This window comes from Nycticebus coucang, chromosome 20 (genome assembly GCF_027406575.1).
Source record: "Nycticebus coucang isolate mNycCou1 chromosome 20, mNycCou1.pri, whole genome shotgun sequence".
NCBI lineage: Eukaryota > Metazoa > Chordata > Mammalia > Primates > Lorisidae > Nycticebus > Nycticebus coucang.
Window position 1 is genome coordinate 45,746,857 of NC_069799.1, and position 71,697 is coordinate 45,818,553.

At 43.6% G+C, this 71,697-nt stretch overlaps 1 protein-coding gene across 3 annotated transcripts; it reads left to right on the forward strand.

Moving 5' to 3' along the window:
* The first annotated feature begins 4,317 nt into the window (after positions 1 to 4,317).
* Positions 4,318 to 32,358, forward strand: MAP3K8 (mitogen-activated protein kinase kinase kinase 8). Of its 3 annotated transcripts, none has more exons than XM_053573172.1 (8): positions 4,318 to 4,912; positions 9,005 to 9,363; positions 17,613 to 17,780; positions 20,624 to 20,885; positions 21,745 to 21,851; positions 28,414 to 28,566; positions 29,984 to 30,230; positions 31,226 to 32,358. In XM_053573172.1, the coding sequence occupies exons 2-8, from the start codon at positions 9,028 to 9,030 to the stop codon at positions 31,354 to 31,356; spliced, it is 1,404 nt and encodes a 467-aa protein (XP_053429147.1). In that variant the 5' UTR covers positions 4,318 to 4,912; positions 9,005 to 9,027; the 3' UTR covers positions 31,357 to 32,358. The 3 variants fall into 3 exon arrangements, with proteins under 3 accessions (XP_053429147.1, XP_053429148.1, XP_053429149.1); XM_053573173.1 differs by lacking the exon at positions 4,318 to 4,912 and adding an exon at positions 4,952 to 5,306; XM_053573174.1 differs by lacking the exon at positions 4,318 to 4,912 and adding an exon at positions 7,338 to 7,483 and having other exon boundaries at positions 31,226 to 32,336.
* Positions 32,359 to 71,697: the final 39,339 nt, after the last annotated feature.

Below are 71,697 nucleotides of genomic sequence, written 5' to 3' on the forward strand. Positions count from 1 at the left end.
ATTACACATGGGTAATCACCACAAAGGTAACCGGGGCTACTTCATGATAGCATTTGGTCCCAAGCAGTTTGGGGGGAAAGGAGGCTTTCAGAGAGCAGCATTGCTGAACCTTTCTCCCCCTCTAAAAGTATGACAAATGAAAGCTACTGCACAGATCCAAAGAAAGAGCCTTGCACAGTTCCCGGGGACAGTCCTAAGCCGTGTGCTCGTTTTGGAAGACCACCATTAAGAAATGCACAAGGAGTTTCCATTTGGGAGGTGGAACAGAGAAGCACCGAGCAATAGTTTCTGTTTTCAAAGTGTGGTTCATGAACCTCAGTCTTAGAGAAGGCCCAACAGTGGATAAGTAATAAAATCCATACAGAATGGTGCAATTCAGGCAATTTTACTTTCTGCACCTGAGAGTATGGCCTTCATCCATACACACTCCCAATTTATACACAGTCTTCAACATAAACAGCCACAGCTGAGTGAAGGAATTCCCCTTCCTTTCCCAGGGCCTCTGGGGGACTTCTCTCTTCTTTCCCCATGTGAGGACTTCATCTCTTCCCTGGGCCCCATTTCCTTGTTCAGTTGCTCTTTCCACTTTGCACAGTGAGGGCAGAAGTTAGTACAGAAATGTTCCCAAAGGGGAGGAGAAAGCAGAAGGAAGAAGAGAGTAGACTGTCCCTTTCAACCTTGTCGGCACTCCTCCCCTGTAGTCCTAGAGTGGTTTCTAGGAGCTGAGGGCATAGCCTGGCACCTTGATGTCCCATGAATGCATGATCGATACTCACCCCTTTATTCCCAAAGACAGGCAGGTGGGACCTGAGGCTCCAGGGCCTGTTGCCTGTGTAATCTCATCTGATATGTGTTAGAGGGCAGAGTAGAATCTCATGATGCCCCTTGGTCTGACGGGCATCACTGATCCACCCTAAGATGCTGGCCTGAGGCTGAGCAGGTCCCCCAGCAACTGCAGAATGACCCTGATTACCATCAGGGCATCCAGGACTGAAGGAGTGTGGACAAAACCTGGTAAGTTCATGGCAGGGCTGGGGCGTGAGGTGGGGATGCTGGTTCCATAGTGAGGAAGCCAGTCCTGCATCTCCAGCTCCACTGGACACTGCATTGTTCTGGCTGCATCCTGAGTGGTACCCACGCTAACTGCTCTCATGATGCCTACATTTGCTGCATTCAAAGCTTTGTCATTCTGAAATCCTCACTAGGAAAAAGTTCAATTTTTTTTTTTTTTTTTTTTGCAGTTTTGGCTGGGGCTGGGTTTGAACCCACCACCTCCGGCATATGGGACCAGTGCCCCACTCCTTTGAGCCACAGGGCCGCCCAAAAGTTCAATTATTTTTGAAATCCACTCACATTATCATAAGAAACTTATATATGTCAATGAAAGAAAAAGAGCTACTGCATTTTTAAAATCTGGCTTCAACTGTTTAAAATTTAAGATAATACATTTTGTATTTATTAAGTATGTATCTGTTTACTTTCTTATCTAAAGGTGATTCTAAGTATGGTTCCTTGGGAGGCTGAGGCAGGAGTACAGTCGAGCCCAGGAGTCGAGGCTGCAGTGAGCTATGATTGCACCACTGCACTCCAGCCTGGGTGACAGAGCAGGACCCTGTCTCTAAAAAGAAAAATTTTAAAGTGGGAAGGCATCATTGATCCAGCATCTTAATTAGCAAATGTATACATGAGGCCTGCAGGAAAGTATCCAGGCATTGTTAATACTACTTTTTATATTACATGGCTGAATACTTTCAGCCCTCCAGAAAGTATTGCAGTATTGCCCGTGTGTGTATAAAACGATTTCAACATAAAGCAATATAGAAAAAAGTCATACTAATGAAATCAGGCTCAGGTTTCTCTTAAACTTAAAAATATCCAATTTCAAGCTTTATTCACATTCAGTATAATCTTCTTTCTGTAATTTGTACTTTATTATTATTATTTTAAAACAGAAACATACTTTCCACTGATCTATAGCAGCTCCTAATTTATTCCAGTTTATTTTAGTCATAAAATTACACATTTTGTGACTATGCAAAGACTGGAAAACAGTGCCCTGTATTATATTGACTAGTATAGAACCCCATTTCTGGTTACAGGTATTCACGGGTCAACCCGGATTTTCAAACTGCAGATTATGATTGGATTGTCCCAACCTGGGAGCGCAGAAAGCCTTTTCCAGGTAAACCGAAACCAGTTGCAACCCCATTTGCAAGTGCATTTTGTCGTCAGCCGAGAGCTTCTATGTTTGTAATGCACTTCAGAGTGACTTGTAGAATAACCCCCCCGTGGTTGCGCTCGCTCTGGCTCAGCCGGCTTCTGATTGGCAAGCTTGAAACTGGCCTAGCTAGCATGATGGATTGTTTTTGTAGGCCTATGTCCAAAAGGCCTGGGGGTGAGATGGGGGTTGGGGGGAATTCAAGGAGTCCAAAAAACTTGTAATTTTCAGTTGTTCTCTGGCTTTTGGTCTCTTAGAGGACTCCAGCTTCAATCTTTGTTAGACTTCAAACATGTTTTAAAGTAAAACCTCCAACGAATGGAATCTGCTTTTGCGTAAGTCAGGAGCGGCCCAAGAGACCCTGCTAGGTCAGCTATTTCACCAGCTACCTAGAACTGGGCTATCTATAGGAGACCTCTATGTAGGAAGTAAGGCTAATACTTAGTTCCCAGCAGATTGGGTGTGGTTATAATGAGCTCATTCAGGGGAGGCGGGGCGCGGTTCCATGGTTCTATTTTTAGAATGCTTATAAAGTTCATCCTTTGCTGCCTAAATACAACAAATACGGGAGAGGCCTTTCACGTTACAATTAGAGGTAACCACCTGCTAACCTAGTATCCAGCGAAAAGGCCAAAGGGGTGCTTTGAAGTAGTTGGGTTTCAGCTGAGACTATGATAACCGGCTTTAGCCGGTGCCAAATTCCACCGAGTCGCGTGCAGGCCAGCGGGGCTTCTCCCCAGCCGCGGCATGGGCTGCTTCTGCGGAGTCAATGCTGCGGGGTTGGTGGCAGCTGCTCTCCCTCCCTCCAATACCAGAAAGGCCCAGCCTCCACGAAGGAGGTGCAAGGGACCCCCAGGAGATTTCAAGGGGATTGCAAACGTCGCGCCTCATCCAAGTCAACAGCACTCACCTACCTCTCACATTTAAAATAGTTCAGAGGGTGACAAAGCGCCAATTCAGTCATTGGCCCTTGCCATTTTGTATTTGCCAGCTGGACTTGCTTGTCTGCAAAGCTGAGGTCCTAGAGCGAGGGCCTTACTTGTCACCTCAGCTAGCCTAAGTCTTCTAGCAATTGTCTTTTGTCTTCTCCGGGTGGGAATAGCAATTTACTTTCCGCCGAAGAACCGCAGAGAGCTCTAGAGCCAGGCGGAGGTAGTTTTGAAACTGCAGTAAGGTAATGAATGCGCCTGGGTATTGCAGAGAGCAAAACGTGCACCCAGATTCAGGCTGAGTTTGAATGTGGCCTCGGCCTGGGAAGCCCAGTGAAGGTCCCCGTCAGTAAAACAGAGGGGATGCCAACTTGATGTTACTTAGCTCTCGTGCCCTGGGCTATCTTGCAAAACGTCTGGCTCTTAGGAGGTGCTAGAAACAGGAGAAAAATGCGGGGAGGGGGCGGGGGTTGAGTTGCAATTGCGCAGGTATTGAGAATGCTCCCCCACCCCCAGAGAGGATTTCGGGGTGGGGGTAAGGGGAGGGAGGTGCTTCTCCCTAGAACTCTTCCGGTTTCACCTGGAGCGAGCAATTGTCACTCAAGAAGGAAAACCCCAGATTAGCGGATGGGGCTCAGGGTTAATAGGAGTAAGAGATAGGTATAGGTACACTTCTTAATGAGGCGGGGTCACAAAATGCCCAGCTCCAGTTTAGTCCTTAAAGAACAAAACCAGGTTCTGCTGGCAGCGCGCACGGATCCCCTTCGGGTGTTCAACCTGCAGGTTCCAGGCCCACCTGGCGCCAGCCTCCCCCACGTCTTTCAACCCCAGCCGGTGTGTGCGGACCACGGTCACCGCGCTATTTGTGCGAGGACCTGAACCGAACTCTGGGCGGGTCGCGGCCGCGCTACCCGAAACTGGATGAATGGACGCGGTTCCGAGAAGCCGGAGGTGCCGGTGCTTCCCGTAGCTCAGCTGAGAGCACGCGGCGCCTCTGTCCCCCGGGAGTGGGGCCCAAGGACAAAGTTCTCGCACACCCTGGAACGTGGTATCCCGGCCAGAGCCGGGGACACCAGCGGAAGGGGGCGGGAGGGCGCACCCTGGGATACACGATCTTCCCACGAGACCGGGCAAGGTCACCGTCCGGGTTTCCAACTCTGCCATTAGTACGTTCTCCTTCACCAGTTCCGGGGGAAACTCGTCGGTGTCCCGGACCCTCGACTGCGGCTGTGGCTGCGGCTGCTGTCCTGCGCCCCCGTCCGACCGCCCTCCCACCGCTGTGCGGGTCCGACTCTCGCACCCTCCCCGCGCGACGCTCGGCTCCTCCCGGTCCCGCCTTCTCCGCCCGGGCGCCCGAGGGCAACGGAGGGTGGGGGGAGGGCGGAATTTCCCAGTGGGGGGGGGCTCTGGTTTCCTTTGCCACCGGCCAGTCTCTTTCTGTTTACGGAGAGAAAGGGGAAATGGAAAAGGCGGGGAGGCGGCGGCCGGCCTCCGCTGCGCCGCCCCTGGGCTGGCTCAGACGCCGTGAGTCAGGGGCCGACCAGGGCGGGCTGTGCGCGCCGGCAGCCCGGAGCTCACTTGTCCGCTCCGCTTCGGAGGACACGCCACGCTCTGGGGCCTGACGCCCTGGCTCCCGCTTCTGCCGCCGCGGGACTCCGGTGGCCCGGCGCGCCCGGCTCCCGAGGGCCAGCCACCAGCTGCGCTCCGAGTCGTCGGGGAGCAGCGACTGGAGCGCTCGGCCTGCGGGGCAACGCGGAGGCCACAGGTAACCCAGAGTTTCAGGCGTCGGGAGTGTCTTTAGGATTGTCCTCCACATGGGTGCCCTGGGGGTTCCCACCCAGAACTGGAGGATGCCCCGGCAGAGGGAAGAACTCCCGGGCTAGGGGAGGTGGGGGCGTGCCCGGGGCCAGCGCGGTGGCGCTTGTGTGGGTCGAGCTGGTAGCTGGTAGCTGGCTGCAGCCGGGCGCAGCTGGAAAGCACCTTACGCAAGGGTCTCACGGGTTGCAGACTCCTCCCTCTTCCTTGTCCTTCCCGGATCCCCAGCGCCTGGACAGCGTCCGTCTGGGCAGCGCGTGGGTCAGCAGGGACCCGCTGCTGCTGTCACCTGGCCTCCCGCCGCGGACGCCACGGGACGGCTGCATTCTCGCTGCCGAGCCCCGGTGAGTGCAGCTTGGATGCTGGAAAGACCCGCCCAAATGATAGGTGCTTTTATAATTTAGGAGCTTTTAAAGTTCCCTTGGCTTTGGGGGCCGGGAGGGAGTAGGGCTGAGGGTTGGTGGAGCAGAGAGAGCCTTTTGAATAGTTGAACGTTAATGTCATGTTTATAAACCAGACTCTATTCTGTGATTAAAAGGTAATTATAGCAGAACACGAAAAGGGGACTTTTGGTCGAAGAAAGAATAAATGCTAAGAGAAGAAAGGTTGTTTCACAGAAGTTTTGTGTTTTTTTTTCCCCTCCACTGATAATGTGATGTTGGGATTCCGAAACGTTTCTAACTCTGGGTAGAATGAAGATTAGAAAGAAATATAGAACCCCCAGGGATTGTCCCTGAAGTTAACCGGGGGAGGCCGCTAGCTGTCTTTACTTGAAATGTTGCAATGCTGTCTGTTTCCCTTTGGGGAGGGATAAAAGGCTGCTTGCTCTTGATAAAAACAGGGGAAGACACGCTAGAGCAGCTTCTCACACCTGAGTCGTATTTGCCAAGTAAGGTATAACAATCCAACTCCCTGGATGGACTGAGGTCCCTGTGCATTTTCTTTTCCAGAAGTTGGCCTTTGGAGACTTCGTCTTGTACTGAGGCATCTAAAGATATTGAAGCAGAATGATAATGCTTCTGTATGGCTGCAATGCATCATACTAGGGCTTTTTGAGACCAAAAATATAACAAGAGATGTGCCCCAGGGGTTAATGTACTATTTTGGAAGAAAAAAATCTTTTAAATGGGAAGTAACAAGAGGTATAAGCATCCTTTGTTAGGCAGAAGTTTAAGTCTGTACTATGAAGCCACTTCCACACACCAGGAAACACTCAAAATTTTATGGAGATGTGTTTAGCCAAAAGTATTAAGTTCATGTTTAGGAATAGAATTATCTTGTGATTTTACTACCTGTTTCTGAAATAATTTGAGTAAACGATTTTGACTAATTTGCACGTCTATTTCTAAAATTGGTGTCATTTTCTATTCTGTTAGGAAGTAAGAATTTCATAAGGATTTTCATTATGAATTGTGTTGGGGACTGGGAATCATCTTATAAAAGTCTTTATTTCTAAATAAGAATGCCTTCACAAGCCTCACTTTTCTGGATAGGTACTGGTCATGAATCACTCAGAAACCATTAGCATGCGGTCTCCTTAATTAAGACCCCAAAAGTGCTCCGGCTTTTTGCAGGAGCATTTAGCAGGCAGATTGGTCAGTGAGGTTGCCAAGGAGAACAGATTGGTGTGACAGAAGCCCAGTGTTGCTAAGGAATTAATGAGGGCCCTGAGGAAAGTGTCAGTGTCAAACACTCCTCCACTTCCCCTGTAGTCCTTCTTCCCTCCCTTCTCTCTTTCCTAGCAACTGGCAGTTTAGGGGTGTGCGTGTGTGCTCTTGGGTTCTACACATAAATGCTCTGAAATTTTCTGCAGAATTTAAAAACCAAAATCAGTCTTTCTGTCTGAATCAGCTGTGTGAATTTGAACTGTGTGGACTATTTCCCTCTCTTTCTTGAGTCATGTTAGTACCGGACCTTTATTTTCTGTGAAGTCATCCATTTGATAAATAACCTGGATCTTTTCAGCCAGTGGGGTCCCAAAGTGGGCTGCTTTTAACTTCTGTTTTCCCTGTAAATTCTACAAGCAGAAACTGCAACGAATTAGCTCAGTGAAACCAAAGTCAAATGTTCCTCCATTAACCTAAGAAGTACCTTTCCTAACTCAACGGATACCAAGAACCCAAATCAAAGTCTCCTTGAAAGATGTGTGAGATCTCTCTGAGAGGAAGCTGCAGCTCCCACTGTAGATTTAAGGGTGGTGATAACAGTCATCAAAGCATTTGTAGGTTTCTGCCTCCTCCCACCCTTTGTATTTTAGGTACAACCTTTAAGTTTGCTGTGAAGCAAGGGGCGGGGAATAGGTAGCCACATCCCATTTGCAGATAAGAAAGGAGGCTAATTCAGTATATGCAAAACCAGGAATCTGACTCAGTACTTCTCTCTTTCCTGCACACAAACCAACTGCAAATGACACAGCTTATTCACTGTGCACCAGACACTGCAGCAGGCGCTGTGCTTGAACTCATCTGATTCTCAGGACCACCTGGAGAACGCCTCCGTTTTGGAGATGAAGGAAATTGAGGTATAGGAATTTGATCCCAGTCTTGAGGCTAGAGGAATGTTGAACTGCAGGATGATGCTAGACTGTTTTGCTCAGATGCAATTTGTACACCAGCAAATGACCATCTAGTAAGTTAGCGATGGAACTAAATGGCACGGTTCTTGGTCAAGTGAAATTGACTCTGAGGCAGAAGGCTGGATCTTGCATGCAGGTGGTCCTGTGGTCAGACATTTCCTGGAACTTTGAGCTGAAGCTCCAACTTGATCAGAGGTCTGTGGCTTTAGCGCTGAGTTTTGTGTGTGTTCAAGGCTTGTGATTTTAAGGACCTAAAATAGCTTTGTGGAAAGAGGCTGTGCTTTCAGGATACAGCTTACATAGATAAACTGTGCTTCAAAATTCTCTTACATCTCTTAGATTTTTTTATATTTTCAGCTTTAGAATGAAGTTGTTCTAAAGCCCTCAGTGGCACTTTTTACTTTTTGTATTACTTTCTTTTCCTCATCTACAGGTCCCCAAGTGTGGCAGGTGGTTTGTGTGGGAGAACTGAAGTGCAAGTGCAGTTTTTCCTAATATAGTCAGTTGGTCCTACCCATAGCTTGCTTATGGTAGATTTGGCTCTCCTGCTCACTGTCTACTACTCACAGCATCTAGAGCAACGGTTCTCAACCTGTGGATCGCGACCCCTTTTTAACAATGAAAAGACATTGCGGCATTAGGAAAGTTGAGAACCACTGTTCTAGAGGATCATTTGTATATAGGTATTAATCTTCTGGCCCTTCAAGATGTTTGCTTTATACTATTGTGGAATTTTGGTCTCAGGAGGGGACAGCTGAATCATAAGTTAAATCATACTTGCCAGTGGCAGAACTAGGATGGCATCTCTCTGGCTTCCTCCCAGTGAGCTGTTTAACTCATTTATATCACAATTATTCGTGACACTTGATCCGGAACTAGTGCTTATGCACTTGAACTCATTTGCTCCTCCTCCTCATCCTATTTGCTTAGATTGAAATCCCTTGTACATGTTTTCTGTCTTTCAGAGCTTGAATTTTATTTGCCAGGTTAGTTCTGGAATTTAGTAAAGTTGTTCTTTTTATTTTAAAGTCACCAAAGACAGAAAAAAAAAAAAAAAAAGCCAGGGTGATTCTTGCAGAGAACAACTGGGTTGTGCAAGGTTGAAAGCTGTGAAGAGTCAGAAGCCTGAGCTCTTCACAGATTCCTGAGCTGGTCTTTCTCGGTATTTGTGTTTAGTGAAAGTTTGTTCTCAGTGGCTCTAGCTGGTGCCACCACTCTGTGAGGAAGAGCAAGCTCTCTCAACTCAGATTTCCCCTCTCTGCAAAGTGAGCTGGACTGAAGGTTATCTCAGGTACCTTTCAACTCTGCACTGTCAACATGAATTCACACACACAGTTAGCACAGAGCTCTCCTTTCCTACCTTCAAGGGGGCAGAAACCTAGTCCGAATCCTTGTATGTCAGTTTCCCATTGGTCTTGCGTGCCAAGACAAACATCCTAAACTAAGTATTTGTGTTTTCTTTTGTAGACGCTGCAGAAATTGCAACAGTGATGGAGGACATGAGCACTGGAAGTGACAATAAAGAAGAAATTGATTTACTGCTTAACCATCTAAACATGTCCGATGTGATAGACATTATGGAAAATCTTTATGCAAGTGAAGAGCCAGCAGTTTATGAACCTGGTCTGATGACCTTGTGTCAAGACAGTAACCAAAACGACGAGCGGTCGGAGTCTCTGCTGCTTAGTGGCCAAGAGGTGCCTTGCTTGTCATCGGTCAGATACGGAACCGTGGAGGATTTGCTTGCATTCGCAAACCACATATCCAACACTGCAAAGCATTTTTATGGACACCGACCACAGGAATCTGGGATTTTATTAAATATGGTATGTTTTTCCTGCCCAACTGAGTGCTATGTGCCCAGCTTTACCAACTCACCTGGCAGCCAGTCTAAACCAAGTTCAAATGCCATTCTGCATTAAATGAGCTTCAATGCATTTGAACTTGGTTTAGACTGGCTGCCGGGTATGAGGTTTAAATACATAATTATCAGTAAGAATCACCTCCATGTTAAAGATACAATAAAGTCCTCGTTAAAAGTTCCATTTAAAGAATTCTGCCGTATTTTAGTAGTAGTTCTACAAATAGGTAATTAAGAGAAATACATTTTATTTACTTATTTTTTAAATTTTTTTAAAAATTTTTATTTTTTTGAGACAGAGTCTCACTTCGTCACCCTTGGTAGAGTGCTGTGACATCACAGCTCACAGCAACCTCAAATCCTTGGGCTCAAGTGATACTTTTGTTTCAGCCTCCTGAGTAGCTGTGACTACAGGCGCTCGCCACAATGCCCAGCTATTTTTTTTTTTAGAGATGAAGCCTTGCTCTGGCTCAGGCTGAACTCATGAGCTCAGGTGATCCACCTACCTCTGCCTCCCAGAGTGCTAGGATTACAGGCGTGAGCCACCGTGCACGGCCTCGAGAAATGTATTTTAATAACTCACTTAAAAGCTCATTCATCAGTTGTGCAGAAGGGAAAGGCTTAATGAAAATACTTGGAGAGGGGAATAAACACTTTGTCTCTAATTAATATTCTTGGATGCTGAATTATTTGTTTTTTCTTGTTGCATCTTGAAATGTTAATACTGGCTATTATAAAGTTCTTTTTAAAATGTAGTTTGTAGGGAGTAAATAGCTATCCACAAATTCCCTCTCTTTAATTGGCAAGGTATGAATGACAAATGATATACTTGGTTAGTCATCCCAAGTATGCAAATAATCCAAAATATTGTGGCAACACTTAGTTGCCACAGTAGTAGATCAGGTGATGTGTTTAGGTGTGTCTGCAATTCTGTCAGATTTTAGTATGTCATAGGTGAATACAGATGCTAGGTAAAGGTAGTCTAATTTTTTTTTTTTTTTCTTGAGGCAGAGTCTCATTACGTTGCCCTCAGTAGAGTGCTGTGGCATCACAGCTCACAGCAACCTCAAACTCCGAAGCCCAAGTGATTCTCCTGCCTCAGTCTCCCAAGTAGCTGGAACTACAGGCCCCCACCACAACGCCTGGGCATTTTTTTGGTTGTAGTTGTCATTGTTGTTTGGCAGGCCCATGCTGGGTTCGAACCTGCCAGCTCTGGTGCATGTGGCTGGCTCCCTAGCCACTGAGCTACAGGCACTGAGCCGGTAGTCTAATTTTTTAAAGAACGCTTTGCAAAAGAATAGGTGGTAGGTTACAAAACATATTTATTGATGAAAGTGACTCCCTTTTCTTCAGTATCATGTGTCTGAAGGGCAAAATGGCTGCTATCGAAAGTAGGTGTTAAATGAGTAAAGAATTGAAACACAGTACTTGATTATGTTGTTTTGTTTTTGCATACCACATTCTTTTAATTAAAAACAACACAGTAATGTAGGTCAGCTATGTAGTGAATTGTTTTGGTAGAAGCCAGTTGTGTTCATCTATAGCTTGGTATGGAACAACATTACCTTTTCTATTATTGTGTGATCTGCTTTGGTATGGATATGCCAAGCTGTATTTAATAATTGCCTAAGTACTTTACATTCAGAATATTACTTCCTTTTATAAATGGGAAATAGTAATTTGAATAAGGAGCAAATTTTGGTTGTCTTAGCTAAAGGATAGCTGGAAAACTCTGGTTCAAAGTAATGTATGTATCTATGGTGAGAAATGTAATTTTATATTCCTCTCATTTTTTACATAATTTATTTGTTCGATTGAGTATCTGAAGTGAATAATTATAGAATAAACAAATGATTGTTACTTGTGAATATACAGAGATTTAAGGATATTTGGCCAATCCCGTGCGGTTGATGAGAGGTGGGCCATAAAACTATAATTACAATGTACAGTATAGAGGATTGAACATCATGCTTGATCACAGTCACCAATTTCAGACCTCATCTGAGGAATTGCTGAGAATAAGACCATTTCCTGGCAAGCCTTGAAATCTCTTGTGACTTGGAAGGCAAACCACCAAATAACTCAGTAATTCCGGAGGAGTTATGATCAGTCCTGTAGTAGGAAGGCTGAGTACAGAAAGAAATTCAGGACAATTATAAGAAATACAAAGAAAGAGCCTCTTGAAGTTTTTAAGAAATAGGATCAGAGAAGCTAATGAAGAAAGAGAGAGAAAGTAAGACATTCATTTGAAAAGGAAGAGGGGGCGGTGCCTGTGGCTCAAAGGAGTAGGGCACAGGCCCCATATACCGGAGGTGGCGGGTTCAAACCCAGCCTTGGCCAAAAGCTGCAAAAATAATAAATAAATAAATAAATAAAAATTAAAAGGAAGAGGAAATTTTGTCAGCAAAGGGTAAGAGTAAAATGTTGTCACTACTCTCCACAAGCCAATGTTCTATAAAGGAACAAGTGTATAATTAAGGAGAAAATTTAAGCATAAGATTTATCATAAAAGCAGGATTTTTGAAAATGTAAAAAATTTTTTTTATTTTAAAACGATCAAGAATATAAAATATAAAATAAGAAAACTAAAAACAATGGAATAAGAGGAGGGCCTTAAAATCCACAGGAAGATAGACCTGGCTTCTCTAGGCAAATCAACCCAGTGGTCGATGGCTCTAAGGTGCCTGGGCATGTGGCTCAGCTCTACGGTTAACTTTCCTGTCACTGACATTAAAGATCATACACATCCCTCTGACCGCTAGGAACCCGTCATAGCATAAATAATGGCTGAGGAACTGGGATTGCCGTCTGTAATTGTAGCCAATCTGAGACAAGACGGGGAAGGAGGCAAGGCTTGCTTGTGACTCCTGTTTATCCTCAGTGATACTCTTGGAACCATCATCCTATGCTCAAGACCTTTCTCTTCCCATCATACTCCACCTGCTACCCTAAAACACGTAACTTTTCTGAGTTTCATTAGTCTCTCTCTGTCTCTTGGCTTTGGATATAACAGCTGATTATCCCAGACAGATTGATTCCAAGATAAAATCCATTCGTACAATGTATCTATAAAAGGAGGAAAACCTTTCATTGGAGTGTCCACCCACTCATTAGCTAGGACATTTACAGGATATCAAGTCCTTTACCAGGTGCTAGTGACACAGTGGTGGACAGTCTGTGCCTCGGCGAGCTTATTGCCTGGTGCATGTGGGAGGGAAGCGAAAAGACAATTGTAGGCTGGACAGGTGGCTTACACCTATAATCCTCTGGGAGGCCCAGGAGGAAAGATTCCTTGAGCTGAGAAGTTCAAGACCACCCTGATCAAGAGCCAGACCCAGTCTCTACTGAAAATAGAAAAATTAGTTGGCTGTCATGGAGGGCAGTCCCAGGTACTCGGGAGGCTGAGACAGAAGGATTGCTTGAACCCAAGAGTTTGAGGATGCTGTGAGCTAGGGTGACACCATGGCACTCTAGCCTGGGTAACAGAGTGTGACTCTGTCTCACACACACACACACAAAAAAAAAAAAAAAAGAGAAAGAAAGAAAGAAGAAAAGGCAATTGTAATGCAGTGTGCTACTATTACTTTGAGAATGCGGAGAGGACTACCTCACACAGCCATCAGCATGGGTAGAGAGAAGGGAGGATGTTAGCACAGGCATCCAGAAAGGATTTGATGTCTAAGCAGAGGTATGAAACATTGAGTTGGACTTAGCCAGATGAAATAAGGAGTGTTCCAAAGGAAGAGAACAGCGTGTGCCGGGGCCTGGAGGCACAGAGACCTGTTGTGTTCAGGCAGCCAACAGCCACAACACCATAGAGTTAATTAGGCAGGGTGCAGAACCAAGAGTTACAAAAATATACTGAAGCATAGGGAGGTTGGATGGTAGTGTTTGCCTGTGTGAGTATATGTTATCTTCCTAAAAGTAACATATGTTAAAGATTCTGCTGTCATCCAGCAAGACCTGGGAGAAGAAACTGTAGGAGACTTAGGCTTTGTGTAAGAGAGCTGCAAGTAATTTATAATCTGTGCCAATTCATGACCTGATCTGGGAATGAATAATCTAAAATCGGTTCCAAGCGCTCAACTGTTCAGTGGTTTTGTGGAGAACTGAAGGCCCCTTGAAGGATTTACTCAACAGCTGTGGGCGTGAGATGCTGGAGATTTGTTTTTCGGGGTTAGTCATGGAGTTAGGATTCTCCACCACCTTCTTCTTGTAAGGTTGAAAAAACCCTCAGAGATCCTTGAGGCCAACCCTCGGTCTGCTGCTGGATTCACCCCATTGTCTTGTCCGGTAACTGGTGGAGGATTTTGGTTTGTGCTTGAAAGTCTGGGATCAGGAGCTCATCACATACTGGAGCATTGAGTTTCAAATTTGTTCATTTCTGATCATGAGAAAATTCTTCCTTATATGGAACTAAAATCCATCTCAGACCCCTTAGTCTAAGACCTACTTTTTTGGCTATAAAATGGTGTATCTAATGGAACTGATGAAGAATGCAGGTTGTGGCTTGAAGTGCCTTCCTTGGTAGGTAGCTCAGCTCTGAAATGGATTAGCTGTGTGATCTGAAGCTGGTTATTTCTCTCCCCGTAGGCCTCAGTTTACTCTTCAGTGAAATGGGTATTATTATAGCACTTACTCTGTAGGGTGGAAACAAATAATAAACACATTTGCAGTGTGTGACCTGCTTACACAAGTGTTTTAATGACTATGAGCCATTGTGGTAGTTGTTGTTGTATACAAGTGTTATTTGCTTTCATTACAATAGTCCTTCCAATATTTTTTAAAAAAAAATTTGCATGTTCCCTAGATCTTCTCTCTCCTTTCACAAACATTTCTAACTGTGGCTGCTACTTCTAATGTGTTGTGTTATCACTCCTCAGCCCCTTGGTAGTGCCCTTTGAACTCAAGCCTGTAGCAGTGGCTGTCTACAAGCCCAGAATCTGAACATGGGGATACATTTGTTGTGACTAGCAGAACAGGAAAGAGCTAGCTTTGCATTTGTTCTAGAAAGTATGCCCGTGTTAATGGTACCCAGGATCACATCTGTTTCATAGCAGGTCTCTTGTGGAATTTATTCTTACTAAAATATCTAAGACTTGTTGTTCATGGCTGCTACTGGGCCCAATTTAGTATAGATGACAGTGATCTGGGCGAGGAAATAGGAAGTGTGTTTACAATATCTGCATTTAAAGATGGCTTTGGTTAAGTTGAAAAAATGGCAGATATGAACAACAAAGATTCCCCAAGATTGTTTGGTAGGGCTCCTACAAAGAAGAGGCAGAGGAGGAGGAAAGAGAAAGAAAGAGAAAGAAGAATCTCAAATCCAAATAGGGATGGTCTGTGGCTAAAGGAAGAACCAGGGACTTTGCAGAACTGCAAGCCATCAGGAGTGGCCCACCGCACTGGAAGTTCAGGTCCTGTCCACAGAGGAGCCATGGAAAAATCATGGGACATTCTGAGGAGGGTCCCAGAATGCAGAGTTGTAAAGCAGGGGTGAGGCAACTTGCAATATTTCATCTATAGAAGAGAAGGCTAAGGGATGCTCTGTAAATAGGTAAACATATAAGCACCTGGATTATAGTAACCTTGCTTTTAATAGCTGGGTTTTCATCATAGCTTGGTTTTAATTATAGCCTTACAGAAGATGAAAAGCTCTTATCCCAAGACTAGGAGCTCTGGGGTCAGACACACCTGAGTTCGAATCTTAGCTCTGACACCGACCAGCAAGTTACTTAACTTCTTGGTGTCAGTTTCTTTGTCTGACATGGAGATAAGCATAATACTTACCTCTGGAGGTTTGTTGTGTGCTTTGATGAGATGATGTATTAAAGTTCTGAACGCAGTGCTGTGATTAGCTTTCAACATATGGCTGCTATTGTTAACCTTGGTCCTTTTGGACTCAGTAGGAGGATACTGGGTCAAGTGGGGTCGTAACAAATTTAGGTTGGATAAAACTTTGGTGAAAGAGACATAAACACCAAGACAGTTAACTGGAACGTGTGCTGAAGTTGGGTCTATACATATTTAGTACCAAGAAAGGGGTAGACAACTAGTGTGATTATTGAGTGTCATGAGAAGGATTCTGTCCCAACATAAAAGGGGACCAAATTCACTACTCTTTCAGCTGCTGCAAAAGAGGCCTCCAGCCATCAGAGGTGACACATTTCTTGAAAGAAGGTTGTATTTCAAACAAAGCAAAACTGGGATCTGTATTTATTCATGTTCTCTCTGGATTCCACACCGCAGAAGCACTCAGTAAATATTTAGTTGTTAAATTGAGTGACTTCACATTTTTTTTTTTTTTTTTTTTATTGTTGGGGATTCTGACTTCACATTTCTAAGCACTGAAGTTATTCTCTGTTGCATTCCCTGACTAATAGTGAACACATCTGTTTGTGAGATGTGTAGCTAAAATTAGCAAAGAGCTGAATGAATGGGCCTTATGGTTGCTAGAACTATTCCCGTAGCAGCAGCCAAGTGAGGAGTTCCGTGCATCTGCACGGGAATCAGTTCATTCTTTTCCCGTGTGGTGGATCTGGGAATTTGCCACATTCCCCTGCAGCTTCTTCTGTACTTGAAATAAATCAAGTTCTCAACTCCTTCATCCAGGCTGGAGTGCAGTGGTGTCATCACAGCTCTGTAGCCTCAAACTCCTGGGCTCAAGCAAATCTCTGGCCTCAGTCTCCTAAGTAGCTGGGACTACAGGCATGTGCCACCATGCTTGGCTAATTTTTTAATTATTTGTTTGTTTATTTATTTATTTATTTATTTTTGGCAGAGATGAGTCTCAACTGTGTTGCTTTTTTTTTTTTTTGTTATGAGACAGAGTCTCACTCGGTTACCCTGGGTATAGTTCCATGGCATCTTAGCTCTCAGCAACCTCATGTGTTCAAGTGATCCTCTTGCCTCAGCCTCCCAAGTAGCTGGGACTACAGGCACCTACTGCAACACCCAGCTGTTCTTTAGAGACGAGTCTCACTCTGGCTTAGGCTGGTCTCAAACCTGTGATCTCAGGCAATCCACCCTCCTCGGCCTCCCAAGTGCTAGGATTATAGGCGTAAACTACCTCACCCAGCCTGTGTTGCTGGTCTTAAATTCCTGGCCTTAACTCATCCCCCTCCCAAACTCATCTTCCCAAAGTGCTGGGATTACAGGCATGAGCCACCAAGCTTGACCCTTTGATAGTTTTATAATTTCTGAATCCATAATCTGAAGTTGTACTATTACTAATTTCAATTAGGAAAAACTAATATTCCTGAGACTTTTTATCCCTTGAAAGAACACTTTAGCCTATAGGCACTTATTTCAGATTATATTTTCTGTGGATGCCCATATGAATTTGTTCTAAACTTAATTATATATATTTTACCTTTTAATTTTTTCTCTCCTTAAAAATTGAGGTGTGCTTTATATACAGCAAAACACACAGATCTTAAATGTGCAATTTGATGAGTTTTGACAAATGCATACACCCTTATAACCCACATTGCTATTAGTATATAGCAGATCTCTTAATTTTTGAGTTGAGTGGTTTTGAACCTCTAAGTGTCTTCTTGCTTGTGAACTCTTGGAGGTCAGGGTCACCTGTCTCGTGTACATGGTAGGCTCCTCACCAAACACAGTGCCTAGCTCCAGTTATGCACGCAATGGATATTAAATGAGTAATTGAATGAGAAACAATTCTGCCCTTACTTTATTTACATAGCATTGTCAACTCATAGGTCTGGCATAAGACATTGTTTTCCAAAATCTGTCATGATCGTAGGTTAATTTCCACGCTCTCTCTCCATGTATCATAGGTGAGTAACAGCTATGCAGACTAACAGGTTAGCACATTTTAATAGAAGCAAGTCAACCTCCCGGCACGGTTTATATTTATGCAATCTTTATTTTCAGGCTTTTGGTGGCTGTGGTCATGCTCCCTTAGATAGATCATTTTTAAAGTTCTATTTGGCAATGAATTACTCATGAGTAGATGGAAATGTGATCAGGTCTGCCCAGGGATGTGTGGATCGGTTACATGCTTTCTCTGACTTGCTCAAGATCTAAATATAGTCTCTGTACAATGTTACAATTATGCAGTGATATGAATTTCAAGCACTGTGTATAAAAATGTTTCTAAAATACCCAGTTTCCAAATAGAGGAGAGGGTCTTAGAAAAAGCCAACTTTGCCGAAATTCTGACCCTCTTGCTTTTTTATCTTGTCACAGGTCATCACTCCCCAGAATGGACGCTACCAAATAGACTCTGATGTTCTCCTGATCCCTTGGAAACTGACCTACAGGAATATTGGCTCCGATTTCATTCCTCGAGGGGCCTTTGGAAAAGTATACTTAGCGCAAGATATAAAGACAAAGAAAAGGATGGCGTGTAAGCTGGTACGTGTTCTCTAACCAGACAACCTGCCCCGCATTTTATCATTTTGATTTGTGTGTGTTTGTTCATCTGTCTTAACCAAAGGTTCTCACCCTTCAACTGGATCTTATCTGAGGGTGCTTTTCACCAAAGCGTTTGTTTCTCTGGATTTGTTTGGTACCTGGGGGCCATTCAGCCCCTAAATCTCTCCTTAAAAAGGACCATGGTTGACTTTAATCCAGAGGATTAAAAAGAAAGTGCTTATTTAGCACTGACTTGGAATGTGGAGGGGAGTGATCCTGTAATGTAAGAGCAACTCCCACTCACGGGGGAAGGGGGTCTGGCAGAGAAGCAGAAACTGAGAAGGAGAAAGGCTTCTTGGGGCTGTAGATTGAAAGAGCTGAACTGAAATAACACCAATGATCACAAACAGCCCGTTCTTTCTTAGTAAACAATAACTTCTAAGGTGCTGCCACTTTGGAAAACTCTGTCTGCCTGTACTGAGTCTTTATACACCCTGTGACCCAACAGTTCCGTCTCCTGCAGGTGCACTCAACAGAAGCATGTCTACGTGGTCACCAAAAACTAGAAACTGTGTGCTTGGGTACTGGCATGTTCATGTCAGCACTCTTTGTAACTTGAAAATTCCCAGATGCTAGAAAAGGGTATAGTTACACAATAGAATATCGGATACATGATTTCCAGCTATAATAGTGGAGATGAATCTTATAAGCCTTTATGTGGTTGATCCAGAGCACTAAGACACAAAATAAGACCTATTGTATGAGAGTCCTTTTATATAAAGGGCAAAAACAGGCAAAGCAAATCATTTGTCCATTCAGTTGATAATTCATTGAGCTTGACACCATCATTGTATTTTTCTGTATGTTTATGTTGCTTTACTTACATGTGTTTGTTTGTTTATTTATTTATTGAGACAAAGTCTCACTCTTTCACCCTGGGTAGAGTGCAGTGGCATCATCATGGCTCACAGCAACCTCATTCTCTCTCATGTGATCTTCTTGCTTTAGCCTTCCCAATAACTTGGACTATAGGCACCCACCAGAAAGCCCAGCTAGTGTTTCTACTTTTATTTATTTATTTATTTATTTTGAGACAGAATCTTAAGCTGTCACCCTGGGCAGAGTGCCATGGCATCACAGCTCACAGCAACCCCCAAACTCTTGGGCTTAAGCGATTCTCTTGTCTCAGCCTCCCAAGTAGCTGGGACTATAGGCACCTGCCACAGCACCCAGCAATTTTTGTTGTTGTTGTTGTTGCAGTTGTCATTGTTGTTTTAGCTGGCCCAAGCTGGGTTTGAACCCACCAGCCTTGGTGTACGTGGCCATTGCCCTAACCACTGAGCTACAGGTGCTCCAAAGTGTTTCTGCTTTTTTAGTAGAGACAGGGTTTTTTTCTTGCTTAGGCTGGTCTTGAACTCCTGTGCTCAAGCAATCTACCTGCCTTAGCCTCCCAGAGTGCTAGGTTACAGGTGTGAGCCACCACACCCTGCCTTTAATTACATTTATTAAAAGAACAACCAACTAAAATACACTCACTTTCAACTTAACAAAAAATAAGAAGTAATTGCTGAATAGCATGTCTCTAATCATAATTAAAAGACCAACAATGTGTCAGCTTCACTTATTCTTTGATAAAGATTTGCCTGAGGATCTGTTATGATAAGGGAAGAAACAAGGAGAGTTGTAGTCAACCTTTTGAAGCTACATTTAGCAGGGGTGTCCCACTTGTGCCCATGGGCCACTTGCTGATTTTTGGAAGACTGTTTCTCTTATCTGTGGTGTCAGATATCTTGAAAACTATACATGAACTGTTTGTTTTACTCACCAGCTACCCTAGTGCATGTGTATTTAATGTGCAGCCCGAGAGAGCTCTAATTCTTCTAATTTGCAGCAGAGAGGGGCAAAAAAAAGGTAGAATCCCTGATGTAGAAGATACATGTCCAAGTTGTTGTTAACAACCTGGGGACATTTTGCAAAGATTTAGAACCACAGCGTCCTGTTTTTCAGTCTCATCCCCCAGAGCCAGAGAACATAGCTTTGTGGGTTTGTTTTCCTTGTCCTGCGCTCAACACTTGTAAGCTGCATTTTTTTCTTAAAAAAAGAAAATCATATAGGTGTCAAACCCCCCAAACACATTCAAAAGGATAGAAGCTGAAGAATAAGATTCCCCTGCCATGAGGCACTACTATAAATGGGTTCTTATGTAGTCACGGAAATTTCTATGCAAGTGTGTGCGTTCAGTTTGAAAAGTTTTTACAAATGGAAACATAAAACGTGTACTTCTGCAGCCTGCTCTTTTCACCTTGCCCTATATTTTGGAGACCTCTCCAAGTTTACCCGCACTCAAAGTGCGACTTCCTTCTTTACTAATAACTGTCTGAGTTTTCAGGGAATGAATGGCTCACTGGTGCTTATTTTAAGTGCGTTGCTAAAGCATGAACATTGGGACCAAAGACTTCATCTTGTCTCACAACAAGTTAAAATTTTAAAACTAGATCCCCAAATCTAGATACTTTGGAAATTTTGTGTCTAATAGGTGCGAAATAATTCCTCCTCTTTTGATTCACTCGTGATTTTAAAATTTTGGCTGGATCCCTATATTCTAAATGAAAATGATACTTCACTATATATTTTCTAAAATTTTGTTGTTCTGAATATTTTACCTACAGCTGATATCATGTGAAGGCAGGTCTGGGATGAACATTGTCATAATTTGGGAGGTACAGTTTTATACAGGTCACAGTATCCTGGAGGGCTTTTATTTGTCTTCTGGTTTGTGTATTGAGCTGCATCACCTATTTTTTAAGATTACTTAGAATCGTATTCATATTTTTGTGTTCTAGATCCCAGTAGATCAATTTAAGCCATCTGATGTAGAAATCCAGGCTTGCTTCCGGCACGAAAACATCGCTGAATTATATGGCGCAGTCCTATGGGGTGAAACTGTCCATCTCTTTATGGAAGCAGGCGAAGGGGGATCTGTTTTGGAGAAACTGGAGAGCTGTGGACCAATGAGAGAATTTGAAATTATTTGGGTGACAAAGCATGTTCTTAAAGGACTGGATTTTCTACACTCGAAGAAAGTGATTCACCATGACATTAAACGTGAGTATCTTTGGACATATCCCTTTTCGGCTTAAAGAGACTGATTAGGCAACCAGCAGGCCCTCGGTGGCAGGGAAGACAGTTTCCTTAAAGTACCGTCCAGCTTCCTTCTCTGAAATGCAACCGGAGACATGTCATTTATGCAAACCTTCAAAGAAAGCTTTCTAGAAGTCGTATACAGTGAAGAAATAGGCAAGAAGCCGACTGTGACCTTTAATAGCTAGGGCTAAGGGTGGCGCCTGTGGCTCAGTGAGTAGGGTGCTGGCCCCATATACCGAGGGTGGCGGGTTCAAACCCGGCCCCGGCCAAACTGCAACAAAAAAATAGCAAAGTGTTGTGGCGGGCGCCTGTAGTCCCAGCTGCTCAGGAGGCTGAGGCAAGAGAATCACGTAAGCCCAAGAGCTGGAGGTTGCTGTGAGCCGTGTAACGCCACGGCACTCTACCAAGGGCAGTAAAGTGAGACTCTGTCTCTACAATAAAAAAAAAAAATAGCTAGGGCTAAATTGGACTAGTGCAACTTTCATTGGGAGGAAAAAAGTGGGTATTTTATTTTAATGTTTTAGTAAAGCAGCTTGATTATGATATACTTATATCTTAGAATTTAAAACTCAAGCCATCGGAGCATTGTTAATGAGTATGATCATTTCCACCCACATTGACTACATTCTTGACAGATGTGGAATGATTTTCTTTTAAACTCTCACCAAAATTCATCCTCCTCTTTTGAATATAATACGCCCCTCTCATGAGGGAAAGCATTTTGATCTTTTCTGATTTGAGACTCATTATTGTTTTGGGTGATGTTTTCATTTATGTATACATAGAAAATTTTATGCTAAAAATGTTTCTCTCCTTATAGCTAGCAACATTGTCTTCATGTCCACAAAAGCTGTGCTGGTGGATTTTGGTCTGAGTGTTCAAATGACTGAAGATATCTATTTTCCTAAGGATCTCCGAGGAACAGAGGTAATTATATTCACACAGAAATGCTTAATATTAAGAATTAAAAGAAAAAAGAATTCTGGAATTACTGTGGGAAAGGACAAAGAAAGGAAAGAATATCATTGCATTAAATCATCGTCATCATTATTGTTATTGGAAGAAATTTAACTAACTCTTGGTCTGTGCCAAGTAGTTAAGTTTAGCACATTATTTTTTATTACTGCATTATTTATGATACCTAATAATATCTGTAATATATCCAATTGTGTATAATAGAAAACAGTGTAATATCAAAATAGATTTAACCATATTTCAGCTTTAAAAACAATTATGGTGTCATAGCCATAGTGTTACAGCTCACAGCAACCTCCAACTCTTGGGCTTAAGCAATTCTCTTCCCTCAGCCACCCAAGTAGCTAGGACTACAGGCACCTGCCACAATGCCCGGCTATTTTTTGGTCATAGTTGTCATTGTTGTTTAGCAGTCCCAGGATGGGTTTGAACCTGCCTCAGCCGGCACCCCTAACTGCTGAGCTATGGGCGCCGAGCCAGGTTCAGTAATTTAAATGAATGATATTATTTAATCTAACAACATTATGATTCCTAAGTATTATTATTATTCTAGGTAGATACTGTTATTATTCCCATTTTATAATAAAGGAAATGAGCTTGAAGAAATTGAAAGAAAGTACCCAAAATTCCTGAGCTAGTGACAGACCTCAGTTCTTTCTGAGTCTAAGCCTAAGGTCTAATTGCAATGTAACTTTTTTTTTTTTTGTAGAGACAGAGTCTCACTTTATTGCCCTTGGTAGAGCACCATGGCGTCACACAGCTCACAGCAACCTCCAGCTCTTGGCTTAAGCTGTCTCTTGCCTCAGCCTCCCAAGCAGCTGGGACTACAGGCGCCTGCCACAACGCCCCGCTATTTTTTTTTTTGTTGTTGTTGTTGCAGTTTGGCCGGGGCTGGGTTTGAACCCACCGCCCTCGGTATGTGGGGCCGGCGCCCTACTCACTGAGCCACAGGCACCGCCCTGCAATGTAACTTTTTAACAGAACTATTGTATTATGCATTTATCTTACTGATATAATTAATACCACTGAATGTCGGCTCAGTTACAGTTTTCATTATCATGGTCACTAATATTCATTGAGGACTGACCACAAAGCCCAATCTCTAATCCCAGGGATTCTATAATAAACCTCATCTCGTGAGCAGAAAAACAAAAACAAAAACTTATTTAAAGATATAAAATAGCTATAATATTTAACTCATCTGTGCTGCAAACGAATAAACCAAAACCAAAACCAAAAAATTCTTTCCCGAATCTAAATGAGATGTTGCAAAATGCATTCATGGGCTTCCAAAAATACACATTTAAATTAACGTTCACTGGGCGGCACCTAGGGCTCAGTGGGTAAGGCGCCGGCCCCATATACCGAGGGTGGCGGGTTCAAACCCGGCCCTTGCCAAATTGCAACCAAAAAATAGCAGGGCGTTGTGGCAGGCGCCTGTAGTCCCAGCTACTTGGGAGGCTGAGGCAGGAGAATCGCTTAAGCCCAGGAATTGGAGGTTGCTGTGAGCTGTGTGAGGCCACGGCACTCTACCGAGGGCCATCAAGTGAGACTCTGTCTCTACAAAAAAAAAATAAAATAAAATAAATTAGCGTTCACATTATTAGGGTGGCTGGTTGGTTGATTTAGCAAGAACTCATTGAGCAATGGCTGTGTGGCAGGCTGTTGTGGGGACCAGGGAGGACGCATGGGACCAGGCCAATGAGCACTGTGCCTCAGTGGTACTTCAGGGCTCCCCTCTCTTTGGTGAGAGGACCTATTTTAAATGTACCTGAATTACTGAAAGAGGGACAGTTTAATTCACAGTAGGGTGTGATGGGTACAGACTTAAACTCAGTTTTTTGTGAGTCTAAGTTTAATGGCAATGTAATTTTTTAATAAAACCAATAGATTATTAGTTGAGGTTAGATGTAACTGGGAAGGCAAAAGGGTGTAAAAAGGGTGTAAAAGCTGACTCTCTGGCTTCTTCAGCCCACTGGGGCAAGCTCCACAGCCTGTGCCCTTCTCTTCACTGGCAGTGCCCATAGGGATAAGAGTGGGAGTCTTAGGCTGCACTTGTGCCTGAAGGTTACTAGGCCAGCCTTGATGTTCAACCAGGTGACAGTCTGGCTAGTGCAGGTGTTGCACTGAACTGCATTGCACTGACAAAATACTTGTCTTCCTTTTTTTCTTTCCTTTCCTTCCCCTCCCTCACTCCCTCCCTTCCTTCTTTCCTTCCATTTTGAGACAGAGTCTCACTTTGCAGTGGCATCAGCCTAGCTCACAGCAACCTCAAATTCCTGAGCTCAAGTGATCTTCCTGCCTCAGCCTCCTGAGTAGCGGAGTCTATAGGTGCCCACCACAATGCCTGGCTAATTTTTCTATTTTTAGTAGAGACAGGGTCTCCCTCTTGCTCAGGTTGGTCTGGAACTCCTGAGCTCAAGGAATCCTTCTATCTCAGCCTCCAGTGCTAGGATTACAGGCATGAGCCACTATTTCCCTTTTCAGTCAAGATTCTGTAAACCTTTTCTTAACTCTCTCAAAGCTAAGACTCTTGGGTAGCAGGAATCCTTGCACTGGTTGATACTGCTGAAGTTATTACTGTTAAAATACTTGAGAAAGACTCTGGATTGTCGTCATCGAGCAGAATAATATTTGTAAGAAAAAACTGTAAGCTTTTTTTTTTTTTTTGAGCATGCCTAGTTCTGAGATCCTAAGACTACCTCACCAAAGCACAAGACCTAATAAGACTTAACGCTTACAACATGTTTTCTTTGGAAAACGCTTCTGCGTATTTTGGCATTAGTCACAAGTTCAGATATGTGACATTCCACCACCCTTTTTCCTGGAGCCAGTTTGAGAAACAAAGTATTTATGGTATTAAAAATGGAAAATACCTTTCTCTTCCTGGCAGTATGGTCAAACTGAACATTTTGCAATGCTGGAGAAAGATGTGGTTTTTTTTTTTTTTTCTGGGATCCTCTAGCAGAATGCTTGAATGTGAAATAATAACTTATTTCACACTGGAATAGTATTTGGATTAAGTGATTTTTAGCAAGTGCAATTTTTTTTTTTTTTGCAAAGTGCAAAACTGGCTTTGGTGTTTATAGTTATAAACTCTCTTCTGATCAACCTGCAAAAATTACCCCCTCCTTGCAAGGTGAAGTTTGATAATGAACATGGCTGGGAAGTCACCTGTGTACTCTTTCGACAAGCTTGCCCAACTTCTCCTACTTAAAGAGACAGTAAGATAGAATTCGTCAAAAGTCAACTGTGCAGATCTGCTTGCCCTTAGGCCTTGATCACGTGGCCACTGCATAGCCACGGATGATTTCTAATCCCTGCAATGTTGCTCACTCACGCAGACACTGGTCACCCCTGTGTAATCTCTCTCTCTCTCCCACTCTCCCTCTAAACATTCATATTCAGAGCATTCTATTGTAATCATTTGATAAAATGTACAGGGTGAATATGGCATATATTGAATTAATTGTTTTTCAGTTACCAGATACAGAGAAAGGGTAAACAGTGGATGCAAATAATGAATTAGAATTGCTTTTAAGAGTGTGCTCCTTTTACTTTATTATTATTATTATTGAGACAGTCTCACTATGTCATCCTCAGTAGAGTGCCGTGGTGTCACAGTTCACAACAACCTCTAACTCTTGGGCTTAAGCCATTCTCTTGCCTCAGCCTCCCAAGTAGCTGGAACTAAAGGCGCCAGCCACACACCCAGCTATTTTTGTTGCTGTAGTTGTCATTATTGTTTAGCAGTCCTGGGCTGGGTTTGAACCCGCTAGCCTTGGTGTATGTGGCCGGCACCCTAACCACTGAGTATGGGTGCTGAGCTGTGTGCTCCTTTAAGTTCTTATTCTGACAGTGCTTGGTTTGGCCTTTGTAAGTTAACATGGAATGATCACATACACACATGCTCAGTCTCTTTCCCTTTCTAATAAAAATGTTGAGAGGTGAAGGGCTCAATCCCTGACATCAGGGAATCTTGAATCAAGGTTAGGTTGCTCGAATGCCCAGGCCCAAGGGAGCAGCACTCTCAGAGCGTCACATTGATCCTATCAGGGCGGTTTCGTGCCAACCAGCGGGAACAGCACTTAGATGTCATGCCCCACTGCCCCGTATTCTGGCTGCTCTGGGTGTCATAGAGCTTAAGGAAGCAGGAGCTCCGAGCCATGAAGCTCAGGGGGCTCTGCCAGAGGGGCAGCACCCACCCGACAGGCTTGGACAAGACACTGCTGTCCCCAAATGCTGCCCCGGTGTGCAGTCTCATAGAACCCGCATGGCCACCTGCACACAGCTACTGCCAGTTACATGAACAGAAAATGCTCTGCCTAATCTTTTCTAGAAAGGCAGAGTAGAAGGAGGAAATGTCTTCTATTGCTTTGATCCCTAACTCCCAGACCAGTACTGGTCCATAGCCTGTTAGGAGCTGGACCACCCAGCAGGAGATGAGTGGCAGGTGGAGTGAAGCTTCCTGCGTATTTATAGCGGCTCCCTGTGGCTCACATCACCGTCTGAGCTCCGCCTCCTATCACATCAGTGGCAGTGTTAGATCTCATAGGGGTGTGAACCCTGCTGTAAATTGCACATGTGAGGGATCTAGGCTGTGTGCTCCTTATGAGGATCTAATCCCTACTCCCCAGCCCCCTGCCCTGCACCTCCCATGAAATTGATCCCTGCTGCCAAAAAGGTTGGGGACTGCTGTTCTACTGGCAGTTAGCAAATACGCATTGCACTTCCTTCTTTTTCCTTTTAATCAATTATTGTAATGACACTTAACATGAGATCCATACTCCTACATTTTTAAGCGTACATTGTTGTTGACTTTAGGTACAAGTTGTGCATTTATTTTCTCACTTCAAGATTATATTTAGTAAGAAAGTCTGCAGGATTGGCTCAGCACCTATAGCTCAGTGGCTAGGGTGCCAGCCACATACACCGGAGCTGACGGGTTCAGACCCACCCTGGGCCTGCCAAACAACAATGACAGCTACAACCAAAAAGTAGCCGGGCAGTGTGGCAGGCGCCTGTAGTCCCAGCTACTTGGGAGGCTGAGGCAGGAGAATCGCTTAAGCCTAAGAGTTTGAAGTTGCTGTGAACTGTGACACCATGGCACTCTACCGAGGCCGACATAAAGAGACTCTGTCTCAAAAAAAAAAGGAAAATCTGCAGGATCCAAATCTTCTCTCTCAGTTTGAGAACAAGGAGGTCAGTGTAGCCTGTTTGCTGAGAGCAAAAGGAAGCCAGCCCGGAAGTCTGTTGTGGGAAGTCAAGCAGGGCAAGGGTGGAGAAACAGGGCAATTTCCCCAGGTTTTGTAAGCCAGTTTCCTACATTTTTACCCTGAAATATTCTGGGAACACTAACCCCCTTCCCCAAATTCACATGACACACTATACAAACTGGTTAAAGCTAAATATTGATCATCAGATTATTAGCTGCCGTGTGTCTGCAAAAGCCATGAATACCAAATATTGGTCATCAGTGTTTGCTGTCTTTCACTTTCTTTTTAGAAACAAACACGTCCTAGAGAACCCAATTATAAAACCGGCCCTACTTATTCAGCGTCGATTCATGAAACCAAATGGAACATATACAGTGTTAATATGCATGCATTTAATATTTCATCACTGGACTACGTGATAGGTAGAAATAAGAGGTAGCTCTGGAAGATCATTTTTATCAATACATTATTACACTTTAGTTTTCTTTTTCTTTTTTTCTTTTTTTGAGACAGAGTCCCAAGCCGTCACCCGGGGTTGAGTGCTGTGGCGTCACAGCTCACAGCAACCTCCAACTCTTAGGCTTAAGCAATTCTCTTGCCTCAGCCTCCCAAGTAGCTGGGACTTTAGGCGCCCTCCACAACACCCAGCTATTTTTTTTTTTTTTTTGGTTGTACTTGTCATTGTTGTTTTGGCAGGCCCGGGCTGGATTCGAACTCACCAGCTACAGTGTATGTGGCTAGTGCTCTAGCACTTGAGCTACAGGTGTCGAGCCATACACTTCAGTTTTCAAGTTCCTTCCTTCCAAGCAATTGGTGTTAATAATATAGATGTCTGTCTCCTTTTGTCACCGCAGATGATAGAGATTTAGCAATTTAATGACAAACAAGAGAGGAAATATGTTTGCAGTGTTCACTTAAAGGCTAAAGGAATTGGTGTTTTAATAGAAAAATAAGCTGCACCTGATCAGTGCTTTGCAGCCCCTTGATGAGTGGAGGTTCCAGGCTGGTTCTTGGTTCCAGGCCAGTTTGCTGCCATATCAACCGTGTGTTTGGTCTGTGGGAAGATGTGTTGTCAGATGGCTGGGACACCTCCAGCCCAAGCTGCCTTGGTTCCCAGAGAATGCCTGTATTATTCTCTTTAGCTTAAGGGAATGAAGCAATGACTTTCTCTTCCAAAGGGACGCAGTGTGCAATCAATACGATCAAAATGAATGAGCCAATTTCTGGAACTGGGTTAGGGAAATGGAAACCCAGACCGATGAGGGGAATCTGGCTGATGTTTCCCACATCTTTTTCAGATTTACATGAGCCCAGAGGTAATCCTGTGCAGGGGTCATTCCACCAAAGCAGATATCTACAGCCTGGGGGCCACGCTCATCCACATGCAGACAGGCACCCCCCCCTGGGTGAAGCGCTACCCTCGCTCAGCCTACCCCTCCTACCTGTACATAGTAAGTGGGCTCAACCTGGGCTGCGGCTGGGGCTGGGGGGGTGACTTCCACCTGCTGGGGGAAGGAGAGGGGGCTGTCCTTTGTCTTTGAACACTTTGTTTACCGAGCCCCGGGCCATGGAGTTGTCTGTGACTTGTTAGGAACAAGGTCACACAGAAGGAGGTGAGCAGTGGGCGAGCCAGCAAGGCTGCATCTGTGTTTACAGCCACTCCTCATCACTCACATCACTGTCTGAGCTCCACCTCCTGTCAGGTCAGCCACAGCATTAGATGCTCACAGGAGCTCGAACCCTGCTGTAAACAGTACATGAGAGGAATCTGGGTCATGCACTCCTTAGGAGAATCTAATCCCCCTCCCAACCCCTCGGGAAAATTGTCTTCCATGAAACTGGCCCCTGGTGCCAAAAAGTTTGGAGACCAGTGCAGTAACGCACATGGCCGTGAGAGGCAGCTGCATGTTCTTACCCTGTGGAGGGAAGCTCCTTTCTTACAAAGAAAACACTACCATTCTGGGCGGTGCCTGTGGCTCAAGGAGTAGGATGCCAGCCCCATATACCGGGGGTGGTGGGTTCAAGCCCGGCCCTGGCCAAAACTGCAAAAAAAAAAGATAAAATGAAACACTGCTGTTCTAATGGGAACCCACTACATTGAGCATAGATTATATCAGCATAAATCTTTTAGCCAATGAAATTATATATGTTCTTCGAATACTTATTGTTTATTTATTTTTTGAGAAGGAGTCTCACTCTGTCACCCTAGGTAGAGTGCTGTGGCATCATCATAGTCCACGGCAACCTCAAACTCTGGGGGACTCAAGTGATCCTCTTACCTCAGCCTTCCAAGTAGCTGTGACCATAGGGCCCACCACAATGCCTGGCTAGTTTTTTTAATTTTTATTTTTATTTTTTGTAGGGACAGGGGTGAGGGATCTCACTATTGCTCAGGCTGGTCTCAACTCCTGAGCTCAGGCAATCCACCTTCCGCATTCTCCCAGAGTGCTAGGATTACAGGCACGAGCCACTGTGTCCAGCCAGAACACTTTTTCCTTTTTTTTTTTTTTATTTTTCACTTTTTCCTTTTTTAAAAAAAAATGTTAAATTACTGCTGTCCATACCAGCGTAGCTTATAGTAGAACGTGCAACTTCCATTTCATCATGGACGGATTCAGAAGCAGACACTCCACCATTCCTGGGTAGTGAGCTTTCGGCCATGGACAGGAAGCTGTCACTGATACTGAGACTTAGCCTATGTCTTTGACAGCATTAAGCCAAAAGATGGGTTAACTCAGTGTCTTTAGGAAATCAGAGGGAAGCTTGTTTAGGGGTAAGAGCCTTATTTGCCATAGGGCAAGTGGTGGGAAGCAAATCACTTTCCAGGTGTCTGTTATACTGCTGCTAAGAGAGCTGGTTTATTGACAGATCCACAAACAAGCACCTCCACTGGAAGACATAGCAGAAGACTGCAGCCCAGGCATGAGAGAGCTGATAGAGGCTGCCGTGGAGAGGAACCCCAACCACCGCCCGAGAGCAGCAGACTTGCTAAAACACGAAGCCCTGAACCCCCCCAGAGAGGACCAGCCACGCTGTCAGAGCCTGGACTCTGCTCTCTTTGAGCGCAAGAGGCTGCAGAGTCGGAAGGAACTGGAACTTCCTGAGAACATTGCTGGTAGGAACACCCTGCTGTGTGCAGCGCCCTTTTCTTGTCCTTCATTTTCTCTTCTCATCACACTTCTGATGTAGGCCATCAAAGCACTTGGAAAAAGAGGGTATGATTGCTGGAGTACAATATGTTTGAGAAATTTTAGCAAGAATATTTGTAAAAGTATTTTTAAAATATTTGTAAAAATTTTTTTAAATATTTGTAAAAATATTTTTCAAAGTATTTAACCCCCACCCACCCACCAAAAAAGGAGAGCGGCTCATTTACCATCAAATTATAACAGATTTTCAGTGCAAGTTTAGGGAACGTAGGCATCAGAAATTGCCTCTGATGTGTCTTTTTAAAACTTGCTTTATTGCAACATTTGGTTAGTAAAAACAAATTGAGCATGACTGTTTTTGCTGTTGGTCAAGTATGAGGCTTTTGCTCAATTCACTTATGGTAAGAAACTCCAGTTGTTGGCTGGAAACATCATGGCACGCCCTGCACAGATAAAATTCTGATTTTGAAACGTCAACTTGCATTTCTGTCTTCCTCTGCTTAAAAAGTCCCTTTGCCAGCTATGAATCTTTCCACTTAGAAACTCAGCATGTGTTCCAGGAGCATTGAACATACATGGAGAGGGGTTTCCATTTTTATTAAAAATCTGTGGCATTCTTAATCCATTTAGCTCCAAGGCCAAATGTCAAGCCTGGAACACTTGTTTCCATTTCTCTGCTTCTTCTCTGGCTTTTCTGTATTTAAAGAGAACCATCTGGGCTGTTGGGAAATATGTCAGGATTTCTAGCTAATTTCTTATCTTCATTGACTCCTGTGTGAAGTCTTCGGCTTGTACGTCATATTGCATGAACTTGCCCATCGTGTTCAAAGATGAAGCTTTAGAACTTAAACACTATTTCATTAGTGCCCCCCCCCGCAAAGATTATTTCTTTATGGACAGGACAGTTATTTGACATGTTCCTGCATCTTCATTTTTATCTTTTCAACGTTTCTCCTTCCAGATTCTTCATGTACAGGAAGCACTGAGGAATCTGAGATGCTAAAGAGACAACGATCTCTCTACATAGACCTCGGAGCCCTGGCTGGCTATTTCAATCTTGTTCGGGGTCCACCAACACTTGAATATGGCTGACCAATGATGCGATTGCTCTAAATTAGGACAGCATTTATCTCCTTCTCCGACTGTATATGGTGGAGCTGTACAGTGAATGATGACGTTTATTGGGGGACAGTGTGGGCTCCAGTGACTCATGAATGTGACTGCAGGTGGCCCCTGTGTCTTTGATCTGTGAAGCTACTCTGATGTGATTCACCAGCTCTCAAAGTTCTCATTTCTCAGGTGGTAGGACTCTCAAGGAAAGACGCTGAAAGTTCACCGAAGGATCATTTCTGCTGACTGATTCCATTCACTAGGCACTTTCCTCAACATTCTAAAAATACCAATCGCAAGGATAATATATTAGCCCAAATTACTATTCTTGGTTCTTATGTAAGTATAGGGTCTTCATTTAACTCAGACTAGTTTTGTATATATTAGTGTATATTATCTAGTGTATTATATAATCCTTTGAGCCTTTGTTGATAGATTCTTGTATAATTGCATTCATAATGTTTTGGGTGACTAGAACAACTTGAATATTGTACCATTATGCTGGGCTAGGGTCTTAAAAATGGCTAACCGATGAATTAGGAGTCATCTGTCAGCAGGCCACTAGTGACAGTTTTGGTTTATGTTCCTATGGAAACATTTTGTATTGTACATGCTATGCTTAAAACATTCAAGCCATGTCTTTGAATGTGGATAAAACTGTGTAAACCACATCATTTCTGTACATCCCTAAGGATGAGAATGTGACTTTTAAGAAAAATAAAAATTTTGTAAATTACCAGCGATGCTACTTTCATACTTGTCATGATTCTATTTTCTTTTAAGCATTTGTATATCAAAATGGCATACTGTGTATGTTGAATATCAAATGCCTCTATGACTCGCTCTTACATATAGATACTGAACCTTGTAAAATACGTGAGTAGTCCTGTTGAAAGTATGATTTTACATTTTGCTAATGAAACGCAACACTTTTGTCCACCATGATGGGTCGAATCAACTGAATAAATTCTGTATTTTGTCTTAATTCTTGTAAAGAGTGTGATTTCCAAATGGGACTGGGGGTGGGTTACAGGGGATGATGTATAGGTTGCACCAACTAGCAGGCTACAAACACCAGGAGTTTTGCAAATTGCATGCTCCTCTTCTCTGCCTGTTGTATAAAGCCATTTTTGTCCAGAATGGCTTGGGACATTGACGTTGGAAGAATAATTGTGAGCTACTGGTTTGGGGTAAGTGTGGGAGTTTTTTGCATCTTGTTTTATGCATTTATACTTCCCTTGAATCTATGCTTGGATGTTCTTTGCCTATTACCATTTGGCAAGCTGACAACTAGCTTGCCTTTGTATAAGGTAGGTTTAAATCACACACACCAAATCTAGTGAAAGCTGCCGTATGGAAGCATCATCGGTCATTCATTTAGTGAAAAGCATTTAACACTTTTACCTGAGTTATAGCAGCATCCCTTGTAATCCTCATAAAATATGGGGGCTGTCCAGAAAATAGCTAGCCATGCAATATGGAAAAATAGAGACATGTGTGGCCAGATATTTTCTGGACAGCCCTTACACACATGAAGTAGGCATTGTCATTTCCACCTTTTATCTTTGGAGAGGGAAACTGAGGCATAATGAGAGTAGGTAACTTGATGGTCAAGATCACAAAGCAAGCAAAGAGAGTGGTATTTGAGCCTGAGCTCTTCTGACTCCAAGACTGATACTCTACTTCAAATGATGCAGCTTATAAGTGAGTTCGTCCTAAGTGAGAGAGCTCCCATGCTCCTCTGGGCTTCAGTCCCCCAGGTGAGGGCAAAAGTACATTTTGTGAAGCTTTAGCCACAGGCATCCTTACTTACATCAGCCGTTGCCATGGCCCTGTGTCTGATTTCATATCGCCCCACATTAGGTGCAACCAAACTTGGCTCAGCCCTGGCAAAGGTACATAGCAGTTTGGTGATTTTCATGAAAAACACATCTAGTCAATATGAGTTGAATTCCAGTTTGGAACTGCAGAAAAGTGTTCCTTTAAAATAAATTACAACTCTTACGGAGAGATCTGGGGATGTTTGGTAAGAGCTGGTCTGTAGTGCTGGTGGTCATGAGACCACGAAGGGAAGCAGTCATGAGAGAGAGGTACGAGGCGAAGTTCATGGCCAAGACCTGTGCCCTGAGGACTTGAAGACCTGTCCACCTGGGAGGCCAAGAGTTGTACCCGGAGACAGAGTCATCTGCAGAGGAGCAAGAACACTTCAAGTGGGTTTCTAGGGAAAGCATCACGTGCTTCCTGCTGAAAGGACTGTCAAGCTTGAGGGTAGCTGGGACAGAATTATCACATCCTAAAGGGAGCTGCCACCAACCTTCATAATTCCCACCGCAGTTAGAAAACCCCCGGTGGTGTGGGGCGATGGAAAGTGTTGTGGATGGCAGACAGAGCCTTTTGTGCTCAAGCCTTAGAGGTGATCTTGCCTAAGCCCCACATTAGCTAGATGGGAAGAATGAACCTGTTTGCCGGAGGTCATGAGGCCACCATGAGAGCCTCACCTTCTAATTTCACTTTCCCCTGTATTTGCTTTGAGGTTTGTAGAATAACCAGAAACAGAGGATGAAGACTGACTACCAGAATCCGCTGGTTCTAATGGGAATTTTCCCACCCTTGGAGACATGGCTCCCGCCTGGGAACCAGCCAGTGCCTCTCTGCTCCTTCAGCTGATGTCTGCTGTGTCACTGAGTGCCACAGTGGGACTTAAAATTGACTCTGTCAGTACCCCAGGGTTTCTCCTTGATGTGAACTCACTGTCTTTTATTGACAGTAGATTTCTATGGTGTGTAACTCAACATGAAAGGTTCGTGCTTTCTGGATAGCCCAAAGGATTTTTTCCCCCATAGGTCCTCAGTATGGTTATGAATAAAGCCAGGAGGGCTTGTGCCCAGCCAGGAGAGGAGGCCTATTAATGGAGAGTTGAAGACTTATGGCACCAACTCTGGGCACAGAATCATGCTGGGCCCTACGGGGACACATGTAAGAGAAGGTCCTGGCCCCCTTACTTACCCAGTCCTCACTGAAAGGCAGGATGGTCCATTTTGGAATTTTTGGAATTGCTAAAAGTTTCTTTGCTTTAATAGGCATCCCCATCTGTCTCCAGAAAGATTTTCGAACAAGCATTTACATGGCCCAAAGCACACCTTTTGTGTATGAGCTGGCTTTTGTTTTTTTTTTTTTAATTATTATTATTTGGGGGAGGGGGGGACTACAGGTGCCCGCCACATGCCTGACCATTTTTTTGTTGCAGTTTGGCTGGGACCAGGCTCGAACCCGCCACCCTCAGTATATGGGGATGGAACCTCACCCACTGAGCCACAGGCACTGCCCCTATGAGCTGGCTTTTAAATGTCAATCAGATCTCCAACACATAAGAAAACGTTGATTACAATAATGTGGTTTCAAAAGCTTGCTTTGGCTGGAGAGAGGAGAGATGCAAAGTAGCCACCACTCACCAAGCATGTTTGTACTAATCTGTACACACCCTTATTGGGGTTTGTGCTCAGCTCTCTCTGGGGAGTTTGTGCAAATGTGAGTGTGGGCAAGAGGAGAGAGAATCATGTTCCTACTCCGCTGAGCAAAGGTCCTCAGCCTCAAGAGCTGTCAAAAGCTAAAACTTGAACTACAGATTTCTCCCCACGTTACCCATGTTTAGCCTTGATAGGGGAAGTCTGTTGTGTCACACTTGGCATCATAGTCTGAGAGATGACCGTTCATAGCTAGCACACATAAGAACAGAGGGTGTGCTGCATTTATTTTCAGTGTGGGAATCCCTTGTGAGGACTTGGCCAATTCCGAGACATCTGCTTCACCACTCATTATAGAACCAGAAAAGAGCTTGCTCTTTGGCTGCCCGGAGTGCAATAGCTGGTTTAATGAGATCCTGTTCCTTCTCCCAGACTGTACAAGAGAGGCCAACTGGAAATTACAATCAATGAGTCATTGGCTAAGAGCACAGCATTCACTATACATGGAGATGCCCTGAGTAGGCCTAGTAATCATATCATTATACCAAAGGCACTCAAGATCAGAAAAGATATGGCATTGCCCTACCATGTTGGCTCTTACGATCATTTTCTTCAATTCATTAATGTTAAATGTTCTCTCTATGGAGCTGAATATAATTCAGCTTTATCTTTCCTGTGTGAATGGAGAATTTCAGAGCATTTCATTGGAACATATCTCCATAGTGGTCCACTTATAAATTCTAGTAGATTTGACTCTTTTCAGCCTAATTCACATGCTTGCAAGGGATCAAGGGAGATGAGAAGGAAAAAGGATATTTTCAGCAAAAAGGTTAATGGGTGCTCAAGAAAGCTTAGAGCTAGGAGTGAAGCTGACTGCTGGTTCAATGCTGCTTTTTGCGGATGTGTGGGGTGGTGAATCCACAGGATGAATGGGGAGAGCTCCAGGATGACGACAGCTGGCAGCAGGGAGGTACTCTGCCAACTCCTGGGCTTCTGTGAAAAGGAAATGGCTTAACCTCCACAGACACACACGACTCTCCTCTCCCTGCTTAGGTGTTTCTTCCGATCAGAAATTTGCATCTCGCCAAAGTTTTGCCCCTAATAGGACAGAGAGCTAAGAGCTTACTCACAGCCTAAAAGGCTCCCCAAATCTCTCACAGCTTTCCTTGTGTGGACTTATTTCTGAGTCCTTACCAGGGCCAGCGTGCAAGAAAGCACCAATTGTTTCTATCTTAATTAAATTACTTAGAAAAGAAAGAGAAAGAACAAGGTAATTAACACAGATTTTCCCATTGAAACCAAGAGTTCCATTTTGGGGCTAGTCAGCAAGGGAGAACAGAAAAGATTTGGCATGTGCCTTTTTTGTTCAGATCCTCATCCTCTTCCTCTCCCTCTGGACACCCACCCTCACCCCTCGTTCCCCAGTCCCACGCTCCAGAAGCAATTGCTGTGAGCAAAGATAGTCTGCACACACGCAAACATATGTGATTACATAACACCCTTCTTTAAATAACAACAAACGTACACATGGTAGCATAATCTATACAGGGTTTTACATCTTGTTTTTTGACAGAATATTTCCTAAGGACCACAGGAGGAAACTGTCTTTAATAAGAGCACTCCCTTAGCATGAGCCCTACTTTGTAGATAAAGCCATTTCTGCCCCGAGATGGGAGGTTCTCATTTGGCATTTCTTTCATCCTCCAGAAATTGAGAGGTGGTGGAACAAGATGGCCTTTCAGCTTTCTTCCAGACATTGATTCATTTTACAGGAGGAGAAATTGAATGGCAATAAATTTGTCGATGTGCCTAGGGTCCAAATTTAACAGTTTCCAGAAGAGGGACGTGAACCAAAGCCCTTGACTTCTAATCTCAGGATTTTGCCCCTACACCAAATTACTATTTGCTGCTTACTATTGCCTTTTGGGGTATTGATGGCCTGGGAAATCCCCAAAGCAGAAGTTTATCCTTAGATTAGCCTTTGAGTGCGGAGAATTGATAGACATTATTTGGCTAGACTGATCAAGTTTTCTTTCTATTGATAGGAAAAGATTGGAACCTGACTTAACTTGATGCCATGAGATATGATATAGGTGGATAAAATAAGCTCTGGGGGAAAGGATGGAGGGAAGGAGAGATTCTCTGCAAGGAGACAAAATCAAGATGATATTAAAGAATTGACGGTGTTGGCTGCAAAAAAAATAAAGTTATGAGCTGCTCATTTAAGTTAACCATGAGATAGAATGTTGCTACACCAGCTGTGTGCTCAAGAACCATGGGGCGCAGTGATGGGTGGATACAGAGTCATATTCCAGGGAGCTAATTGCATGGAACACAAACGCCTTTTCATGTAAATCACACTGTAGTGCTGGCATCACTATGTCTGTTTGGGGTGGCTAAAATCATAGTAAACTGGGAATTCAGGAAAGCAAAGCTGGACATACTAAGCACAAAGCTCTTTCAAGTTAACCTCACTCTGGAGCTGGTAGATCGTTGGGGGGTGTTGGTCTCTTCTGTTCTTTGCTCTGTAGATTGGGGCTCAGAAGGAAGATGTCTGCATGATCAGACCTGTCTCTTGCAGGCTGTACTCAGGAGTCACAAAGTCTGCTCAGCCAGAAGCAGTGAAATCATGGCTGGGACCAGCGTCCCGGTTCTCATATTATCAAGCGAGAGAACAACCACATAGCAAACAGAGGCTGATATTTATTACATGCCTTATTTGTGATTGATACTGTGGCAGTCCCTTTTCCCTAAATTAGCAAACGAGGGAACTGAGACCCTGAGAGCTTGGGTGAGTGATCTGAGGACATGCCACTAGCACCTGGCCCATCTGAGAATGAAACCGAGCTCCATCTGATTCCAAAACTCGTGCCTGTCCCATTAGGTTCTACCGTTTCGCTCCATCACTGGAAGGGAGAGGAGAAAGAAATTTCCTACCAAAGCTTGGTGAGGGGAAAATCCAAATTCTATGACTCTATCATTCCTAGAAATGAAGTTACTTGAATTATTATAACATTCGCTACTGGAGAATATCTTCTTCTTTAGTACAAACAGAACTGCGTGGAATGTTGTCTTTGCTCATAGAGAGATAACGATCTGGCTGGACAATAAGATGAAGACTTATAAAAAGAGCAACTAGCAGGGCTGCGCCTGTGACTCAGTTGGTAAGGCGCCAGCCCCATGTACCGAGGGTGACGGGTTCAAACCCGGTCCCGCCAAACTGCAACCAAAAAATAGCCGGGCGTTGTGGTGGGCGCCTGTAGTCCCAGCTACTCCGGAGGCTTCCTGCCCTTCTATGTGGTGTCTCCAGACACCTGGGGGCAGTTCGCATAAGCTACTGTGTGGCACTCCATGCAAAGCCACAAGTGAGCAGGGACCAGAGCTTCCTGGGTAATGTCCAGCCTGGGCATCAGAGGTGCTGTGACTCCCACTGGAGCAGAACTAATAGAGGCTATGTTTGCAGCGGGCATTCCCTTTGGTGGAGACCTGGGGGCTGACAGTGCCCACTGGGGATGTGGTGACCACTGTGGCCATGGGTGGAGTAAGGCAGGGGGTCTCTGTGAGTAAGAAACAGGGGCACAGGAGACGGGAGACAGGTGGGGTCAGGTGTGTCTGAGGAGGTGAGTCAATTGTAACTGATACAGAATTCTAAAAGAAAAGATACGGGACATGCAAAGTAGGCAATTTTGGAATAACCTATTACAAAGGCATTCTTTCTAGAGAGTGCATGGTAGGGGAAGCACAGGGGATAATCTGATCCCTCTGGGCTAATGGCAACAGAACTGTTGCCAATTCCAGGCTGGAAGGATTTTGAGAAGGGAGTGATCTCTAGGTTCAGAAGAACATTCAATGTACAAAAGGCCACCTCGAAAAGAATGATGACCTTCGGTTAAGGGATACCAGCCATCCCAGGGCAATCACGCAAAAAAGGAGTTAAGGGGTAAAGATCTCCAACCAGAAGCCAGAGACTAAAAGTCTACTGAGTGGTGGTTCCTACATGTCAGGCTCCTGGGGCTCAGAGTTGGGTGGGGAAGTGAGGACAGTGGGTCTGGAGGGGTATATGGAAGACTAGCATAGTAGCTCAAGACAGCATAGAGTCTAGATGGTCTGCCTTACTCCTGCCATTTTTTTTTTTTTTGAGAGATGATGTAGCTTGCTCTAGGTTGGAGCACCAGGAGAGACCTTTGTAAGGGGAAGGGGGTGAGGGAAGAGTAACATAGGGAAAAAGGGTGAGCAAATGCCTGAGGGTAGGAATGAGGAAAGCAAGTTTGAATCGGAACATTGACTTGGCCCAGCAAAAGTTGAAGGATTGTCTGCAATACCAGTAAGTGGGTGGAGTCTTACTTTGAAGGACCTTGAAATAAAACAGGTCAGTTTCCCACTTGGCGTGGCAGGAAAAAGTTTGCTATTTAATGTTTTGAGATAAAAGCAGCATTAAGCAAGATCAGCCTCAGTAGAATAATAAATTAACTTTAGAAAAAAGGAAAATTGGATTCTAGGAGTCCACTTGGGAAGCTGTTAAATAAATACAGAGATGGAGCGATACATGCTTGGATTTTGAATGTTATAAGATGATTTCGAAGTAAAAACTGGGGGGAGTTTCATATTCCTGGATGTGGGGATAAAAGAGAAGAATAAGCTGATGGTAAACATAACTTTCAGATCTTGGTGACTGAAAAAATAGCAATGACTTTGACAGAGAGAGGAAGGTGAGACGGGCAGTAATCAGAGCAGAGGTGGGTCTGGGGTTATGAGGGGTTTTTGGTTGGGACACTTTGAGACTGGGAGACTCAGTACTTAATCACCCCGACTAATCTTGACCTATGCCACCAAGGTCTATAAAAGAATGCTCAAAGCATCCTGAGGAGAAGGTGGTGGGAATTGTCCAGGGTGCTAGAAATAAGGGGGGGGGGGTGGTGTGGTCATTGGACAATTCAAAACCAATATTGAAATCACCTGAAAGCCAGCCTCCTTTTGATTTCTATCAGGCTCTGGTCCGTGACAAAATATTCCTTCCTGTAAAAAACTCGTTTCTTGGTCTAAGTTCTAAACAATTGCTGTGATTACTGCTGAGCTTTAATAATATATTTTGGATTCAAGTTAGCACATTTCAATTACTTATCCTTTGGTAAATATTGCATAGTAGATAATCTGGAAAATTAGTTGTAAAGTTATCCCAACAGAGAACTCAGCCAGATGGATTTGTTTAGAGAGTAAATTCTTTTTCTTTCCTTTTTCTAACTTCAAATTCAGGTGAGGGTATATACAATTAGGTCACATTGTTTGCATTTACAAACAAGTTGACCACTGAGTTGTAGTTGAATCCTTCACCCAGGAGGTGAGCCACATGGCCCTACCTCATATGCAAAACCCCTTGGTCCCTCCCCACTTCTTGAATTTGATTGTGTTTTTCTTTGCTGTGGGCCTGTAGTCCATCTACTGGTTTCAAATTAGTATTAAGTACATAGGATGCTTGCTTTTCCATTCCGAAGATACTTATTAAGGAGAATGTTCTCCAAATCCATCCAGATAAATGTAAAAGATGCAAAGTCTCCATGATATACACGCACCCCAGCTCATTACGCCATTCATGTAAGTTCTTTTTTTTTTGAGACAGAGTCTCACTATGTTGCCCTCAGTAGAGTGCTATGGTGTCACAGCTCACAGCAACCTCCAACTCCTGGGCTTAGGCGATTCTCTTGCGTCAGCCTCCCGAGTAGCTAGGACTACAGGCGCCCGCCACAGCGCCCAGCTATTTTTTGTTGCAGTTTGGCTGGTTTGAACCTGTCACCCTCGGTATATGGGGCCGGCGCCCTAACCCACTGAGCCACAGGCGCCACTCCCATGTAAGTTCTTAATGGCACATAATTGTTGAAGTTCACTTGGGTGCCTGGCAATCTTCATCCACTATGATCTTACATATACCTATGTTTAAACCTGAGTTTCAAAACGAATGAGGATAGCAGAGTGGTTTTAGAGAAGACACAGAATTTGAGTCACTTTAATTCTGTCCCTCAACGTTACCACTTGAAATTATAATTTATGTTTAAAACTTAAAACAGCAAATGAGAAAACAAACAATGATTTGAAATATTTTTGTTTGGTAAGTGCAAACCTAGTTCGTATATGAAATAGGTTATACTTGAGATATACCTTTAAGATTAACATTTACTTTTCAAATTTTAATTGCTAATTTCCTTTTCTTTTGAAACAGAGTTTTACTCTGTTGCCTGGGCTAGAGTGCCATGCCTCAGCCTAGCACCAGCAACTTCAGACTCCTGGATTCAAGGGATCCCTCTACCTCAGCCTCCCAACTAACTGGGACTATAGGTACCCATTGCATCGCCCAGCTAATTTTCTATTTTTAATAGAGACAATGTCTAGCTTCTGTTCAGGCTGGTCTGGAAATTTTCAGCTCAAGGGATCCTCCAGCCTTGGCGTCCAAGAGTGTTGGGATTACAGGTGTGAGCCACCGTGCCCGGCCAGCTAATTGGCTTTAAAACTGAACAATGACTCACTTTTTTTTTTTTTTATCAATACCAGTTGTGTAAGACTTGAGCAGCCACCTGATAAAAAGGAAAAATAAATTTCTCATAATAAAGATGGACCCTTCACTATTGCTCAACAGAAAGGAGAAAATCATGAAATAAGGTTTTATTTAACAACTTCATGGTTTCATAAATGTCTACCAAGTACCAAAGAAGTACAGAGAAAATAGATTGTTTACTAAAAAATTAATCAGTTTTGTTTTTGTTAGAAACTGTTTGCAGGTGACATTTAAAAAATGGAGCATCCAGGGCGGTGCCTGTGGCTCAAGGAGTAGGGCGCCGGCCCCATATACTGGGGGTGGTGGGTTCAAGCCTGGCCCCGGCCAAAACTGCAAAAAAAAAAAAAAAAAGAACATCCAACTTAATAACTAACTTTCAAATTTAGTAGAAATTGAATTGTAAAAGTCCCTGAATGTGAGATAGCTGAATCACATCTCTCCTATTTAGAAAGATCGAAAAGTTTGGCAATGAAATATAAACTACTACAAAGTATTGATAAGGTCTATTAAATAAAAATAGATTAAAAAGAAAAAAGAGTGAAAAATTTTATAATATCATTTTGACTTAATTATGGTTTTAGCTAAACAAGACCTTTCCTTCTGTGGTTATAGTGGGGATATATCATCAGCAAACAGAAATGTTTGGGTGCTGATAGAAACAGACATAAATTGCCATCTAGTTTTGAAGGGACATTTTATAAAAATTAAACATCTTTAGAAGATAATTTTTTCGAACATTTTCCCCCTAAACTGAAAATTCATTCATTTATCTTTTGGGAAATTGCATTGAATTAGAAATAGTGGGCTTGGCGCCTGTAACATTGTGGTTACGGCACCGGCCACATGCACCAAGGCTGGTGGGTTTGAAATGACAACTGCAACAAAAAAATAGCTAGGCACTGTGGCGGGCGCCTGTAGTCCCAGCTACTTGGGAGGCTGAGGCAATAGAATCACTTAAGCCCGAGAGTTGCTGTGGCACTCTACTGAGGGTAACATAGTGAGACTCTGTCTCAAAAAAAAAAAAGTGGTAAATGTTAAAAAACACTGAAATTCTTTTTGATGACAGTTCTAATAGTCCAAACAGTTATTAAATATTTGAAGTGATCAGATATGCCCATATTAAAGACAGTCAAGTTAAAACAGTCATTTGGGGCTCGGTGCCTGTGGCTCAAGCAGCTAAGGCGCCAGCCACATACACCTGAGCTGGCAGGTTCGAATCCAGCTGGGGCCTGCCAAACAACAATGATGGCTGCAACCAAAAAATAGCCGGGTGTTGTGGCAGGTGCCTGTAGTCTCAGCTACTTGGGAGGCAGAGACAGGAGACTCGCTTGAGCCCAGGAGTTGGAGGTTGCTGTGAGCTGTGATGCCACAGCACTCTACCCAGGGGAACAGCACACACACAAAAAAAAATCATTTGGGGGCATCTTTTCTATTTCTGGGGAGACGGGCGCTGAATACTCCAAATATGTGTTGGAACAATCGGGTATGGATCAGACAAACCTTAACCTCTGTTATAGTCAAAAAAACGACAACACCACAACTATGACCAGTGTTCAAGGTGGTGTTTAACAAAGACCAAAGGAATTGATCCAAGTCCATTTTCATGCCTTTTGCAAATCATTCTCAGAACATTTGCGAAGTTTTTTTAGATGTGCTTCTTTCTATGTGATACTTTTGGAACTATAGAAACATTTTATTCATTTTTTGTAGTCTCACCTCATCATTAAAAAATGCCCCAGAGTGCAGATAACAAATAAAATGACCATTCCTAGACTAGAGGGAGTACCCAGGATGAAGTTGTGTATGCCACAAAGACTAATGTTGAGAAATCAATCCCAAACTTTGAGGTTAGAAGATCAGTTTAGATTTTGCTCACTGCTCTTTTCATTTTCCAAGTTATTTTCGTTTTCTTGGATGAAGTTTCAGAGGAGGTTTATCAGACACAAAACATCCGGAAGCATCTGGAATTAGCATTAAACAAGATATAGGAAACACTGAGATTTAAAATTGTCCTCTAAAACTGGTGCAAAGAAATGGTGAAGACAACCTCTAACTCTGCTCCTGCAAACTATGTTACTTGTTTAGTGATATTTACACAGAAGATAAAATTAAATTTAGAAAAAGAATGCAGAGAAATGAATGACAAAAGATGTGGACTTATATGGCCAGAAGAAATTCAAAGGGCAATGTTTGAATACTCTATCAGGGGTGAGGAACCTAAGACCTCAAGGCCATGTCTAGCCCTCCAGATCCCCAACTGCGGCCCCTTGACTAAATACAAACTTCACAGAACAAATTCCTTTAGTGAAAGGATTTGTTGGCTTGGTACCTGTAGCTCAGTGGCTAGGGTGCCAGCCACACACACTGGAGCTGATGGGTTCGAACCCAGTCCAGGCCTGCCAAACAACAATGACAACTACAACAACAAAATAGCGGGGTACTGTGGTGGGCACCTGTAGTCCCAGCTACTTGGGAGGCTGAGGCAAGAGAATTGCTTAAGCCCAAGAGTTTGAAGTTGCTGTGAGCTGTGATGCCACAGCATTCTACCCAGGGTGACAGAGAGAGACTCTGTCTCAAATAAATAAAGAAAGAAAGAAAGAAAAGGATTTGTTTTATAAAATTTAGATTCACTGAAAAAGCTGTACTCAAGGACCCAGAAGCCACATGTGGACACTTGTTCCAAAAGAATGGAGCAAATACAGCAGAGCCTCTATAAATTGACCAACCAAGAACTATAACCAACTGGTCAACATACAGAGGTGGTCAGCATAAGGAACTAGGCCTATTGTACTGACATGTACAAGTGGTGCATGTCTGGTCTACGAAAATTAGGTCAACTTAAGGAGGTGGTCAATGTGGGGAGGAAGTAACATCAAGGTTTACTCTCCTTCTGCCATTGTTTTACCTGCCTTTAGAAAAAGAAAAAAGAAAACTTTAGAAGTTTTTATAAACATAGAAAAAAAATCTATGATGGATTTTCTAGAAAAGATATTTGGAAGATAACAAAAGATTTTGAAGGTGAAGCCTTTTGAAAGCTGCTGGGATCAATCTCAATGAGACAAAAATATGAACAGTATTGCAATTTCTTGAATTTATTGTGAAATAAAATTTGTGTGAATCCCTACTAAACTATACCCCTTTCCTAACTATTTGTACAGCTGTTGTTGCACGTGAAAAACTCTTGAAGTTAAAATTAAGAAAAGGTGCTCTTCAATCAACTATGAATAAAGATAGACAGATTTGAGCAAAGTGCCTATTACGTATGAATATGCAAAAACAAATTTTCAAAAAGCCATTCATAGGTTTACGAGAGTTACAGCTGGAAAACAGAAATTAATTTGTTATTCTTTACTCAAAAGATAAATATATGTGGATAGTTTCCCCCTTTTAAAGGATACTTTATATAATTAAAATATGAATCACTTAACACTTTCTTTCTTGTACTATAATATTTACCTTAGTTTGGGTTTTTTTTTTTTTTTGTAGAGACAGAGTCTCACTTTATGGCCCTCAGTAGTTGCCGTGGCCTCACACAGCTCACAGCAACCTCCAACTCCTGGGCTTAAGCGATTCTCTTGCCTCAGCCTCCCGAGTAGCTGGAACTACAGGCGCCCGCCACAACGCCCGGCTATTTTTTGGTTGCAGTTTGGCCGGGGCCGGGTTTGAACCAGCCACCCTCAGTATATGACTGAGCCACAGGCGCCGCCCGAGTTTGGGTTTTTTTATTGGCATAATTATGTACTAAAGTTCGATAAAAGAACATTTTATTACCTGTTTTTTTTTTTTTCTGGCCATGAGTATTGTTTATTCCATTTCATGATTATGACTGAAAATAATTGTAGAGGAAAAGGGGTGTTAAAAATGATCTGCTTCGGGGTTAATTACATTAGGTGTACGTACCACTGTGACAGAGTCTTCTTTGTTAGTTGTACAAAGAGGTCTTTTTTGGTTAAGGTATTTAGAAAATTAAGTAACTTCTTAATTCTTAATCAAAGTTTGAGCCTTGGGCTGGGACTTTCCCCCTAATTCATTTTATACAAATCCTGGTAGATCAGAGCAGAGATCCCCAACCTTTTTGGCACCAGAATCTGGTTTCACAGGAAACAATTTTTCCATGAGCTTGGGGGATGATTTCGGGATGATTCAAGCCCATTACATCTCCACCTCAGATCTCAGGCATTAGATTCTTATAAGGAGCGTGCAACCTAGATCCCTCCCATGCACAGTTCATAGTAGGGTTCATGGTCTTCTGAGAATGTACTGTCACCTCTGATCTGACAGGATGTGGAGGTCAGGTGGTGATGTGAGTGATGGGGAGTGACTGTAAATACAGATGAAGCTTTTCTCCATAGCCTCCTACTCAGCTCCTGCTCTATGGCCCAGTTCCTAACAGACTACAGGCTATAGACCAGTACTGGCCTACAGCCCATGGGTTGGGGACCACGGGATTAGGGGAGTGTGTATCACAAAGCTCAAGCTTAGTGGGTACTTTAATAAATATGTCTTGAACAAATGAAAAAATACATAAGTGAATGGAGACTGGTAGTTTCTTTCACCATCAAGGAACGTATGATTCTTTTTTTTTTTTGTAGAGACAGAGTCTCACTTTATGGCCCTCGGTAGAGTGCCGTGGCCTCACACAGCTCACAGCAACCTCCAACTCCCGGGCTTAAGCGATTCTCTTTGCCTCAGCCTCCTGAGTAGCTGGGACTACAGGCACCCGCCACAACGCCCGGCTATTTTTTGGTTGCAGTTTGGCCGGGGCCGGGTTTGAACCCGCCACCCTCGGTATATGGGGCCGGCGCCCTACCGACTGAGCCACAGGTGCCGCCCGGAATGTATGATTCTTAATAGAACTTAGAAAGGATTTAAAAATTCTCTAAAAATGTAGCAAGGATATGATCAATTATTAGTGTAAAGATTCCCGGAAGATTTATATGCTTTGGCATGAGTTTTAATATCTTGGTTGTACACAGCTTACTTAGCAAGAAATTATGAACCACGAGAACAGGGTGTTGCCTTAATGAATAAAATTTAATTTGAGAGGATGGAAGCTAAGTGCTTAAGAAAATGGCAGAATAACAAGAAGAGTCACAACGAACAGAGAACAACACAGAAAAAAGCAATACCACCTTACCTAAGTAGTTACCGGATGCCCAACCCATACTTTGGCTGGAGAAATGAAATTTAGTAATTTATGACACTGATGTGAAGCTTCATTGAACTTTTAGTACAGATTTCTAATTGTGGATCTATCATGTCTGACCTAAAATGGCCAAGCTACTCAAGAAGGGTGGTTGGTATTCTCTTGCTTCCTCTTCTCTACTCACTGATGGTAATTAACAACAAAGCTGGGATCACTAAAAAAAAAAGGTCTTAGAAAAAGGGGAAGTGTTCAAAAGTGCTTGGTGTGAGTTTTCAGTGCATTTTCGGTAAGTGTGTGCACTGTCTGCTTCTTACCATGGTTTTTTCCAGTAGGACCTCCAGTTTCTTTCGGAGGCACGTGCAATCCAGGCCATGGGGCTTCTCTTTGCAGTTTGAAATGCACTGAATATTTCTCGTGCTATACAATATTCCAGGGGAAGTTTGGTAGGAGATGTGGTCATGTCCAGGGGGGGCCTCGCATTTTGATGCTATTCCTAAGGCACCCTGCTAAGTAGATGAGTTTGGGACTTGGACAGGAGGCATGAAATACACACCAGAACTGGAACAAACAAAAGATAGGGTTTATTATATGGAACAGGCCATTCAATTAGCACCCAAGCAAGGTTTTAATTTGTACAGAGGGCCACCAAAGAGAACCATGATTACTGCAACATTATTTATAATTATGAAATATTCGGGACAGCAGGGAAATGATTAAGTAAATTGTGGTACATCCACTTATGGGTTTTAGGTTATCAGCAAAAGAAATCATGAAGAGTTCATAATTATACAAAGGAATTGATTCATGCACCATCACCATGGCTAGTGTTGTCTGATCAGCAAATTTGAAGATGCTCAGAAAGAAATCTCCATTGCTGTTATGACTAAATATAAACTCGGCATCTAAGCTCACCTGTACTTTATTATAGATTTGAAATTGGAAACTTCCCTTGCCATGTTGCCCTCTGCAATGCACAAACTCTTCCTAGAATAGTCCTTTCTTCCTGCCCAAGTAACTCCTGCTAAATCTTCAGATGTTGGGTTGGCCCTTATGTCACTAGGAAAAGCTTTCCTTGACTACCTCCCCTGTCCCCAAGACCAGACTTGGGGCTCCGGGACTTGGTGCTTTCTGCACAAGATTGTAACTGCCTGATTAGTTTTGATGCTAGATGATTAGTTCAATGAGACAGGAGAGCATTATCCCCCCAGGGCCTAATGCAATACTTTCCACATAAAAATGCCTAGTGGATATTTGATAAATGAATTTTAATATGAGTGAAAATGGAAGAATTAACAAACATATGTGTGATATAATCACAGATGTTTTTAAAAACCATACCTTTTAGACAACAGAAAGATAATACTATACGACAAAGTGTTGATGTTTCTCTTGCCAAATTTCTATTGCTATCATGGATTGTTTTAACAAAGACAGAAAAATCATTTTGTTATTGTCAAAATGCTACAAAAAAAGAGGAAACTATCTGAATTCAACATGCGGTTGAGACTAGCATTGCAGCCACAGTGCCGATCTCAGCACTTTGAGTAAAATAATAAAAATAAAAATAAAAGGCTGGGGTAATCTCTGGGTGGAGGGAAGTGACATTTCTATAAACAACCCACATGCAGGCCACAGCAGAGAAGGCAGGCTCAGAGTGAGAGGGGAAATAATACAGGGCTGGCGACACCTGTTCCGTGGCCAGGCTGCGAGAGACGCTTAAGGCAGGAAGGAAGTTAGAGGGGGAGAAGACAGATCAGTGGATGCTGAAGAAATGGAAGAAATGCAAGGTGGCCCACAGGAAGCAAAGTGGGCCAGAGGGGGAAAGGCAGGAGCAGATGCCCACCGAGGATGCCTGACTTGGTTTAGATCAGTGTTTTTCCACCTTTTTGACATGTGCATGTGACTCATGTCACATTTGAACCTATAATTAAACTTCAATGGCACACTTAAATTATGTTGATCAAACACAACCAGCCTGAGCAAGAGTGAGACTTGCTCTCTACTAAAAATAGAAAAAACTAGCTCGGCATGCCTATAGTCCCAGCTATTCAGGAGGCTGAGGCAAGAGGATTGCTTGAACCCATGAGTTTGAGGTTGCTATGAGCTTTTTTTTTTTTAATTGTGTCAGGTTAATTGAGGGTGCAAAGAATTAGGTTACACTGTTTGCATTTGTTAGGTAAAGTTCCTTTTATAATTGTATCCCACCCCCAAGCGGTGTGACATATACCCTAACATGCTCTCCTTAAGTGGGAGCACCCCCATCCCTCTCCATTCTCCCCTCTCCCCACTCCCTCTTTCCCCCACCCCCTACCTTGAATCGATTTGAGTTTTTCTCTTATGTTGGGGTGTATTAGATTGTCTACCAGCTTCATATTAGAATTAAATACATTGCTGTGAGCCTTTGATGATGCCACAGCACTCTACCAAGGGTGACAGAGTGAGACTCTGTCTCAGAATAAAAAAAAAGTTAAGAAAAGAACATACTGGCTTGGTGTCTGTGGCTCAAGTGACTAAGGCACCAGCCATGTACACCTGAGCTGGTGGGTTCAAATCCAGCCTAGGCCCACCAAACAACAATGACAGCTGCAACCAAAAAGTAGCCAGGCGTTGTGGCGGGCACCTGTAGCTCCAGCTACTTGGGAGGCGGAGGCAGGAAAATCGCTTGAGCCCAGGAGTTGGAGGTTGCTATAAGGTATGATGCCACAGCACTCTACCCAGGGCAACAGCTTGAGGCTCTGTCTCAAAAAAAAAAAAAAAAAAAAAAAAGAAAAGAACATACTTAGCCGAGCATTGTAGACGGTGCCTGTAGTCCCAGCTACTTGGGAAGCTGAAGCAAGAGAATTGCTTAAGCCCAAGAGTTTGAAGTTGCTGTGAGCGGTTATGCACAGCACTCTACACAGGGTGACAAAGTGAGACTCTGTCTTAAAAAAAAAAAGAACATAATTTCTGTGTTTTGAACTTCTTTTGAAAATAATGTAATTAATGATCTTTAAAATTTTCCCAGCACGCCAGTTGAAAATCACTGGTTTACATCAGTAAAATGAAAGAAGGAGGTAGCAGAGGGGATTCCCAGGACATCCAGCAGGGGCAGTGGTGGGGGATGTGCAGGTGTGAATCAAAGCTTACATGGGTCACCAGGCTCCAGAAGAAGACCCCAAGAGAAATTAAAAGAAAAATGCATGCAGCTTAGCAGAAAGGAACATCACAGTTTATCTGCAAAAAAAGTTGGAGGTGTCAGAAGGAAATATGTCAAAGGTGAAGGAAACTTGGGAGTTCAACGAAGATGAAGAAATGTACCCACGTGGTGAAACTCAACTGAAAGTTGACATGCATATGACTAACCCAGAGAGCAAGGGACACAGCCCAGCCCAGGGAGGAACTGGAGAACCAGGCGGCCGAGGGGGCGGGAGTGAGCACTTGTTTGTTGTGCAGGAATCAGCTGGGTGGAGCTCAGCCCCAGGGGCACTTACTGGCTTGTTCAGTGGTAGACTGGGGCAATTATGTCATGACAACTTGTCAGGACCATCTTAAAATAACAATAATAACACTAGCAAAAAAGAGAGCAGGGGTGAGTTTACTAAAGGATGCTGCATGCCAGGTGGGAGGACGGGTAAGGGATGGAGGATGCTTAATGCTAGATGAGATCAGCGTTGAGGAATCTATGAAACTCTTGACCCAGCAAGTCCATTCTTCTGGAAACTACCCAATTCAGGTTCTGATTGATTGGCTTAGGTATCTGTCCGCTCAGCCCCGGGCTGGTTCCTTCCCCGATTTCTGGACTGAAGACCCTATGCCATGAAGTCAGTCATCTTTGTGTCAAATGCCCAAAGTTGTGCCAGATGCTCATCAAGCACATCAGTTAAACAAAAGAAGTTCTGGCTGGTCGCCTCAACGGCTAGGATGCCAGCCACATACACCAGGGCTCACGGGTTCGAACCCAGCCCAGGCCTCCCAAGCAACAATGACAACTACAACAAAAAAATAGCTGGGCATTGTGGTGGGTGCCTGTAGTCCCAGCTACTTGGGAGGTTGAGGCAAGAGAATTACTTAAGTCCAAGAGTTTGAGGTTGCTGTGAGCTGTGATGCCATGGCACACTCTGTCTCAAAAAAAAAAAGTTCCTCCTTATCCAGGCATCCACATTAACTGCCAGAAGAATCTGTGCTTGTGTGTGTATGCCACCCACACACCTGTTTCCTGCAGAGGCCTTAGTGGTCAAGCAGTTAGGAGATCTCTCCACTATATCCAAGCAGTGCGTCTCGTAGTGATCCAGACAGGACAAAATCAGGACCTGTCGTGCCTCCCAGCCAAATGTGACCTCAAGTATTCTCAGTTATCATGCCTGAAATTCACACCTAGGAAATGATGGAAATACACCCTAGGCTGCATTCGCTCACACGCATACGACACTAAGGTGCAACAGGTAGGAGCTTAAGAACCCCACGTCTTGCCATGTGGGAAAGCTGATTATCAAGGAGAAATCAGACTGATACCCAGAAACAGAGCACGATATGCACAGAGTTTGGGTGGCGTTCAGATCTCGAATTCCTGTCTTTCCTCCGACTTAGCTGTATCCCTGTCTCTCATTGTCAAAATTTGGGGGCGGGGGGGTCTATAAATCGATGAATTCCCCTTTTGGGCTAAGCTTGCTTGAATTGGGAGTCTGTCTCTTTTCATCAAGTCAATATATGCAGGCTAATGAGATCACAAGGTGGAATTTGCCAAAAAGGAATCCACCGGGCAGGGGAAGGGGCCCATGGAGAAGAGAAGAGGGCAAGTAAGGACCTGGATATTGATGACCCACAAATTCTTGCTCTTGGTCTTGAGAATGTCCTGGTGACTGCAGCCATGAGTACCCAGTGGGAAACCTAAAAGGAAGACAATGAGATTAAGGTGGACCTTAAGGTGGGTAAGGGAAGCATCAGAGAACCTCAGGCGGGAGTCCTGGAGACAGGTGGGTGCTATTTGAAATTCAACTCCAATGAATATGACGGCAGGTTTAACCACCCATTTAGGGACTTGTCACTTAAAGGAGGACTTTAGCTGATCTAAGGGATAGTCAGGACAGTCAATACATGTGGCTCAAGGAGACCATCTCAGTGTGATTTGTGGCCAGGAATACTGCAGCTTTAGGATATAAATGCATCTTGTAAAAGAATAGAGTCTGCATAAAGTAGGGTGACCCACAGTCCCCATTTGGGACAGTTACTATTTTGGCATAATTATTAATAGCACCCACTTTCACACTCAGAAGTATCTGGTTTGAAAGGTAAATTCTGTGGTTCCCCTCGTGGACAGCTAACTTAATGCATTTCATAGTTGGGGGAACGGGTGGGTTTCAAGGTCCCTGTATGGAAATAGAATGGTAACTTCTGCTCAGAGGAATTCAGAGAAGCCACAGGGAACAACAGCAAGAGGAGGGAAAGAGGACAGGGGTGGCTTTGGGAAGAAAGAGAAAAAGATGAAAACTACTGTCAGTGTTGGTAGGAAAAAAAGAGGAAGTCATCGGGGATCAATGAAATGGTATGGAAACAGAGCAGCACTCATAAGAAAACATTCTGGGCACAGAACGAGTGGACCTGCTCATGAGATCTGGCGAGCTCAGAACCACAAGGATGTGTGTCCCCTTGCACAAAAAGGAGGATAACCTTGAAGGATACTGAAGTGTCTGCAGAGAGGGACACAGAGTGAGTCACAGGGGTAGAACCAGATGGGGCAGAATCCAGGGCTGAGTAACTTATTGCAGGTAGTCGGTCAGCATGTGTCATGGCTAGGGACCTGGGCTGTGCAGAGCTGAGAACAAATGAGTGCAGACCTGCAAGGTCTGGGTACCAGCCAGTTCTCCAAGAAAGCTATCACTCTGAGATTCTCCAAAGGATTCATGCCTTTTACCCTGAGAAACTGACTGCAGGATAGATGTCGAATCCTAAAAATGCAAATGCCTTAGATCAACCCCTTAGCTCAAGCAGACAAGAAAAATGAGAGCCAAGTGATTTAAGTGGCTTGCAGCAGCCACACAACTGGACAGGAGCTGATCTGGAGGACAGGAGCTGATCCACAGCTCCAGTACTCTGTTCTCAGGGCAGTTCTCAGATCTATCAAGGTGTGTCGTAAAGAACACACTTAAAATGCACTTTGGTAAACCCTTCTTTTGGGAGGAGTAGAGCAGAAAAAGACTTGAGAAACCTTATAGAGAGAAATCAATTTTACCGAAGATTTTCTGAACTTATTTGTCTATGATAGTCATTTTTTCAGGTAATGCAAAATTTCATTTTCAGAGATACATCTAAGAATGTAGTTTTAAAATGAGACTTCCATGCTTCTGGGCTGCTTAGAACAGACCCAATTTCCTTGAGGCTGAGGAGCCTCTTTATCTACTACTACAGGAGCTTTTGTAATATGGGCCTGAACCGATAAGTCTCTTTTTGGAGAAGACTCTGTATTCAACCTCCATATTTTTTTTCTCCTGCAAATATTGTGTGTCTGCAGTGTGCCAGGGAATTTAGTGGGCCAGGGGGTATGACAGTGAACAAGAGCAGACTGGGTTCCAGCCACCGTGAAGTTAGTGTAAGAGACAGAAAATAAAGAATGCAGGAAGTGGGTGGCGCCTGTGGCTCAGTGAGTAGGGCGCCGGTCCCATATACCGAGGGTGGCAGGTTAGAACCTGGCCCTGGACAAAACTACAACAACAATAACAACAAAGAATGCAGGAAGTGAAGAAGCTACATGCTGCCTCAAGTTTTGGAGGGAAAGAAGCATAGCCCATTGCCTGCGTTCAGGACAGGTGTCCCTAGCTAGCCAGGGAGGTCCAGGAAGGCCTCTCTGAAGAGGTGCTGCTTCAAGGGAGACCTGAAGGATAAAAAGTTGGAAAAACAAATGGAGAATTTTGGGTGGCACCTGTGGCTCAGAGGGTAGGGCAACAGCCCCATATACTGAGGGCGGAGGGTTCAAACCCAACCCCGGCCAGCTAAAACAGCAGTGGCAACTGCAACAAAAAATAGTCGGGAGTTGTGGCGGGTGCCTGTAGTCCCAGCTACTCAGGAGGCTGAGGCAAGAGAATCACTTAAGCCCCAAAGAGTTGGAGGTTGCTGTGAGCTGTGACTCCACAGCACTCTACCAAGGGCGACAGAGTGAAACTGTCCACACACCCCGCAAAAAAAAAAAAAAAAAAAACAAATGGAGAATTTTCCAGACAGGGGGAATATGAAGCACCAGGCCCAGCCCCTGGGGTGGGAAGGAGGGTGGCATGTATGAGAAAATGGTGGAAGAGTGGTTGGATATTAGGACAGGTGAGCTGAGATCACGGAGTGTCATGAACCAGCGCAGGGAAGGGGAATGAACCAGAGTGGAATTGGTGGGGAGTGAGGAAAATACAGCACAAGAGAAGACACAGAGGCAAAGGATGGGACCGGGAGAACTGGTTGAGCTGATGGCTGCAGCTGTGATCTGCACCAAAGCACAAATCAGCTTTATTTTATTGTATCTGTACAGGGTTGTCCCGGGGAAAGTAGCATAGACAATATGGGGAAATAACATAAACAAAAGACATAATTTTGGTCTTACAGTACAATTGGAAAATGTAAATGACTTTAATAAAGACAAATCATCTTGTTAATGGTTTCTACTCAACTTCGTTAACATATGACATGAAGGAAGAAGGGAAAGATCATCAGGATTTCAGCATAGTTGACAAAACAAAGGAAGAACTATGTGACTTAGTGGTTTCTACTCAATTTCATTAACATATGACAAGAAGTAAGAAGGTGAAGATCACAAGGGTCTCTGCATAGTTAACTAGATGGTTGTTTGAAGGGAGGAGAAGCAGTCGGGGGTTCATTCCCTGAATGTTCCCCAGGCTGTGGGAGCCTTGTGGCCATGGCCCTCTGCTTTCTACAACAGAGGACAGAGGCCCCTGGGAGATGAGCACTGCACCACCTCACCCCTACCCACCTGCTATACTCTCCTGCTAGGGACCCCTAAATCTGCATCTGCAGCCTGGATGTCCCTCCTTCTTCCCTCATGAGCACATGAGTCCAAGGGACACTTCTCATCTTTTCTCCCAAGCAGGCTCCTCTTCCCACATCTCAGGGAACCTACTAACAGTGCACCTTGGTGTCAAAATTCTGAGGGCCATCCTAGACTCTCGCCTCTTCTGCATCTTTCAATTTCTCACCAAATCCTATGCTAGCTCAGAAAGGCATCCACCCCACTTGCGCCTTGCCTGGGAATTTTTGCCCTCCTTCCTCCATTCTTCTTGCCCAGGACCCTGAGCATGCCTTGGCAATGTGGTCTTCCTGAGCACATCATTGTACTACTTAAACCAATGGCTCGGGTGGTGCCTGTGGCTCAGTGAGTAGGGCGCCGGCCCCATATACCAAAGGTGGCGGGTTCAAACCCAGCCCTGGCTGAACTGCAACCAAAAAATAGCCGGGCGTTGTAGTGGGCGCCTGTAGTCCCAACTGCTCAGGAGGCTGAGGCAAGAGAATCGCCGAAGCCCAAGAGCTGGAGGTTGCTGTGAGTCCTGTGACATCATGGCACTCTACCGAGGGTGGTAAAGTGAGACTCTGTCTCTACAAATAAATAAATAAATAAAAAATAAACCAATGGCTCTGCATCCTTTTAACAGGTGTGACAATTAAGTCCGAGAACTCATCCTAGAAGAAGTGCTACGTGCCACATTGCTGAATAGCACTACAGTCACCTTTGAAGTAGTCCCCTTGGGAAGCCATGCACCAATACCTAGTTCATCCTTTAAAGCAATTTTGGAACTATTTTTCTGGAATGACCATCACAGCTGTGTCATATGGCACATGAAAACATGCAACAATATTGAACCCTATTTAGCAAGATACTGCCACACATCGATGAGAACACTGATTTACCAAGGTTATAAACCTTACCAAGCTGTTGGTACTGTGCTGTCAACATCAGTGCATGGTATTCAGTTCTCAACCTTAATTGTCAGACCTCGAACAATAAGAGCTCTGATGGTCATCGCAGAAAAAGAGTTCCAAAATTGCTTTGAAAGGTGGATTAGGTGCTGGCATCATCAGTGCATAGCTTCCCAAGGGGAGGACTTTGAAGGTGACCATAGTGATATTCAGCAATGAGGTACATAGTACCTAGGATGAGTTCGTGAACTTAATTGTCACACCTCGTGAAATCCGAGTTCCTTAACCCTGCACGCAAAGTCCACAGTGACCTTGCGTTTAGCCTGTTTCCTAACACTTTCTCCCCTTAGACCTTATTCTTGCCAGCAATCCTTGAAGCATCCAACCTTGTGCATGTCTTTACAAAGTCCCATTTCCTCTGCCTGGAATGTCCTTTCCTCTTTCCAACCCCTGCTTGGCCTAGTTAACCACCATGAACTTTGGTCCTGTAGGAATCAGCCCAAGTGCCAACTTCTGACACCTTCAGTGTGTTTCTGTGGTAGGTTTTTGAACCACTGTGAGACAAGGGTTCTTTACGTGTCTGTTGCCTCTGGCTGGATGTCCCTTAAGGAAAGGCCACGCCCTTCATTTCTGGCTCCCCTGCACTAGTGACTGTACCAAGCATATGCGATGTGCCCAACAAATTGCTACATAATATTTTCTGATCATCTCAGAAAACAAAGAGAGGAAAAAGAACAGTAAAAAAATAGAAATTGAACACCAAGGCAGGGAAAAGTAGAAAGGGCAGAAAAAGCAAAGCCAAGAATTGCAAAAATAGAGACCCCAGGAAGTGGTGAAAGAAGGGAACTGAAAACAGGACCATGTATGTACCATGAAACTAAAGGCACAGCCTGCAGGGCTGGAGAACTTTTGAAACTGAATATGAAAAAAGGATGACAGCTGATTGGGTCGTGGGAATTTGAATGAAATCTGTTGGTGAGAACTTTTTTGTTGGGTGGGATCAGTGGACACAGCATGCTCATTCCACATGGATCGAGAAGGTTGAAAATTCAAAGAGGAAATAAGAAAAGTCAATTTCCTCTGAAAGTACAAACCACTACGTAAAATGAAGGGCGCTGTGTTCCTGTTTTATTACACAGTTGAAGCTGTGCTGTTAACGCACTTCTAAATGAAATGGCCCAGAAATATTTGCAATAGTAAATAACACCTGGGGAAGTGACCTATGTTCTAGCGTTTTCAAAATATTGTGAGTATGTTTTAAGTTCGCTGTTTTGCTGACTTTCTTGAACTCCCACCTGCAAAGAAAGTATAAGCTGAAATCAGCCATGGCTGTGTTGAGCAGGTGTGAGAATCTGCTTAAGATCCATGGTCAAAGTCCCTTCTTAAAGATACATTTTTTATGAACTTCACTGGGAATTTCTGTTCATTTTAGACATGAAAGCTACACTTTCAGGGAAGAAAATTAAGCGAGGAGGAATTAATACAATAGAAAAACTTCAGCATTAGAAAAGAAAAGAAGAGGGCGGCGCCTGTGGCTCAATCGGTAAGGCCCCCGCCCCATATACCAAGGGTGACGGGTTCAAACCCGGCCCTGGCTGAACTGCAACCAAAAAATAGCCGGGTGTTGTGGCGGGTGCCTGTAGTCCCAGCTACTTGGGAGGCTGAGGCAAGAGAATGGCTTAAGCCCAGGAGTTGGAGGTTGCTGTGAGCTGTGATGCCACGGCACTTTACCGAGGGCCATAAAGTGAGACTGTCTCTACAAAAAAAAAAAGAAAAGAAAAGAAGAGAATATTTATTGAACACCTCCAAAGTGATTATCATTTGATATCGTTTTTCTCATTTGCTCTCTCTCTCTCTTTTTTTTTTTATCATAGTTCCCCCCACCCTCTGCTCCACTGCACCCTGCAAATCTAGGCCATCTTGGGAATTGCATTAATGATTTAAGAAAACACATCCATGATCTTACATTTTCCTTTTTGTAGAGAGAGAGTAACTATGTGTCATAAAGATGATGCTATTTCCCAGGAAAATCTGTAATGAAAAACAAGGTTTTTCCCTTTGAGACACCATCTCACCTCCTATCTCATCCCCATTCTCATTGGCTTATCTTGCATCTTGGTACCATTTAGGTGACTTATTCATAGTAAAGTACCAGGGAGCGGGTGTGATACATTTCCTAAAAATGTTTACCATTTGAGTGAAAACTGGAGCAAGGATAAAGCTTACCTAGGAGGAAAAACAGTGGATGGTAAAATTCCAGGAATAGCAGAGAAGAGTTTTTCTCTAGCAAGAATGGAAGGATGCTTATCCTTCTCAAGCCCTTCAGAGCATACTTTGTAGGTAAATGCACACTCCACCTAATCTGTGTACTAGACCAGACTAAAGGAGATGTTGCTGTCTTTTTGCATTTCAGACCATCATCAGCCTTAATATGCATGAGTTCAAAGCAGTTTCCTGGCTCGGCGCTGTAGCACAGTGGTGATGGAACCAGCCACATATACCAAGGGTGGCAGGTTCGACCTGGCCCAGGGCCAGCTAAACAACTGCAACAAAAAAAATAGCCAGGCATTGGGGTGGGCGCCTGTAGTCCCAGCTCCTTGGGAGGCTGAGGCAAGAGAATTGCTTAAGCCCCAAAGAGGTGTGAGCTGTGACACCACCGCACTCTAAGGAGGGCGACATAGTGAGACTCTGTCTCAAAAAAAAAGCAGATTCCATGACCCTAGAAGATCTCTGGGCTCCTATGGTGGTCTAGTATTTGGCTGGTCCTGTGTTGCTATCTAGAGTTCTATGTATTTCACTTTTATTCATTTTCCTTACTAATCTGTGTTCTCCAATTTTCCCAGAGTATAAAATATTGAACTTGAGTTTCTATAGCCTGAATGCTTCTATCTCTCCCCCAACCAAACTTATATGTTGAAAACTGATTCCTAATGTAAGGGTATTTGGAGGTGGGGTTTTGGGAAAGTGATTAGGTCACGAGAAGGTGAAGTTCTAAGAAAAAATGGGTCCGTATAGGCCAGGAAACAGGCCCTTACCGGACATCAAATCTGCTGGGAACTCGATCTTGGATTTCCCAGCCTTTATAACAGCGAAAAATAAATACTTGTTGTTTATAAGCCACCCAACCCATGGTATTTTGTTATTGTAGTCCAAACAGACTAAGACATGATATATCTTGGGAAGTTTTGCTTGGTTAGCCAAGATATATAAAAAGGTCCCCAAAATCATTGAACTCTGGAGGCTGACCGAAGGAAGATGCTCTGAGCCCCATTTTGCCAAGAATGCAAGTTCATCATATTCTTGCTTTGACATATTTGTTTGCATATTTGAACATTGAAAGTTTATAAGAAGAATGCGCTTCTGGACTTTTTCTTCTTCTTCTTTTTTTACCGAATCTTGTTCAAAGTTTAACTGCTTGAAAAATCAAAAATTCCATTTGAAATAGAAAGAAGAAAAGGGAGAGGGAGACCAGCTTATTGGCCACCTGATGTCAATTATTTAATTGGCCAAAGACCACAGTTGGGTCCCAGCCAGAGGACACCACAGGGTACCTTTGGAATGAGTGTCCAGGGGAATCACTCTAGCGTGCAGTTCTTTTCAGAGCGCTAGAAACAGAAATTTCCCCACACCTGCACTGACCACTGCTTACTGTGTGAATGCACTTTAAGCGCTTTGTCCTAACCACTTCCTTCCCACTCCTTCCCTTGTTTTCTCTGCCAATCTTGAAACATTACAGTATTAATACCTAAATCTTTGGAGAAATGAGATATCTTAAGCTAAAAAAAAAAAAGTGCTAATTCTAAGCTACTGCATTTATAATTAGCTATTTCAAGCTAATAGCCTTTTAGACCCAAAGCAACTGGTTTAATACCATGTTTTGGGTATAAGGGTAACAAGACCTTGAACAAGGAATTAAGAATATGCTATAAGGTAAAAGGATCACTACATTTTAAAGCAGAAGGCAACTTTAGAGAGGATCTGGTAGAAATCTGTGAATTCAGAGCAGTAGAAACAGTCTTCGAAGAAAGTAGAAGACTACCAAGGCTCAAAACCGGAACAAGGATATAGGTTCTGTATGTAAATTCTTCCGATTTCTAGCACAGACCTATTTCTACTATATCATCGCTGAAAAGAATCTGAAGAAAAGCCTATTAAGTTACAGTATAGAAGGGGAAGATGAGAATGAATGGATTTAAACTATAGGTATTTAGGCTGAGCACAGTGGCTTATGGGGAGGTCATGGTGGGAGGATCTCTTGAGGCCAGGAGTTCAAAACCAGCCTGAGCAAGAGCCAGACCCCCATAGCTACAAAAAATAAAAAAATTAGCTGGGCATGATGACACACACCTGTAGTCTATTTGCTCCAGAGGTTGAGGAAGGCAGATCACTTGAGCCCAGGAGTTTGAGGTTGCAGTGAGCTATATGATGATGCCACTGCCCTCCAGCTAAGGTGACAGAGTGAGACTGTCTCAAAAACAAAAAAGAAAAATATATTTTTGAAAGTGAGATGTAAAGATGTTTAAGATTGGTTAGTAAGTAATAGAGAAACCAGGAAACTTTTGTATTTATTTATTTTTTTGTTTGTTTTTGTTTTTTTTGTAGAGACAGAGTCTCACTTTATGGCCCTCGGTAGAGTGCCGTGGCCTCACGCAGCTCACAGCAACCTCCAACTCCTGGGCTTAAGCTATTCTCTTGCCTCAGCCTCCCGAGTAGCTGGGACTACAGGTGCCCACCACAACGCCCAGCTATTTTTTTGGTTGCAGTTCAGCCAGGGCCGGGTTTGAACCCGCCACCCTCGGTATATGGGGCCGGTGCCTTACCGACTGAGCCACAGGCGCTGCCCAGAAACCAGGAAACTTTTAACCTGGTGGATTTATCTTTAAAATTCAACGAATAATTCAATGAAAGCCTATTTGGCCAGAGAATATGAGACAAAGACTGTCATTCAGGGGACTTGAGTGTGGGGCCCAGGGAGCAGTAGGCCAGGATCCTCTCTTGTCTAGAATACTCTAATGCTCAAATACAGAGTTTTTGACAGAGAGAGAACTCTGGATGGATTGAAAGCAATGACATGATTGGCGGAGAATGTAGCACAGAATAAAGAATCACAGACTTTGGAATTGGACACATAGGGAATCCAGAACTTCCTGGAGTAGAGCTTAAACTGCTTGAATCTTAGTTTTCTCACTTATAGAAAGGTAAGAGTATTTACTTCATGGGCCTTGAGATAAAATGGGACAATTAATGCATGTAAGGTAACTGCCATACGGTAAAGTCAATGTAAGATAATTGTCTACTCTTTTGACATTGAAAGATATTGAATCAAAGGAAAGATTGAAAGGAAGAGGCTGAGAAGAACACCTAGTTATGTGGAATGCAAGCCAGAGGTCGAGCTAACAGGAGAAGAAATAAAACCAGCAGGGGACCTGGACGTGAAGGAGATAAGAACACAATTTCTAAGGTAATTTTCCATCATTTATTCCCCAAGACCAAGAAATTAGTCTTGGTTATGTCCTAATCTAGACCACATTATATTAGGTTTTATATGATACCTAACCTATGTGGCCGAGATAGGTGAAAATGGTCTGCATGTTCAAAACAATTGGGTCTATTCCCTTATTTTTATTCTATTTTATTATTATTTTTTTTGAGACAGAGCCTCAAGCTGTTGCCTTGGGTAGAGTGCGTGGCATCACAGCTCACAGCAACCTCTAACTCCTGGGCTTAAGAGATTCTCTTGCCTCAGCCTCCCAAAATAGCTGGGACCACAGGCACCCACCACAACGCCTCGCTATTTTTTGGTTGCAGTTGTCATTGGTGTTTGGCGGGCCCTGGGCTGGATTGGAACCCACCAGCTCTGGTGTCTGTGGCTGGTGCCTTAGGTGCTTGAGCCACAGGTGCCGAGCCTATTCCCTTCTTTTTAAAAGCTGTAGTTTTGTTCATCAGAGTAAGAGAGTAAGAATGTGCATTTGAGATCCATTTTTAAGTTAATGAATATACTTTCAACAGATATTGTTGCTGGAGAAAGCTTTGAGGTCTTGAAGGCTTAATCTGTTTATCAAAGAAAGAAGAAAGGAACAAAGGTGAGAAGGTGAGAAGGAAGGGAGGGAGGGAAGGAAGGAAGGAAGGAAGTGAGGCAGGGAGGGGAGGAGGGAAGGAAGAGAGGAAATATTGACCTGTTTATTTTCTCCATGTAGAGGTAATAAAGTGGCCATATGGGAGACAAACAAAAGGAAAAAGCCTTGTGGAGAGAGAGAACACATTGATCACCACACTCGAAAACAATTTTTCCCCCCTGGGGGCCACAGTGTTTTATTAGGTCAATAGGGCAAGAGTTGTATGTATGTGTGAGTTATATATGGTTCACAAGGCCCACAGCCTAGCTAAATATAACTCGCATGGCAGTTTACATGTGTTAAACTAGAAATGGACTTCCAAAGGGGTTCAGATCTTTCTAACTCATTGCTCTAAGCATACTGGAAGGGAGTGTTTTTCAAACTGTGGAGTTGATGCCTACTGGGGGGTTATAAATGTGCATTTAGTGGTTTACAGAAAATTAAATCAAAGAAAATAGAAGCAAATAAGTGGCCAAAAGGGCTGCCAGGGGTGGTTGTGCAGGTGGTGCATGCTGTACACTCTAGGGATGTCGCTGACTTCACAGCTGTTTTTTCTTTCCTTTTTTTTTTTTTTTATTGTTGGGGATTCATTGAGAGTACAATAAGCCAGGTTACACTGATTGCATTTGTTAGGTAAAGTCCCTCTTGCAGTCATGTCTTGCCCCCAGAAGGTGTGGCACACACCAAGGCCCCACCCCTCTCCCTCCTTCCCTCTCTCTGCTTTTCCTCCCCCCCCATGACCTTAATTGTCATTAATTGTCCTCATCAAAATTGAGTACATAGGATTTATGCTTCTCCATTCTTGTGATGCTTTACTAAGAATAATGTCTTCCATGTCCATCCAGGTTAATACGAAGGATGTAAAGTCTCCATTTTTTTTAATAGCTGAATAGTGTTCCATGGTATACATATACCACAGCTTGTTAATCCATTCCTGGGTTGGTGGGCATTTAGGCTGTTTCCACATTTTGGCGATTGTAAATTGAGCTGCAATAAACAGTCTAGGACAAGTGTCCTTATGATAAAAGGATTTCTTTCCTTCTGGGTAGATGCCCAGTAATGGGATTGCAGGATCAAATGGGAGGTCTAGCTTGAGTGCTTTGAGGTTTCTCCATACTTCCTTCCAGAAAGGTTGTACTAGTTTGCAGTCCCACCAGCAGTGTAAAAGTGTTCCCTTCTCTCCACATCCACGCCAGCATCTGCAGTTTTGAGATTTTGTGATGTGGGCCATTCTCACTGGGGTTAGATGGTACCTCAGGGTGGTTTTGATTTGCATTTCTCTAATATATAGGGATGATGAACATTTTTTCATATGTTTGTTAGCCATTCGTCTGTCTTCTTTAGAGGTTCTATTCATATCTCTTGCCCACTGATACATGGGATTGTTGGCTTTTTTCATGTGAATTAATTTGAGTTCTCTATAGATCCTAGTTACCAAACTTTGGTCTGATTCAAAATATGCAAATATCCTTTCCCATTGTGTAGGTTGTCTCTTTGCTTTGGTTATTGTCTCCTTAGCTGTACAGAAGCTTTTCAGTTTCATGAAGTCCCATTTGTTTATTTTTGTTGTTGTTGTTGCAATTGCCATGGCAGTCTTCTTCATGAAGTCTTTCCCCAGGCCAATAACCCCTGGTGTTTTTCATGCATAGGAGGTGGTGGGTCTTATTAGTAATGATATGTATTTTCATGTGAAACATTTATATGTGTGTGTGAATGTGTGTATGTGAGTGGGTACACTGTAACATGCATTTCTTACCAGGACTCAAAAACACATGAGAAAAACACTGCTATGGTTTATCTTATGTAATTTTTTTCCTGTTACATTGCTGCCCAGCATTGGAACTCCCTTTCTGGTGCAGGGGAATGCCCAGGTGTGAAAGTCTTGATGGAGGCAGGGTCTTGTCTTCCTCTACAGACCACAATGTGGGAAAAGTATATTCTGTTTCCCCTGTTCCGGGAGGAGGGCCAACGGGATGTTCTCACCGAGAACTTTAACACTTGAGGAGGTGAAGCAGAGATTCAGGGCAGTTAGAGATTACTCACTGTGGCCAGATTGGGTTGTGAGGCAAAGACCCCCAAAGGTACAAAGTGACAAGTGCCAACTAAGGCCAGCGGCAGCCTTGTCGGCAGCACACACCTGCTGAGCTGTTCGGCCTCTGTTGCTCATTACCTGTTTTTTGATGCCCTGAGTCATTTAATACTTTTCCAGTTACTTGCTTACTTGCAGAAGTTTGCTGGAGTCTTACTGCCTGTAACACAAGGACTCAGACCAAAGGACATGTATGTTCTTGGGGAGCAGAATTTCGGGTGGGATTCAACCACCCTCCTATCCTACATTCTCAAGCAATCAAAATGCAGTGATACAAATAAAGACGTCAAGAAAAAAGATGAAAAGAGAAAAAAAAATCCTATAAGTTCTTCCCCCCTCCCCAAAGCATTGTTTAGCAAACATTGTTGTGGGGCAGGAAAAATAAAAGAAATATTTACTTTAAACGCAGCAGGTAACCCTCTAAACCATAGCCTGTGTGGTCATTCTATGGTTTTTCAAATGCCCCACATTATTGTGTTTTTTGATATTATGGAAAAAATAGCAATCAATAAGGTCTTTTCAACAAAGATGTTATGAATTTCAGACTTTTAATGTAGGCATTCCAATTTGGCATCACTTTATTCAGTTATCCCTTAGAGAGGACTTGCGTTTATATTTTGCATTTTACCTGAGTAGAAAAACATCACATTTCTTGTACTTAGGAAGTGGTTTCTGCAGTTGGAAAGAGCACAGTCATGGTGTGAGATAGGCTGTTATGGCATACCTGGGGCTTCTACAACACACACCCAATGCCACCAACTGGTAGGAGGAATCACCCAGAAATGACACATCTCAAGTGGCTAAGCTTATACCCTATGAGAATTTACATCAATCTGTCCGAATGAATGACGAAAAGCCAAAGAAATCACACTGTCTGATCTTGAGGCATCAAACCATTTCTTACAAAGCCATGAGTTCTAACAGTTTTTCAGCTGGGTAAATCAGGTTTCAAAACTCCAGAAGTTTAGTGAGTTTCTTGTTTGTGACATGGGTTGGTTTTCCCCTGTTTCTCTTTCATTTTTTCTGCATCACTTAAGCACTCTCTTTGTAACCCAGTGGCAATTCTGGGTTACAGAGTTCTTCTGTCTGTCCCTTTAGTAGTTCCTAACATCGGTCCACAGCTGTGAGTTAGAACTCCTTTGTGAGACATTTTCATTTGAATGTCTGAATTAAACATCAAGGTGGAAGCTAGTGGCTCCGTATGCCCCCCACGCACACTCCAGTGGTTCACCCCTACTTGGCTAGCTCTTCCTTTTTTTTTTCTTTTTTTTTTTTTTTTTTTTGGCCGGGGCTGGGTTTGAACCCACCACCTCCGGCATATGGGACTGGCGCCCTACTCCTTGAGCCACAGGCGCCGCCCTTGGCTAGCTCTTCCATCTTTTCCTATTGGCCACTGTGGGCTCTGCCCCAGTGTTCCATAGGGCTCAGCCATGGTCTTTTCATTCATCTGAATGGAGTGAATTTTACTGGGTTTTCATGGCCACCAGTCTGTGTACTAATGACCCTGACATTTGCATGCCTAAGCAAATCTTAAAGCCCAGGGCCTGTAAACCCAACTGCCCACTTGCCATTTTCACCTAAATGGCCTTCAGAGAAATCAAACTCATCTTCACAAAAACTGAACATATTTTGGGTTTTCTGTTCTCCAATCAGCTGCTGCTCAGTAAATGTTCTATAAGCTTGATTATCAGCACTTTATAACCATCATCTGGGCCCTTAAGGAAGATGACCTCCATCATCACCCCGGATAACCTGTTCTCCCTGATCCTGCCTGCCTGTCTAACCCAGCACATTGTCAGCAGCCTGGACAGAAGTCTCCATAAAGGGCCAGTCTGAGACATCCTCCCGGAGACAATTGCTCAAAGGCTTGCCCCAGGCTTCCAAAGGGAAGGTTCCAGGATAATGTGGCTGACACAGCCCTCCATGTCCCCTTTGTCTGTCCATGCCACGCCTTACCTTTCTTTGCGACGCTCCAGCCACACTGACTGTGCATCAGTCACTCCAGTATCTCATAGTTCAATAATTACATTTTTCTTTTGGTTGGAAACAGAAAACAGCAATTCCCTGAGCCACCCTCTCCTCTATTTTCTGCACCCCAGAGATGACTGCTTCTAACAGTTTCAACTACTATGGCATGTTTACCTTGCCACCTCCTTATTGTACTGTTTGAGGCATTATCTATCAGTTTCTGGAGATGAAAGATGAAAGTTTAGTTTTCTTTCACAACTAGCCGCCACCACATTCCCGGATACTTCCTGCCTCCTAATCTTCCAACATAAGTTATAACTTGAGTGAAATTAATGTTCAGTGTGTGCATTATTGTCAGGCTATCTAGAGCCGAGTGATGTACTGAATCTATTTTTTCCCCTCCTTTAAGTTAACTGTGGCCTTTTGTAGGGGGCTAATTATCTACGTATTTATCACTAATTATCCCCAAGTCTCCTCCGCCTGTGTTAATATTACTTAATAAAATCAAGCACATTGGGCATGCTAATAATTTTGTCTTCTTGAAGAAACTTTTGTTTTTTGAGACAGAGTCACACACTGTCACTTGAACTAGAGGGCAGTGACATCACTATAGCTCACTGCAACCTTAAGCTCCTGGGCTCAAGTGCTCCTCCTGCCTCATCTTCCCAAGTAGCTAAGACTACAGGTGTGCACCACCCTGCCTGGCTAATTTTTCCATTTTATTTTATTTTTTTTGTACAGAAGTTGGTGGGGGGGGGTCTCACTCTTGCTCAGGCTTGTCTTGAACTCCTAGCTTCGAGCAAACCTCCTTCCCTGATCTCTCAAAGTGCTAGGATTACAGGTATGAGCCATTTACACCAGGGTTCAAAGAAACTTTTTGAGAAAACTTTCCACCTAGTTCGGATTTGTCAGATTGGGTGCTCTGGGAAGCAGACACCAAGATGGAATTTGAAGGGCAAAAGATTTGTTGGAGGAAACACCTGCAGAAAGGCAGAGGGACAAGGAGCAGGAAGCAGCAGAGAAAGTTTCCACAGGGAATGCAGGTCTGACTCTGCAAAAGGAAAGGGGAAGGTGGGCAGCACCTGTGGCTCAAAGGGTAGGGCACCGACCCCATATGCCGGAGGTGGTAGGTTCAAACCCAGCCCCGGCTAAAAGCTGAAAAAAAAAAAAAGAAAGGGGGAAGGAGGAAGGTCTGGGGAAGGGCAACTTCAGGCTGCATTGTGGCTCTGGGTAAGCCTTGGCACAGCCAATCAAGAGCTTCATTAGAGCAAACCTCACTGGGCACAGTGGTCCAGCTCTAGGAACCCTGCCAAGCTCAGGGGTTGCCTTAAGAGAAAGTGAAAGCTCAGTAATTCTAGGATCCATGGCAGCTGGAGGCTGGCACTAATTCCTCTCCTCTTAGCAGGTTTTTCCTTCAGAGGGGAGCTCCGTGGAGTACCCCTGTCACCACAAGCTGGTGACCTCCAGGCCTTCTGCTCAGCTTTGCGACTGCGGCTGCACAGAGCCCACAAAAGTAGGCTGGCGATCTGTAGAACATCTTTTCTCTATCACAGCTTGGTTTCCATGCTTCTTTCTTAAGAAGTCTATTGATTTGTTCCTTTTGGAGAAAGGAAGCTTATCAGGAAAGAATGAAGGGGAGGCCCCTTCAAAAATTTTTTTTTAAAGAACTCGCATCTCAGAAAACGTCTTTATTGTACTCTCGTGCTTCATTGATCTCTGGCTAGAAGTCTAGGTAAGAAATAATTTTCCTTCAAAATTTTATAGATGTTTTACTTTCGTCTGTCTTCTGGTATTGCTCTTGACAACTCTGCTTATGATTTCTCTTAAATTCAAAACAAATTATTATACATTAAAAAATTGGTATGCATGTGAGTTTTATTTTTTATTATTTCATTTCAGGATAGTCAAGGAGGCATTTGGTATAAGGCTGAGTACTGCTATACCATGTCCTGTAGAATATGCCGCTTTATTATCTAGCCTCTGCTAGTAAATGTTTACTCCTTACGCTAAGCAACACATAGCTGATTCAGCAAGTAATTATTAATAACAGCTTAATCATTTTGTTTCTTTGTTTTTAGAGATAGAGTCTTGCTCTATCCCTTAGGCTCGAGTGGAGTGATGGTAGCTCACTTTAGCTTCAAATTCCTGGTCTCTAGCCATCCTTCCACCTCAACTTCCCAATTAACTGGAACTACAGGTCCGTGCTACCAAACCTGGCTAATTTTGAATTTTTTATAGAGACAGAGTTTCACTATGTTGCCCAAGCTGGCCTCAAACTCCTGGCCTCAAGCACCTTGGCCTCCCAGAGTTAGGGGATTTATAGGTATGAGACACTGTACCCAGCCCATACCAATTTAATCTTCAGCCTGTAATCCTTCTTTTTTTTTGTTGTTGTTGTTGTTTGTTTTTTTAAGACAGAGTCTTGTTCTGTTGCCCAGGCTAGAGTGCCTGTAATTTTAGCACTCTGGGAGGCCAAGGTGGGCAGATTGTTTGAGCTCAGGAGTTCGAGACCAGCCTGAGCTAGAGTGACACCCTCTCTCTAAAACTAGCAGGGTGTTGTGGCAGGCGCCTATAGTTCCAGCTACTCAGGAGGCTGAGGCAAGAGGATCTCGTGAGCCCAAGAGTGTGAGGTTGCTGTGAGCTATGATGCCATAGCACTCTACTGAGGGCAACAAAATGAAACGCTTATCTTAAAAAAAAAAAAAAGAAAGAAAGAAAGAAAAGAAAGAAAAAGAGCTGGGGATTAGAGAGGGATAGGTGAAGTTTTACAAGTTGACTTAGGTGATGGAACAAACTTAGATCATCAGAATCTCACATGTAAAGTAGGGATGATGGTGCTGTGGAGTTAGAGTGCAGAGGGGATTCGGTGAGATAGCACATGTCAAGAGCTCAGGGGGTGGCTGACCAGGGAAGTCCTCCGCCATGCCAGCTGTCATAGAAGAGCAGTGAACATGGACCCTGGGATCGACTGCCTGGCTTAGAATCCTGGCTGTACTATTCATGGCTCTGTGACTTGGTTTTACTCATCCACAAAATGGGAATTATAACACTGCTATCTGAAAACCTTGACCTGAGGATTAAATGAAGTGAACATGGGAAACTCTGGGGTTATGCCTGATCTTACCAAGAATTAGTTATCAATATCTGGAAGGTGAGCTCTCCCCAGTTCATTCATTCATTTCCTTCTTTGGAGTTTTAAGATGTGGTTGGAAATTTTATTCTGGTTCCTTTGGAGCAGACATGTTTCTGGTACATATGTTTTTGTTTAGTCACTAGAGCTTTGCTCTTCAAAATAAACAAGATCTGGACTCTCAATGAAGAGTGTACTTTTAAAATAAATTTGTGGTCAGCATCATCTGAACTTCAGGGTAGAATTTAAATCCTAAACTCTCATAAGATATCCACTAGATAAGAAGTTGTCCTGGGCTGGTTCTAAAGCTTAGATAAACCAGAGCCCTCTAGTAAGCAATTGTTTACTAAGCTCACACGAGAAAAAAATGTAGGGCAGCGCCTGTAGTCCCAGCTACTCAGGAGGCTGAGGCAAGAGAATTGTCTAAGCCCAAGAGCTGGAGGTTGCTGTGAGCTGTGACATCACAGCACTCTATCAAGGGCAACAAAGTGAGATGCTGTCTCTAAATAAAAAAAAAAAAGAAAGAAAGAAAAATATGTCTGGTTAGGTTTTTTGAGACAACAACAAAAAATTGAATTTAGGCTGTCTTTTGGGGAGAGGAAGGTGAGGATGACTTTGATCTTTTAAAAAATCTTTTGTAGGCTCAGCACCTGTGGCTCAAGCAGATAAGGCTCCAGCCACACACACCTGAGCTGGCGGTTGGAATCCAGCCTGGGCCCCCCAAACAACAATGATGGCTGCAACAAAAAATAGCCAGGTGTTGTGGTGGGCACCTGTAGTCCCAGCTATTTGGGAGGCGGAGGCAGGAGACTCGCTTGAGCCCAGGAGTTGGAGGTTACTGTGAGCTGTGATGCCACAGCACTCCACCCAGGGCAACAGCTTGAGGCTCTGTCTCAAAAAAAAAAAAAAAAAATCTTTTGTAGAGATGGGGTTTTGCTGTGTTGCCCAGGCTGGTCTCAAACTCCCAGCCTCATACTATCCTCCTGCCTCAGCCTTCCAAAGTGTTTCTCCTATACCCTCATTATGGATACGAACCACCACACATTATAGGTATAAGCTGCTTACCCAGCCTAATACTTTATTTTAAGGGAATTATAGAGCATGACCCTCTGAGAACTGGAAGCAAAAACAGAGAATGGTAACAAGGTCCTGTCATATATAAACAAGACTTTAGACTTCCCCATAATGCCTTGCTGCGTCAATTCCCCTATCCACCCCATAGCCTTCCTGGGCTGCCAGAGTGGAAGACAGACATCTTATTATCATTAGTCCCTTCCCGGAGGGGGAACCACAGTTAATCTGCCTCATTGGAATGGGCAATTTTCCTGTTGTTTGAAAAGTATTTCTGGGCGGCACCTGTGGCTCAGTGAGCAGGGCGCCGGCCCCATATGCCGAGGGTGGTGGGTTCAAACCCAGCCCCCGCCAAACTGCAACAAAAAAATAGCCGGGCGTTGTGGCGGGCGCCTGTAGTCCCAGCCACTCGGGAGGCTGAGGCAAGAGAATCGCTTAAGCCCAGGAGTTGGAGGTCGCTGTGAGCTGTGTGATGCCACGGCACTCTACCAAGGGCAGTAAAGTGAAACTCTGTCTCTACAAAAAAAAAAAGAAAAGTATTTCTAAGTAAGCAGATTTTTCTGGCCTATCTCTGGGAAATGGCTAAGTCAAAATTTTTTAAAAATGTTTAAAATCTTGACTTGGCAAAGGCACTCAAGCCGACTGAATATTTGACCTTGCAAAAACTAATCACATCTTCTACAAAACCTTATTTAGATAAAATCTACAATACGGCAAGTCATGCTCTAAAACATACTAAATCCTAAATTACATTAAAATGTGTTTGCAGTAGAGGTTTGTTTAGAAATGTATTTCAAGGTTTCATGTAAAAATAATTAAGGAAATACTTCTTAATGAGCATAAATAAAAAAACATTTTTTCCTATGGATAAATTAAGGAAATTAACACATATCTTACTTTTTTTTTTTTTTTTTTTTATAGCCAGGGTCTTAGTTTGGAGACCAGTGGCCTGATCATAGCTTACCATAACCTTGAACTCCTGGGCTGAAGTAATCCTCCCACCTCAGTCTCCCAAGTAGCTGAGTCTACAAGCTTGTGCCACCACACCCAGGTAACTTTTCTATTTTTCGTAGAGATGGAATCTCACAATGTTGCCCAGGCTGGTCTTGAACTCCTGGCCTCATGCAATCCTCCTGACTTGGCCTCCCAAAGTGTGGAAGTTACAGATAGGAATCATTGCACTGGCCTATGCATTGTTTTTCAATGTTCAGGAAGAGTGCTTTAATTAAAGGGTGATTTCAATATTCTGAATGAGAGGCTTCAAAATATAAGATTCGAGTAAAAGAATGGGTGATTTTTTTTTTTTAATTTTTTAATTTTTTTTTTCTTTTTTTTTTTTGTAGAGACAGAGTCTCACTGTACCGCCCTTGGTAGAGTGCCGTGGCGTCACATGGCTCACAGCAACCTCTAACTCCTGGGCTTACGCGATTCTCTTGCCTCAGCCTCCCGAGCAGCTGGGACTACAGGCGCCCGGCTATTTTTTTGTTGCAGTTTGGCCGGGGCTGGGTTTGAACCCGCCACCCTCGGCATATGGGGCCGGCGCCCTACTCACTGAGCCACAGGCGAAGAATGGGTGATTTTGTAAGAGCCTGGAAGGAAGCAAAACCCCCGTCTCCTCTTGTTCCCTTGGCACCAGCAGGATCATGTTGGAGATGCAGAATGTGTTCTCTGAAACTATAGGAGATACAGTTTAAAGGCTCGTATTTTTTTTCTCTGGTCTCTGGAGATCCCCTTATTGCTCTTTTTCTGGGTGATGTACTTGGGGTCCATGGGGCCACGCTGAAGGGGAGTGGCTATTGTAATTCAGCTGAAGGGGAGTGGCTATTGTAATTCAGCTGAAGGGGAGTGGCTATTGTAATTCAGCTGAAGGGGAGTGGCTATTGAAATTTAGAGTTTCTTATAA

Excerpts from the sequence above, each read along its gene's own strand:
- MAP3K8 (XM_053573172.1), top strand. The coding sequence starts at position 9,028 with ATGGAGGACATGAGCACTGGAAGTGACAATAAAGAAGAAATTGATTTA. Across the intron at positions 21,852-28,413 it reads AGGATCTCCGAGGAACAGAG|ATTTACATGAGCCCAGAGGT; the intron begins GTAATTATATTC and ends CATCTTTTTCAG. Across the intron at positions 30,231-31,225 it reads ACTTCCTGAGAACATTGCTG|ATTCTTCATGTACAGGAAGC; the intron begins GTAGGAACACCC and ends TTCTCCTTCCAG.